This window comes from Ipomoea nil, unplaced genomic scaffold (assembly GCF_001879475.1).
Source record: "Ipomoea nil cultivar Tokyo-kokei standard unplaced genomic scaffold, Asagao_1.1 scaffold3172, whole genome shotgun sequence".
NCBI lineage: Eukaryota > Viridiplantae > Streptophyta > Magnoliopsida > Solanales > Convolvulaceae > Ipomoea > Ipomoea nil.
The window spans coordinates 263,203-335,291 of record NW_017619600.1 but is presented as its reverse complement, the minus strand read 5'-3'; the positions used below and the strand labels follow the sequence as shown (position 1 = coordinate 335,291).

General features: G+C 36.4%; 4 protein-coding genes across 5 annotated transcripts; 1 reads left to right on the top strand and 3 right to left on the bottom strand.

Annotated features, from left to right (window-relative positions):
• Positions 1-18,735: 18,735 nt before the first annotated feature.
• LOC109168154 (AT-hook motif nuclear-localized protein 1-like) lies at positions 18,736-22,938 on the top strand. The gene is made up of 5 exons (XM_019317201.1): positions 18,736-19,459; positions 20,386-20,453; positions 20,814-20,945; positions 22,060-22,221; positions 22,388-22,938. Exons 1-5 carry the CDS (start codon positions 19,084-19,086, stop codon positions 22,646-22,648), a joined length of 999 nt encoding a protein of 332 aa, XP_019172746.1. The 5' UTR covers positions 18,736-19,083; the 3' UTR covers positions 22,649-22,938.
• Positions 22,939-23,277: 339 nt separating this feature from the next.
• LOC109168155 (protein cornichon homolog 4-like) lies at positions 23,278-25,764 on the bottom strand. 2 transcript variants are annotated; one of them, XM_019317202.1, is made up of 4 exons: positions 25,611-25,764; positions 24,473-24,654; positions 23,672-23,794; positions 23,278-23,562 (listed from the first exon to the last, which is right to left on the bottom strand). In XM_019317202.1, the coding sequence occupies exons 1-4, from the start codon at positions 25,680-25,682 to the stop codon at positions 23,520-23,522; spliced, it is 420 nt and encodes a 139-aa protein (XP_019172747.1). In that variant the 5' UTR covers positions 25,683-25,764; the 3' UTR covers positions 23,278-23,519. The 2 variants fall into 2 exon arrangements, with proteins under 2 accessions (XP_019172747.1, XP_019172748.1); XM_019317203.1 differs by having other exon boundaries at positions 23,708-23,794.
• Positions 25,765-51,982: 26,218 nt separating this feature from the next.
• On the bottom strand, positions 51,983-53,265 carry LOC109168082 (uncharacterized protein At4g22758-like). Its single transcript, XM_019317136.1, has 2 exons — positions 52,765-53,265; positions 51,983-52,176 (listed from the first exon to the last, which is right to left on the bottom strand). The coding sequence occupies exons 1-2, from the start codon at positions 53,135-53,137 to the stop codon at positions 52,094-52,096; spliced, it is 456 nt and encodes a 151-aa protein (XP_019172681.1). The 5' UTR covers positions 53,138-53,265; the 3' UTR covers positions 51,983-52,093.
• Positions 53,266-55,684: 2,419 nt separating this feature from the next.
• LOC109168040 (uncharacterized protein At4g22758) lies at positions 55,685-58,504 on the bottom strand. Its single transcript, XM_019317097.1, has 3 exons — positions 58,010-58,504; positions 56,615-56,822; positions 55,685-56,029 (listed from the first exon to the last, which is right to left on the bottom strand). Exons 1-3 carry the CDS (start codon positions 58,355-58,357, stop codon positions 55,812-55,814), a joined length of 774 nt encoding a protein of 257 aa, XP_019172642.1. The 5' UTR covers positions 58,358-58,504; the 3' UTR covers positions 55,685-55,811.
• Between the last annotated feature and the right edge of the window lie 13,585 nt (positions 58,505-72,089).

Genomic DNA, 72,089 nt, shown 5'->3' with positions numbered 1-72,089 from the left:
AATCATGTTATAAGTGTTCTTATTGTTTACTTTTTTTTATTAACAGTTCTTATAGATATTTAATAAAATGTCGCAATTTAATTATGTGAGTTGATTGTTAATTATTTATGAAATTATATTGGGTAACAAACAAAATACATTTGAACTTATTTTTAAATAAGTTAATGAGTATGTTGAAGTCGTGACTTGTTTTATTTTATTTTATATTTTTATGCTATTATGTTTGCATTGCAGTGATATACATATGTAATTATGCATTAATTTTGTATTAGGCATATTTCTTAAATTATTTATATATACTTTTTTTTTTTTTTTTTTTTGTGAAAGCATTTAGATATTTTTTTTTTTGAAAGTGAAAGCATTTAGATATACTTATTAATGTTTTTTAAAATTTTTAACATGTAAGCTTTAAATAGGCTCAAAGTACGACTTACTTTGAAGCCTCTTTAATGACCTAAATATTAAACATGTTTTGAAAATGGCTTCAAGCCAGGCCAGACCAATTGTAGGCTCAGGTTTGCGCTTAACAAAAAGTCTATATACAAGTTCAGGTCCAGGCCTAGGCTTTAGATTTTCGTAACAGACTCATAACTAGTTTCCTAAAGCTTGACTCGGCTCGGCCTATTTCCCAATCATTATTATGTGGACCATGTTCCATACAAGTTGTGTGGACCATGTTTTGTACACTGTAAAATAATGTACATTCAGTACAAAAATAATGTATTTTTAATGTATTAAAAATTTACATTGTATTCAGGAGATGTACATTATTTGTGTACATTATTTGTGTACATTATATTATATAATGTACATTCAGTACATACATAATGTACATTTAGTTTTTGTTATGGTTCACACAGCACTGAACCATGGTCCACACAATAATTTGCCCCTATTTCCACCCCTAATTGTATTGTATTTTCATCTGGACCCCTAGGATTAAGTCAGTACTACATAAAAACCATTTTTCTTCTTTGTTTTGGACAATTGCACCTTCCTTCTTTGTTGTGTCCGTAAAGGCTGGAAGCAGAATTATGGGCAAACTAATTGACTAAATCATACGGAGTAATTGGCGAAAATTGTATTTTTCGTCCCTAACTTATAAGGTAATTGTAGAATTTGTAAATGTTGGTCGTGCTCACTTTCACTTCTAAGGGGGGTGTATTCAATCATGAATTTTGTAGAATTTTAAAGACTTTTAAAATGATAGATTTTAGTAAACTTTGATTGACTTTCATAGAGTCGTTCAAAACTTTGTAAAACTTTATAAGACTCTATAAAAGTCTATAAAAAACATTCATAGACTTTTATCAACTTTTTATTTTAAAAAGTCTACAAAAGTCATTGAAATTCTAAATTGAATACATCCTTACAAACTTTCAATGATTTTGATTTTTATCATTTATAATTTTCTTACAAAACATTTATAATATATCATAAAATTTTCTTATTATGTAGTTCTTCACCCACATCAACATTATTATTTTTATCCATAGTATGTTAAGACTTATATGCTAATTACTTATATATATTATTAATAAACATAAAAAAAATTATTTCATTAGAAATTCATAACAATATTGAATAATAAAATTTATAATAAAAGAATTGATCAAATAAAATATTTAAAAATATAATTACAAGTTGTATAAAATAAAATAAAAATAAAAATCTAATATATATATATATATATATATATATATATATATATATATATATATATATATATATATATATATAATTATACTTGATATATTGCTAGGCATCACACAAAGACTATTATTTGCAATAGCAATTTGAGACTGCGAACAACAACAAGGTATTACTGTTTGCAACCCCAAATTGTTGTTGCGAACAGTAGTTCGCTATTGGTAGTAACTTGTTGTTAAAAAAAAAGGAAAAATATATATTACGAATATAAACATAAAAAGAATAAAAATCAAAATATATAAGTATTTATATGAATATTATGAAACATATACTAAAATTTGATGATGAAAAATTTACTTTGTTCATGTATTTAGGGAGAATTAGAGAAAGTTAGGGATAACAAATTCATTAAAAAAAAATCAATATAAACAAGCAATAATGAAGTAAAAATAATATTATTTCGAATTTTTGGAGGAAGATTGTAAAGTTTAGGAGAGAGAGAAAAATTGGTAGAGTTTAGGTATGAGGAAATTAAAGGATAATGAAGAAAAAAAATAATTTTATTAAATTTAGATAGGTCGATAAAGTTTAAATTGGGAGAAAAAATAGAGTTTAAATAGAGAGAGAAAACATTCAAAGTTGTTAGAAAGAAAAATTTTGAAATCTGGGGGTTGATGGTTGGATTTCAACTATTTATATTTGAGAAGAAAAAGCCTACAAAAGTCTTAAAATTAAAAACTCTACAAAAGTTCATAACTTTTTGAATACCACGTGCCTTTTAAAGACTCTCTAAAAGTCTTAATCGAATACCACACAAATTTTAAAAACTCTTTAAAAATCTTTAAAAATCTTGATTGAATACCGCCTGACTTTTAAAGACTCTCTAAAAGTTTAAATTGAATACCCCCAAACTTTTAAAGTTCATAAAAGTCTTTAAAACTCTATGAAAGTCATGATTGAATACACCCCCTTAAGTTATGATGGGTGTTGCACTTTTCGTCCCTAATATTTTTTTAGTAAATGGATGAAAAGTGAAACGCCACTGATGATGATAATAATAACAATAACAATAACAATAACAATAACAATAACAATAACAACAACAACAACAACAACAACAACAACAATAATAATAATAATAATAATAATAATAATAATTGATGGGATTATTGGGGATTGTGCCCATTATTTATTTTATTTTAATTGGACTGAAGGGAGGCCTAGGAGAGAGGGGGTGAGCCCAAGAAAGAGGGGTCTAACGCAACGGCAAGCGCCAGGAGGGGTGCCAGGCACTGGGTGTCCGAGGACGCGACCGCCACCCAAGGCCGAGTCGCCCCCAGAGTGCAAGGTGCAACCCGCCTCCATTTTGGGCCAATTCTTGGGCTCTGTACATATTTTATTGGACCTCACACCCCTGGTTATTATTCTTTTATCACTATTTCTTGTTTAAATCCCCGGTTTGTGGTGGACCAGCGATAAAACTATCATTGTCACCGTCCGTAGGGATCATTACGAAAAGCGTGCGTTCTTAGTCTTTACGCATTTTCGTTTAAGCCCAAGTGCGTCAAAATGGCTAGATCACAGAGTGGATATTCACCGAACCCATGTGGGTCCCAAAAGGATGTAAAAAATTTGGGAAGGTGGGTCCCGCCCCCCTTTGGAGTTGGGAGTGCTCCGTTCGGTACCACCCGCAAAGGGATTGGTAAGGGCGTCATAAGGGCCTGCTTGACCAAGCCAGAAGTGGAAGCTGCCCCCACATATCACGGGGTCACCTACATCATAGGTGGGCCCCCGAGAAGGAATCCCACAACCTTATTCCCTAGTAAATCAGGCACAAAACAGGGCTCGCCCTAAGCTGAGCATAGCGTGGGAGGCAGGGGAACATCCCCAGAACCCTAGGATCGAGGATCATAACGGGCTGTAGGAAATAAAAAGAGGGAAATCCTAGAGAGGGCTCCCGACCTGTCAATGAGTTTGAGGGCGAGAGCACTTACCACACCTCGATAGCAGAGGAATCCCATAGCAGGTGCGTGGGCCGTTCTCAAACAAGAATAACCCCTCCCGACGAGTGGGCGAAAAGGATAGATGCCAAAATTGTAAAATTACTCCAACCGAAAGAGCGAGGCAACCTCTAGAGACGCCTAAGATCATAGTTAACCCGGCCTTCACCCGAAGGATTATGGGAGAATCCATCCCTTCTAATTTCAAACCCCCGAGTTTTAAGCGATTTGACGGCTCGGGTAACCCTCAGGAACACATCATGGCTTATCAGGCCACCATGATACTAATGGGGTCCTTAGAAGCCATGATGCATAGAGCCTTCTTTTCAAACTTATCGGGCTAATTAAGCCCAACTCTGGTTCACAAGTCTTAAAGGAAACATTGTTGATTCTTTCCATGATTTGGCTGTAAAGTTCATCACTCATTTCATGAGAGGAAAGAAGGGTCGAAAACACTTTATGCGTCTCACCACTGTGAAACAAGGCATAGGGGAATCTTTGACAGACTCCTTAGTTCGCTAGCGAACGAAAGAAACAAACGTAGAGGATATAGATGACAAGTCGGCCATTGTTATGTTTATGGACACCTTAAGGGCTAGGGATATGTATAAAAGTCTGAGATGCAAAACCCCGAGTACCTAGGCCGCTCTTATGGCGAAAGCTAACAGATATGCAAAAGTAGAAGAAGCAAATCGGCTCAAGGGGTGTGGAGTAGAAATCCCTTCGAAAAAACCCCGAGCTGAGGAACCAGCTAAAGAGAAAGGGGACAAACTCACAGGTAAAAAATAACTCTATGGGAAAAGGGAAAGCCATGGTAGAGGTCGGTTCCCAAAATTTGATAGGGATACACATGGCACCTCCTTTATGGGCACCTCGTCCCCCGTGAGAGTGCCACCTACGATCCCTCTCACCCCCCTCAAATTGCGACACAGTGAAATACTTGCATACGCTGAGAAGTGTCAAATGGTCAAGGCCCTCGACCAGCACAACGGAGCCATTGTGACCTTCGACCGAGAGAAATATTGTTGCTTTCACCATCAATATGGGCATATCACGGATTAATGCCAAGCCTGGAAGAAGGAAACAGATGCCCTCATTCAATCATGTAAGTTGGGAAATTTCATCGATTGGAATAGAATGCACCTAGGGAACGTGTAGAAAAAGGAAATGACAGAACGCCCCGGTGACCCTAATCCCCCCCAAGGAAAGACCCGCGAAGGATACTGGAGACAAAGGTAAGCGCCAGTAATAAATGTGATTTTTGGAGGATGGCCCTCCGTAAAGGACAAAAAGGAGTATGTGGGGTCTGTGGAAGAGACACCCATCTCAAAAAGGCAACAACGGGAAACTATAACTTTTTCAAACAGTGGCCTTCTGAGTAGAGGAGCCTCATCCAGATACGTTATGGTTATCTCGATGGGAATAAACGGGGCGCTGGTAAAACGAGTTCTAGCAGACATGGGGAGGAGCGTAAATGTTATGTATCACGATGTATTCGTGAAGTTGGGGTTTGCTTAGGATTAACTCCGAATGATTAAAACTCTATTTGCCGGATTCACTAGAGACACCATCGAAACTAAAGGGACCATACAGTTACTTGTGGAATTAGGTACTCACCCAAACGTACCAGAAATAGAAATGGATTTTGTGGTGGTAAGAATATCATGCGCTCACAACATCATCCTAAGAAGGCCAGGGTTGGTAAACATCGGAAGAATCCTATCGATGGAACATCTGTGCTTAAAATACCACACTCCCAAGGGATTGGAAGAATGCATGGAAACCAACACTTGGCCCATGAATGCTCTCAGAGGGCTTGCTGGAAAATGGGGAAAGAACATCTGCCCATACATACTATAGAATAGGGGACGTAGAAAGAACAATTGAGGAAGGGCTCAGAGCCAGCCGTAGAGTTAGAGGAAATAGCAATGGACCCCTCTCGCCGGACCAACGGGTAAAGATAGGAAAAAGACTCGCAGGGGACTTGCGTGAGAAAATTATCCAGGTCCTAAGGAAATACGTGATAGTGTTTTCATGGGGATCTAAAGATATGGCAAGAGTGGATCGATCTATAATCACGCACTGGTTAGCGGTGGACCCCATACATAGACCTGTTAAGTAGAAACGCCGACATCTATCCGCTGAATGAACGACATTCGTAAAGAAGGAAGTTGAGACGTTGTTAGCCATAGGCCACATAAGGGAGGCGATGTACCCAGAATGGCTGGCCAACATGGTCTTAGCCCCAAAACCTCCGACCTGGTGAATGTGTGTCGATTACACTAATATGAACAAAGCATGCCCCCAAGATTCGTTCCCACCACTGCATACCAATTAGTTAGTGGGTACCACCAGATTTCATGGCAGAGGAGGACGAAGAAAAGACAGCCTTCGTGACCTTGGATGGAGTCTATTGTTATCAAGTGATGGCTTTCGGGTTAAAAAATTTGGGAGCTACCTTCACTCGAATGGAGGTTGAGATATTGAAGGATCTATTGGTAAACATCATGGAAGCATACATTGATGACATGCTCGTCAAGAGCAGGGAAGCAGAAACCCATCCGGAGTACTTAGCATGATGTTTCGATGTCATGAAAGAACACAACCTGTGCCTGAATCTGAAGAAATGCGCATTTGCAATAAAAGGAGGAAAATTCTTGGGCTTCATGGTAACTCACCGAGGGATAGAGGTTAACCCCAAGAAAGCCAAGAACACCTTGAACATGCAACCCCCCATGTCAGTCAATGACATACATAGATTGAATGGGAGGTTGGAGGCTTTGAGCCGTTTTATGTTCAAATTGGCAGAGAAATTCTTACCCTTTTATAGGTTATGAAAAGGAGGGAAGGCTTCACAAGGACTGCCGAGTATCAGGAAGCATTTGATCATTTCAAGGCTTGTCTAGCCCTCACGCCCATCTTGTCAAAACCATAAAAAGTGGAGATTTTGTATGTTTATTTGGGAATAGCCCTGGCAGCTGTGAGCTCGGTTCTCTTGTGAGAAGAAACTGGCATCCAAAAACCAATCTACTATGTAAGTCGGGCCTTGCATGATGCAAAATTAAGGTACACCCCTTTGGAGAAAATGGTATATGCACTAATACGAACAATTAGGAAATTGGTGTACTATTTCCAGGCCCACCACACAGTAGTTTTAACGAATCAACCCCTTAGCTCGGTCATGAGGAATCTAGTGTCGTTCGGACGAATGGTGAAATGGTCCATCGTGATCACCTAGTACAGCCTCGGATACAGACACCGAACAGCCATCAAAGGGCAAACCCTAACTGACTTCATAGTGGAATGCACGGTTCAAGAAGGTCCATGAGGAAAAAGGAAGGGCAAAGAATGCCCCCATAGGAATGAGAAATGTTCACGGATGGAGCTTCCATTGGAAAAAGTTGCGGAGGTGGTATAGTCCTGATATCACGAGGGATTCAAAATTTATTGGGCATTCCGTTCAACTTCCAGTTATCGAATAACGAAGCAGAATATGAAGCCTTAATTGGGGAGTTAAAACTCGCAAAAACGTTGTCAGTGCGCGGTTTGAGAATCAGATCCCACTTCCATCTGGTAGTCGGACAAGTCAATGATCAATTCGAAACTAGGGGAACAAAATGAGGCAATACAAAGAGATAATAAAACAATTGCTCGCAGAGCTGGAACAATGGGAACTGCAACAGCTCCCAAGGACAGAAAATGGGGAAGCAGATCCCCTCTCTCGCCTAACTCAAGGAGTCGATGAGCACTTGGAATACATATCAAAAATTGCCCAAATAATAGAAGTTGATTGCCCTAGTATCGAAAGGAGGAGGCTCTGGCCATCCTTCTAACACAAGATGAATGGATGCATGAAATCATCATGTGTAAAACCAGAGGAGTTACCCCAAATGATCCAACCCGGATACGAAAATTGGTAACAATAGCCCCATCTTATCAGATATTAGATGACAAATTGTTCAAATTATCCTTCGGATAACCAATGTTGAGATGTCTCACCAGGGCAGAAGCCGAGCAAATTATCCTTCGGATGACCAAAGGCAATTGTGCCTCCCACCAAGGCATTAAAACACTCGCCTGGAAAGTGATCCTACAGGGATATTACTGGCCCCGTATCAGGGCTGACTGCCTGGAATACATGAAATGATGTCAGACCTACCAACAGTTCGCAACTCGTATGGGTGATTTTTTTTTTTTTTTTTTTTTTTTTTTTTTTTTACAGGTATGAAGTAAAGATGGGCTTACATTCATGGCATTGCCTACAAGATGTGAGTTCAAGGTATCCATGGAGCTGCTATCCATCCAGAACTGCCTAGTTACAAGCACCATATCTTGCACACCATGGTAGATGGAATCTATGCAATTAGGTGTATAGGGTTGTAAGGTCATACCTCTAGCAGCTTCACCAAAATACTTGGCAGCAAGTTGACCATACGACTCGTATTCTTCTCGCCTGGATATAACCCGTAGTGAGGGTGGTGGATTAGGTTTCTAACCAGGCGATGGAGGGGCATGTTGTGGTTCAGAGCCCTGTCGAGGCGATGGATGGGCATGATGTGCATCCTCAGGCTCGGGAAGATTAGGTGCAAAGCCTGAAAGAGATGCTTCCATCATGGAAGGCCCCATGCCATCCAAGATTGGGTTCGGTAAGCGACCTACGAATGACTCCTCTTCATATGAGGGAGGACATGAGGTGTGTCTGCCATGAGTACGGTACGCCCTGTACATTTGAGGGGTACTAAATGGAGGTGTTGATAAAGGAATTAAGGTAAAGTCATATTACTTCATTTGTTCATGCACGAAAAAAAAAATGAAATAACATAGGTACTCACCTAATGGAGGATTGTTGCTGAGTTGATGGAGGTGAAGAGGGTCGTTGTACCTTCTGTGATCATGCGGGCCTCCAGCACATATGAGAGCTCTGTGTGTCTAAACCAGGATAAGGTTCTGGTGTATAAAGGGTGAACAAAGAAGGACAAGTATTGGCGGAACCTATACCTTTGTCGTTCTCTGAATACTCAACTTATACATATCTTTCCTTCTAGTTTTTTTTTTTTTTTTTTTTTTTTTTTTTTTTTTTTTTTTTTTTTTTTTTTTTAAGGATGGAAGGGTGGTAAGGAAACCATGCCTAAGAACATAGGTAAGATGAAAGAAAGGTCTTGTCTGACCTACAAGGAATAAGTGTAAAGTAACGAGAGGGAGGGGGGTGGGTACATCAACTTCATGACATCTGGTCAGAAAGCAGGTAATAACTCTATGAACGTTGGGGGTGAGCTGACAAGGTATGACATGGCGGACATTAAGGAACTCTGTCACTAAGGGATGAGGGTGAAATTGAAGTCCCGCATGTACTAAATGAAAATGAACGGCCACCAACAAAGGGTAGGGAGGTTCGACCATATTAGGCGAGGCCTCAACTCTCACCATCTAAGCACTTATCCCTTCATTGTGATTGTTTTCTTTGTGTTAACCCCCCATTATCAAACCCTTAGCCTTTAGCCAAAAATGTTTTCCTCCACCCTTGAGAGAATAGAACATTTGTTCTTTTTCATAGAAGATACTTTTATTGGAGTTGTTTTGCTAGCAGTATTCTAGATAATTTTGTCTTGATGTGGGAGTTTGGTTCTTTGATAAATTGGTTTGTTGCTTTGTTGAAAAGATAAGAAAGAGTATTGAAAAGGGATGAAAAGAAAGGAAATTGAGAAAAGAAGAAAAAAAGAATAAAAGCTTGAAGTTTGTTCCTAAATTTGTGATGTAAGTTATGCTCAAATTTGTCATCTTTAGAGTATTGCTTTGTATTGATTGTAATTTACTCCTTTGTTCTAAGTTGTCATGTCTCTTCTAGTCCAATTGTGAATAGGTGTGAAATTCTCTCTTTTGTTTATTTTCCTTACCACTTCTTTGTTAGCCATTCACCCGTAGCCCCATTACAAGCTTAATAAAAACCTATTTGATCTTAGCATGCATTCTTAGAATTGAGCTAGTGGGAATATGAAATGCAAGCCTATGAGATCTCATTCAAAGCTGTATTTTGCATAGTCTCAACTTAGTATTTGTGCACACTTGATCTTCACGCACTTTAATAATTTTGGTGCTTGGTTATTGGCTTGAGAATGAATCTTATGTGCCAAACTGAGATGACTCTTGAAGAATGTTGTTTTGTACAAATGGTTTGTGGTATGGTGGGTTGTGCAAGAGAGAGTATGAGTAATTTTTGTGTTGGACTTGTGATTTATTCAATGGTTTTGCTTGAGGACAAGCAATGGTTTAAGTGTGGGGGAGTTTGATAACTGCGTTTATGTCCATGATTCTACCCCATATATATAGACCTATTTTGAGTGAAATATACTTTGGTTTTATGCAAAATGTGCCTTAATTCATTTGTTTCTGTCCTTAGGTGCATAAATTGTTGATTTGAAGACAATCATATGCTTTTCGGAGCATTTTGAGCGAATCTCGAGTCAATGGGAGTCAAGGTGAAGCTAAGGAGGTGGCTAAAATGTTTCAAAGAGAGCTAAAGAGTGGTACTTTCAATGGATTTGATCACAAGAACAAAATAAGAGAAAAGTGGAGCAAAAGACCAAAGAGTTGTAATACCCGCTAAATTTGGCGACACTTTAGTATTTTGATCTTATCTCAATCTAGGAATGTCCGATTCAAGTGATTCTTACGCCATTGGAAAGACGAATCGAAGGGCTACAACCTATGATGCAGCAAAAAAACTCAACGCGTTGAAAACTTCCAGAAAGTTGCACGAAGATTGATGCTGAAAACTCAACGCGTCGAAAATCCTGAACTGAATTTGGAAAGTTGCACAGAAACTTCCTAATCTCTTCCTATTGAGCTCCCTCTATAAAAAGTCCATCTTCCCTCAAGCCTAGGGAATTAAGCTATGTTTTGGAGACAAGAAATAGGAGATCAAGAGCTACAAGTTGCCTTGGGAAGAAAGAAGAAAAGCTAGGACGATTTGGGAGAATCTCTTGGTTTATTCTTTTACTTTTTTTTATTGCTTGTAAACTCTTTATATTATTGAAATGAATTTTAGTTTAGCCATGTGTGGCTAAGTTATTTTAGAGATTCTTGGGTGAAAGTGTTTATGAACCTATGTGTCTAGTTCTCAGATTCTTTAATATATTGATATTTGGGTTTTATAACTTGTGTTGCAATTGTATTTTATATTGTTGATGCTAGTAGTTAGTGGCCATAATTACTCATTTCATATTTATCTTTATGTCTTAACGGGAGTTAGGGTATAATTAAGAGTACCCACAATTGCACTTAACTATTGCACCTTGTGAGAGGGCATATTTGTTAAGGAATTAACTCTTGACTTGTGCATATCGGGAGATGGTATTAGTTAGGAATTTACATTGAATGCTTGTTCTTACATTGTTGGGTGTTTATATAACGGGAGTGAATATTCACTTGTAGTGTATTAGGTTGGAGATTACGGGAGTAACTCTTTCCCTTGTTTGCATTCTCACACTTGTTTAAACCCAGATTTAATATTGCATTTTAGATTGGCATTAGGTGATTAAACACTTGAATCCTAGGAATCTCATCCCCTCTCTATTGTTTTCACAAACTTGCTACTTTTCTCTTTAAATTAGTTTTATAATTAATCAATCATCCATGATTTTCGTTAGGATTAGCTTCACAAGAATAAATTAGTAGCTAGTGTTTGATATGTCCCGCTTCGATCGATAACCCGATACTCTGGATAATTATTTGTTTGATAATTATACTGTAATCAGTCAGATAGTTAGGGATGCACGGGTGGTTGCTAGAAAAGAGGATGACTAATAGAATTGGTTGGTGGGTGGGGTATTTAAAAGAAGAGGAGGGGGTTTTAGGGCTCCCTTATTAGATTTGGAGCGTGGGCTTGTCAGTGGGCCTATCTTTAAAATATACTTCTCCTAATCATTATTCAATGATGAATCGATGAAGTGGAGGACTTATGATGGGGTTATTAGAAATTGGGCCAATTATTTATTTAATTTTAATTTGACTGGTGACAATCCAAAATTTAATTTTATAAATTCAATTTTAAGAAATTCTAAAATAGCCATTTTCACTCCATTAAAAAATTTTTGAGATAAATTTGGTGTTTGAATAAATTATTTTGAGTTACTTTTTAAATTAATTCAACACCGGAACTTATTTTAATTCCAAAATCCTAAATTTTCGGGTACTTCGCGTACTAAGTTTTAAACTGAGAAACCTATCTGAGTGAGACCGGGAGAAATCTGAGAAACCTGAACCAAGTGTTTATATAGAAATCATTTTTGGAAAAATCTATTTTGACCCTCAAACTATTTAAAACTATGATTCTAGACCTTGGTCCATGAAGTTTGGTGAACCACTAAAAGCCATATCTCACTTGTCTGATATTTTTAGAACAGCCACCAAATTACCATCTTGTCCTCCATCAATCATTGAGCATCAACCTAGGGTTTAGCACCCTATATAAACTTCACTATTCCATTGTTGTCTCCTGATCCCATTTCTTTGCCTCTCCAAGCTCTTTGTAGAAGAAGAAATACAAATCACAGTAAGGTTTCTAGCTTCCTTCTCCTCCATTCATTTCATTTCCTTCTAAGATTTCATCCTAACTTTCAACCTTTGATATCTTTTCTTAAGCCTTGTAAGTGTTGTTGTGTTGTTTGTTTGAGGTGTTTAGGTGGTGAAGGAGGTAGTGGTTGAGTAGAGAGGAAGAAGGGATCCACACAAGAGGAGGAAACAACAAAGGTATAACCCCATAGACTCCCATCTTAAGTTTTGGCTCTGTGAAGCCTTTGTTTCATAGGTAGAAATGAGTAGAAATGCTAGATTTTTGAAGTGTTTGAGCTATGAAGTGATTTATTACTTGTCTATGATGTTTTGGATGTGCTAGAATTGCCTGAGATTGTATTGCAGATGAGAAGAAACCATCTGGTGCACAGGCAGTGTGCACCAGTAAATGCACCGGCCCCAGCTAACGGCCCAACAAGGGGACCGTTGGCTAGAGTCGTGGCCAGCCGGGCCTAGGGAACGGCCCTAGGAGAGGGCCATTGCCTAGAGCCGGCGAATTGGCGGTTCGAGGGGGCGGGCCTAGCTGAGCCCCGCCCCAAGGTTCGTGAATTGTTTCCTATGCAGTGGCTGGGCCCTTGTGGCTCAGCTACGTGTCGTTTTGGATCGGGTGTCATCGGCCCTTGTGGCTCGGTACCTCGGGGCCGTCTTGGCACACGTTTTGGCTTTGATTTCATTGGTTTTGGTTAAGTTTTGAGCTATTTATGATTGTTTTTGTAAAAGAAATTGTTGCAGAAGTATTTTGTTTCATTCACTGTTCTTGGACTTATGAATTACCAGACTTGTTTCAATTCATGAGTTGAGCATGATATTTTATGTTTGTAAATAGAAAAGCATGAGCCTAAATGGTTGGTTTTCACTAGCAAAGCATGCCTAAAGTATTTACAATAAATTGTTGAAGTTCACTGTCAAGTTCATAATGTTGAGTATGTTTACTGTGAGTTTATGTTTGAGTTCAAATAGCATGCTAACTACTTGCTAAGTGTATTTGAGAAGATTTGTTAAGTTATGAGTTTCAAGCATGATTTATTGAATTGTTGAATTTCACAGCGAATAGAAAGTATAAACATATGGTTACAGTAAATGCCATTTTGAGAATATCATGTTTTAAAGCATAAGTGGCCAACGTGAGCCTAAGTATTATTTTCCAAAAATCTCATTTCCAAGTAGAGCATCTTTATCTTGTCTTTTGAGAATGAGTTGAGAAGAATGTGCATTTCTTTTTGCATAAGTTAAATGTTGCATATATGAGATGCATGAGCGATATATCTATATATCTATGGTGAGGAAAACCTTGTTTTGGAGGACCCGTTTGGATTACGTCCTCTCGGGAAGAAAGAAATGGACATTGCAATCCAAGTGTATGTAACGTGGCGTATTCCCACGTTACAAGGTTGGAAACTTCCCGCCAATCTTGGAATCCTGGTCAGGGGGTGTGCACACTAAAATTTTGATACCTGATTCCACAGAGATGAGTTTAGAACCAAGAGAGTGGTTCGGTAGATGAGATTGAGCATAGGTCGGCTAGAGGCCGTACCAGGATAGGTTCATTCACGCTACGGTGAAGTTCCTATAACCTCATCCATTTGTAAAGAAAGTGAATCATTGTGACTCTAAAAAGCGAGTCATTGCGACTCTAAGAAATGAAAGCAAGAGAGTCCTTGTGGCTCTAAGAAACCTCCATAGAAAAGTACTATATTTACAAACGAGTGTATAGGTATACTTATAGTATTGCACGAGATTGCATAATGAGAATGTTGCATGAGATTGCATAATGAGAATGTTGCACGAGATTTTATAATGAGAATGTTTGCACTAGATTGCATAATGAGAATGAGTAACCAAGATTGTATATTGAGTATGACTGCCTTAGTTGCATATTGATGTCTTATATATCTAATTCGCATGATGAGAACTCGAAAGCATGAGAATAATTTCTTATTGATTGGTAGTACGCAATTGCTTGATAGCATGAGTTCGTTATGATGAGTTTTGCTATGATGAATATGTGTTAAGAGTGATTATGTTGATAAGTATTTATCGTTGAAGCATGCCTGTTGATATTATAGGTTGCGAGCATATAGAAAGCTTGTAGTTTATCTTAAAGTTGTCTAAGTGTTGCGATTACTTGATTTGAGAATGTGAGCAAATGTTTTTCCAAAGTATATACTGTAGTACTTTACAGGGTTGAGTGTGGTTATACTTAGCTTCGTGCTAACGGGTGTTTTCTACTTGTTTACTTGTTGTTTTGTAAAACCCCTTTCAAGTGGGCCCAGCATTTGAGAGTTGTTCGAGTTAAACTAGTTTAGTAGATCTAATAGTCTAAACTCTTGTTTCATCTTATGATGTTTTGGATGATGGATTGTAGACTTATGTTACTTATGTTTGGTGATAGACACCGGGGTGTTTTTCCCCAAGTGACTTTAATTAAGTAATTTCAATGTTAGTTTGACTTAATGACTTAGTTCTATCCTTAGCCTATGCAATCACCGTGGAGAGGTGGTTGTGGCGGTGACATTCCCACTAGTTTGTTATTTAAGTTTGTTTATTCGCTGCTTAGTTTATCTTGATTTTGGTTTTAGAACTGTAATTAAGTTTAAGAAAAGTGGGGTGTTACAGGGAGAGAGGGTGCAGGAGTCCAAGAAAGAGGGGTGCAAGGCGGCGGTAGGCGCCGGGTGTCGTGGCAGCTCCGATGGGGGCGCCGGATGACATGACCCCCACCCAGGGCTGAGGCGCCCCCGTCGCGCTCGGGGCGACGACGTTGCTTGGCGACGTCGTCCGGGCGCGCCCGGCTTGTTTGGCTGTGCCCCTTGTGGATGCCTTGTCGTGAGGGGCTCGGGCATGGTGTCGTGTGGCGTTTGGCGGCTTGGAATGTAGTTCACGACAAGGGGACAACGTGGGACGTGTGTCTAGCTAGAACTAACAGGCTGTGGATGGTGTACACGTGGGTGGTCTGGGTTAAGCTACTGATAGTATAAAAGGGGGAGGAGGGGGGGGGGGGGGTGTTTGGTCCGTATAAAACACACCTCAAGAGATAGCTACTCCTCTGGTCAAATGGTCTTGTTTTCTCCCTCTAATTGGTATATTAGGGTTCAAGTCCTGTGGGTAACATATTTAGTATTTATGGCAATTTATATCGTGCACCAGGGCACACATTGTATTGTGCACCTTGGTGCAAAACGACTTCGTTTTGTACTCTTTTTTTTTTTTTTTTTTGGAAATTCAGCTTTTCGTGTGTCGTCTGTTAATTTCTTAAAAAAAAAATCTCATGTTTTCAAAATGTACATAGTTGTATAATAGAATGTACATAATTGTATAACAGAATGTACATAATTGTATAACAAAATACACATACTCTTTTTGAAAAGATAATACACATAATCTAACATAATACATAATACACATAAACTCTTAACATAATACACATAAACTCTTAACATAATACACATAAATTCCATATTTCGGATGTACATAATTGTATAAAAAAATGTACATAATTGTATAAAAAAATGTACAGAATTGTATAAAAAATGTACATAATTGTATAACATAATGTACATAATGGTATAACTTAATGTACATAATTATATAACAGAATACACGTACCATCTGTCACGTCAACTCCCCACACAACTTAACAAAACGACGTCGTTTTGGGAGGCGCGGGGCACACATTGCTATATGCGCCGTGGTGCACGGTATAACGATTGTTTATTTATTCTTTGGGCTGCCATTTTAGGCCAGTTCTTGGGTTTTGTACATATTTTATTGGGTCTCATGCCCCTAGCAATAATATTATTATTCTTTTATCGCTATTTCTTGTTTTAATACTCAGTTTATTGTGGACTCGGTCCTGACAACAACAACAACAACAATAACAACAACAACAATGCATCGGTCATATTTTAAACCAATATGGCCAGCACTTTGCCCTTAATTGGGCTAGCCCGATGCGAACGAGGATTAGACTGAGTATGGTATGAGTTTAAAGGTGCTTCCTACAGTTAAGACCTACTCAGGACACCTCGTGGTCTGACCAAAAAATAATAATGCATCAGTCATATTTTACATTTTGTTTACTAATAATTAGTGAAATAAACTCTTTTTTTTTTTTTGTGTGTGTGGTTATATTTTTTCTTTTCTTTTTTTTTTGTTTTATTTTCTTTAATTTTTTTTTTTGTATTTAATAGTACTTTTAATGCATTTTAAATATATAAAATTTATCTAATAATATTAATTTTAATATTATGAAAAATTGAATTAAAAATGAGATAGAGAATAATAATAATAATAATAATAATAATAATAATAATAATAATAATAATAATAATAATAATAATAATAATAATAATATACTAAATTGTATAGGAGACAAATTCGGTAAAGTTATAATTGGAATATATAAATTATGTTTGTGTAATCATGTTTACTGATAACTTGTATATTTTTATTTATTCATTGTATAATGCTAAGAAATTTCTATAGTTACCGTATTTAATTTTTAACTTTTCCATTTATGTTAAACTTTAATAAAGGAATATTTTGTTAAGAGTTAATTTCATTTTTGGTCCTATATTTATAAGTGACAATTCATTTTTAGTCTTTTTTTTTTTCAAAACATCATCTTTTGGTCTTAGTATTATTGTGGAACGACCATTATTGGTCCTTTATCAACAAATCATTTAACTTCCGTAAAATACAAGGCATTTAGGTATTCAATGTTTCAATTATGAATTTTTTCAAAACAAATAAAAATAATAATATAGCGGGTCAACTCATTTTGTATAAAAAAGAGGATAAAAATATCATTTTATTTAACGACATTTCAATGATTTTGTTGACGAATGATGTAAAAAATGGTCATGTCACCAATAAATCTATACCAAAAATAGAATTAACTCTTCCTTAACTTATTATTTTTAACGTGACTCATTGCAAAATATTTCCTAACCTTTTAACAACAACAACGCCATTTTGTTTTTATATTGTTATTATAACAATTAAATTACTGTGCACAAAATGGAACTCGGGACTTTTTTTTCTATTATTTTACAATTCTTTTTTCTTCGTGATAAGAATTGAAATATAATAATATTTACTTAATTTGATTTGTTTCTTTCAACTATTAAAAAAAAAGAGTAAAAACTATTATTTTTTTAATCTTCATCATAAAAGAATATAAATGTCATACTATAATATAATTATTCTCAGAATACATTTTCTTTTCTTTGCTTAAATCAAACATTATTTGTTGTAGCACAGATTTTAATTTTCTATTCCAAAGTTATATTGCTTTAATTAAAATGTATATTTTATTACAAGTTGATCTACTATGTAAGAGACCAAATTTCTCTCTACTTTAAAATTTTAAATACGGAATTTCATTATCTAATCAATCTTATATGAAAAAAAAAAAAGAGTAAATATTTGAAAATATCAAAGAGAGTTTATTAAATAAATATTTTATATATAACGACAATTGAGATTGCAAGTATATATACAAGGAAAACCTATGAATTCATATGTTATAACTTCATTACATAACTATCTATAGCAATATATATTTTTACTATTGTTTTTATTACAAGTTAAAAATATTCAGTTGGCGATGACCTTGCGGGGATTAAAAAGATTTTTAGTTGAGAATTGAAATATTTGGAAAATGATTTTCTGCTAGAAATAAACTGTGGATGAGGTAAAGGAGAAAAGTGGGATGCACAAACAGCTACAAGTAGAAAAACGAAGACCCCATAAATAGTAAAAAAAATAAAAAGAAAAAAAAATACAAATTAGTACATTTTTCTCTCATTTTCCCTTTTCCTTTTCCTTTACTTCTTTCCAATTCGTACCTTTTTGTCTGTATTTGAATATACCCTTTTATTTAATTCATTTTATTACTATTATTCATTGCATATTTAATTATTATTATTATATAATTAATATTATATTTAATAAAATACAGATGTAATGTTTATATCATTCATTTTCTCTACTTTTTTTAAAAAGAGAGTGATGGAGGTCTTCATGCTTGCCAACCTAATTTCACTTTCCCCAACTACAATTTTTTTTTTTAAATTTTTATATTTTAGTTTTTTTTTTCCTCTTTTTAAACCGGACTCCAACCATTTTCTTAACCAAAATACATAATTTCTTTGCTTTCAATAATTAATAATTACGGATCTAATATTTAATAATTTCTTTTCCCTCATTATTATTACCAAGTATAATAATTTATTATTTATTTGTTTATTTTTATTATAATTATTATTTAATTAAGGATTCGAACAATCAAAGTTAGGAACTCAAATTAGATTTTACTCTCCAAACTCCAATTAAATTTTTTTTTTTTTCACATTTTCTCATCACCTCCAAAACCCAAAAAAGAAAAAAATCAAATCTTTTTCTCTCTATAATTTGGGAAAATTTCTAAATATTTGAGAAAATTTTTCTTTTGAGAACAGAAAATTTTTCTTGAATTTCTCCGTTAGTTTTTTCTCTGCTTTCTGTTTTTTTTTTTTTTTTTCTTTCATATTCTCAAGGGAATAAGAAAAGAAGAATGAAAGGCCTCAGTTTTCCTCCTCTTTGATTCTACTGTACCTGTTTTTGAGCACTGGCAAGGCTTCACATACAGTAAATTTTATTTTTAAGTTTGGAAGTGGGTTTTTATTTTTGATTTTTGAATTTTTTTTTTGAGTTTTTGCATATTTTAAAGAATTCTGGGCTGATTTTTGGAGTTTGAAGTTGTGAAAGAAGTATGGGGTTTTGAAGAAAAGCTGAGAGGAAAATCGTGTAATTAAATTTTTTTTAAAAAAAAAAAAAAGAAAAAAAGAAATCTTTTTGGGTTCTTGGTAAGTTTTGGGAGATTATGGAGGGAAGGGAGGGGTTGAGTAGCAGTGGAGTTACTGTGGTGGGATCAGATGCTCCCTCAGACTACCATGTGGCTCCAAGGACCACTGAGAATCCAAGCCAACAAGTTGCCGGATCAGCACAGGCGGCGGCGGTTGGAATCTCACCTCCGCCGGGCATGGCGGCGGCCGGAGCAGACGCCACCGCAGGGAAGAAGAAGAGGGGAAGGCCAAGAAAGTACGGCCCGGATGGGGCAGTCACCATGGCTCTGTCACCCAAGCCGATTTCCTCGTCGGCGCCGCCTCCCGTCATAGACTTCTCCGCCGAGAAACGGGGGAAAGTACGGCCGGCGGCGGGGTCAGTCAGCAAGCATAAAGTGGATTTGGACCCCTCAGGTGAAAGAAGACTTTTGAGCAAATATGAAAAATTGTGTGTATTTATTTATATTTAAAGTTGAAATCTTTGGACTTTGGTTGCATGAAAATGGTTAATTTGGTCTGATGAAGTGGTTAATTTTAGTGTGTTTGGTGAAGTTTGAATTGAAGTGTGTGGTGATAGAGATTTGTAGGGGTGGGACCTCTGAATAGATGCTTCAACTATGATCTTGATGTGTATGGGTAGTAGTAGCTCTGAAAGTCAGTCAGGTGGAATGAGGAATCTTAAAGATTTCATAGCTGGCATTTTCACAATTCTTACCCTTTTTGTTTGAGCATAACAGTGGATTTGCCTTTCTCGGGTTACCTCGTATGTATAGTCCATTCTTCACACTATGATCTAATGCCGATTAGGAAATGGTAGATTTCGATTCCCTTTCCCTGCCTCACATACTCTTCATTCAGAAACGCGTTTTGACCTGCAATGTGGCTAAAGTTTCTGCGATATGATGCTTTATACCAAAACTGTCCTGGATCTGTTAGTCCGAATATGTCTTGTGTCTGTCCAATTGAAGCCAAGTGTCTCTGTGTTCTTGGCATTTTGTTGGCAAAAAAAGTTTAGAAACCTCCCGGGAAAGCATTTGTTGTTTTGTTGTCCTTTTTTCTTACTTTTTTTCCTTTTCGGGGCAAGGATTAATGTTAAAGTTCCAAACTTTTCCGCTTGAGAAGGAACGAGGTAGACCTTCCTTTTTGAATATAGAGGCTGGAGCGGAAACGTGTCTTCCTTTGATAATTTATATGATTTTTTTTTGTTCTATTTCGTCCCGTATCATAATTGGAAGTCGCTTGTGCTGTACTAACTGGTATATACAATATTATATTGATTGCTGTAGTGATCGTTTCGTGCTCGACTGTTACTAATGCTCAATGTTTCTCTTGATCTCTAGGTGAATGGGTATATTGCTCTGTTGGCGCTAACTTTACGCCCCATATCATCACTGTCAATGCTGGAGAGGTAAAAATTCTTACGAGAACAGATAAAAGGAGAATCAGTTTTACTGATATGACGACTGAGAACATAAAAGTACATAATCATTTTCTAGATTTTTTTTTTGGGTTGAGAAGGGTAAATAAAACATTTTCTACAAATATGTTTAATGAGTAAATAGATCCTCTAGTCATTATCTCTTCAGTCTTTTTTTCTTTCCCCCGATTTGCCTCGGATGCTAGTTTTGTATGATGGGAATGTGATGTAAAGCTGTTCGGGTTCAGTGAAATTATTTCATAAACGGTGTTTATCTAAAGAAATTGTGTTTGGAGGCAGTTTATGTATGGCGCCGCACCTTTGGTAACTGTTTTATTGCATTTATTTTAGGATGTTACCATGAAGGTCATATCGTTCTCTCAACAAGGGCCCCGCGCAATCTGTATTCTCTCAGCTAATGGAGTAATTTCAAGCGTCACTCTTCGTCAACCTGATTCCTCTGGCGGAACGCTTACCTATGAGGTACTGCAACCGTTATTTATTTTTTCAATTAGTTAACCCGTGTTTCATATTGGCTGTCATATTACCGTAATGCATTGTTCCGATTCCCTACTTTTTTCTTTACATATGTATTCATAAACTACTTTATTTCGTCCTAAATTTTGTCTAAAACAATTATGATATTCATAGTTCAGTTCTTTTCACTTTTTGGTCGGTTGAGATCGGGAAAATAACATGAAAAAAAAAAGAAGTTAATAGGATGATAAACCGGGTGAATATATTGATGGATAACCCAATAGTGGATGAGTGACTCTCTTGTGAGACCGTTTCATGGATTCTTATCCGTGAGACGGGTCGGGTTAAGATGGGAATGTAATGCTAATCATGAATAAATTGTTTGTTACTTATAAGGGAAAGTGTAATACTTTTAAGTCAAAATGTAAAAAGTGTTACATTTTTCTTCAAAATATTACACTTTCCATTATAAGTAGTAACAAACACTTTATTACTGATTAGTATTAAATTTTCCATCTTGACCCAACCCGTCTCACGTATCCTTTTTACACAAGTTTTTGCCATAGTGGATAAGTTTTTACATGAAAGATTATATATGGTTTATAATTGTGATATAGTTCTAGCTGAAGGAAAGTAGGATCTGAGTGGAACAATTTTTATAAGTACTTGTCTATATATAGTATTATAGTCGATGTTTGACATGGGGAAATGCTCTGTATATGAATAAAAATAATTTAAATAAATTGCAAACGAGCAATTATATTATATATGAATGTTATTTAATCTAAATAAAAAAAATGTAAGTATGTAACTAAGAAGTTAAATTACATATGAATTAAGATGTAAATATTTGATTATCAAGAATAATAATAATAAATGATATATATTTTTGTTTGAGATTTAATTTTATTCAAAATTAAGTTTCAAAAATAAGATATCATATTTCTGTTTGGAAATCGATGCTGGACTCGAACTGTTTATAATATTTAATTTAATTAATACTAATAATCGATGCTGCTCTAGTCTATATATAATTGTAATTTTATAATATTGCCGCCCTTTTATTTCTTATGTTTTGTTGTTTCCACTGATGTCATCCATCACTACTTTCATTCTCTAGGGCCGTTTTGAGATACTGTCATTAACGGGATCATTTATGCCCTCCGAGTCAGGAGGAATACGCAACAGATCCGGTGGCATGAGTGTCTCCTTAGCCAGCCCCGATGGGCGGGTTGTAGGCGGTGGTGTTGCTGGTCTGTTAGTAGCTGCTGGTCCTGTCCAGGTATTTTACTATGTTAAGCATAAATAATAAATGTGGAGTCTCACTATCAGCTTAGACTTTAGTTCGAGAAAAATGAACGAAATTTAATGTCAGTTGATTTTCTAGAACAGGATTATCTAGTCTAGTCACAAAAAAATTGGCGTGTTTACATGTGTGTATACATCAGATTGTGGTAGGCAGCTTCCTGGCTGGGAATCAGCACGAGCAGAAAACGAAGAAACACAAGCCGGAGAGTGTAACTGCTGCTATTCCCATCTCAAGTGCAGGTGCAGCCGAGGTGGAAGGGCCGCCATTTCACTCCTCGGCAAAACCTGCCTTGTTAACCGCCCCTTCTTTCCGCGGGGATAACTGGTCGACGTTGCCCCCAGACACGAGGAATAAGCCGACTGACATCAATGAGCCTAGCCTGCATAAGATGGTAACTTAGGGAGCTGTAACAACATTCTGGGAAGGAAGTCAAGGCTGCATTAGCAACACACCTTGATTAAAGAGTCTCACCTCAGGCTTTTTTTTTTTTTTTTTTTTTTTTCGGGTTCGTCATTCGTGTAAACCTTGGTGGTGTCTGCATTAATTTCCTTAAGATCTGTGTTGTAATTTGTTGAGATAGTCCATTAGATTGGCAACTCTGCTCTCACCAGTGCTGCAGAATGTTAAGATGTATGATTTAGGGCTGTTGAAGTTGAATTTCATCTCTTATTTATAGATTATGTTCCCCCCTATCATCTTTTGGTCTAAGCTTCCTGGATCATGACTGTTAGGATCAAGCGCTTACCACTACGCTAAAAGTTGTAGATTACAGGTCACAATAAAGACGCAAATTTTGAGAGGTAAGATGCTAAACTTGACCTTTCACTGGCCTTCATCCAACAATTTCCCTAGTCACCAATTGCTGAACTTAGCTCTTCAGTGACCTCTATCTAACAATGGCTTTAGTAAACTACTTAAACAAACGAAATGGACAAAATTAAAGTTTAACTGGATTAGCCTCTCTAGTAAATGAACTTAAACAAACGAAACGGACAAAATCAAAGTTTAGCTGGATTAGTCTCATCCGAGTGAAAACAAAAAATGCTATCATTAAAAGTGTGACAAAAATTGACTAAGAAGAAACAGAACAACTCTTCCCCAGTATGACAGGTATATCCATCAGACAACAGGAAAACAACAGAACTATTCTAAAAAAAAAAAAAAAAAAAAAAAAGAAGAAGAAGAAAAACAACAGAACTGAGAATTTCCTTTGACACCATCTCACAATCATTTACCTCTGAATCACAAAACCTCATACACTATGAAGGGAACTATAACGAGTGCTCATCGTATTCCAAAGTGCTAAATATCAACCTGCAGAAAGAAAACGAGTAAATACTGGCTATTACAGCAGTCATGCACAGATACTAGATTAAAACAGGAGTGAGTGGTTTGGTTTGGCCGTCTGTTTTCTACCCCTTACATGACTAAGGAGATGAAGACAAGAATGACGAGATACCCAAGTTTCCAAAGCCTCTGATTCTTCTCCCGATTCAGCTGATTAAAAATCTCGGTTACATCTATGAGGTGTTGTCTCTGCAGGTACCTAATACAACAAAAGAGCATTAGAATGTTGAGCTGAGTTCCTGTCATAATGTATGGAAGAAAGAGTTTCACACTAGCTTAATCTGCAAATATATCTGAGCCTTCACACTAGCTTGGAATGACACTATTCCTTGGCCACATTTAAAAGGAAAGCTCAGTGAAGTGAACTTAAGATTTCATCAATTTCACTGAATATCAAAGCTCAAACATGTTTAAAAGAGCCATTAACTGCAAAGAAAGATGAGAGTAGCATACTACAAACTCCTTGAGAGAATGACAAGAAAGGGAAAACAGAAGGGGGCAACTCCACCCAAGTTGGTCAGCCTATTGACTTGGTAACAACAAGATTACAAGTTCGATTCCTTGGTTTGAGCTGGTTAGCTATAGGCAACCTGGATTGGTTTATCTCTTTGTGACCCTTTGCTAGCTAGGGCCACAAGGCAGAGTTTACCCAGTGCACACTCTCGGGTAAAAAAGAACAGGGAAACAGAATGTCAACTTCAAACAATGCAAGGCCAAAAAAGAGCATATGCAATTTACCACTAAAACATAAGGACAAAGAGTGCCTACATTCATAACAGCATATAGATACCGCAAGATATAACTTTTCTATAAGAGGCTTTAGATAATCACAAAAGAGAAGTTCACACTACTATCAGAATCTTATTTCAGAACTTACAATTGCACATTGTGGTATAAATAAGGACCACAGAGAAGTGCCATAATCCAATGCCCTGTTCCAAGATAGAGTAAGCATAAAACTCCTTGCACAATGTACTCCGGAAGAACAACTTTATTTATCCTAGAGGCAGAGTCATAAGGATTGATATAGTCGCATTCTAGATCAGCCAAGCATGTAAGCTGAGAAAAAAATATTAAACTATTAGTCTGTGAATTAAAAGTACAACATAACTGAAAATGAAACATCTTTTTATTATTATTTTTTTATGATGAAAACCTCACAATCCTTTGAGTAAATTCCGCCTTGTGACCCTAGCTGGCAAAGGACCACAAGGAAGTACCCATAGTTGACTGGCTCAAACCAACGGGGCAAAGATTCGAACTCGTGACCTTGCAGTTACAAGTGTGGATCTCTTGCCACCATATGGGGTCCTCCGAGTATATAGTGTTTTTGCCACGTTTAATCCTAAACTTTTAAATTGACCACCCATTGTTCTTCCACTTTCAAATTGTTATCATCTGTAGTCCAAGTTAACCACTCATGGTCCTTCAACTTTCAAAATTTAACCAGCCGCAGTCCTCCTGGAAGGACCAGGAGTGGTTAAACTTTGATAGTTGAATGACCAACTTGGACCACGGATGGTAACAATTTTAAAGTGGAAGGACCAGTGAATTTGAAAGTGTAACTAAACGTGGCAAAACCACTATACTCGGAGGACCTTAGATGGTATTAACTCTTTTATTTATGCTATACAAAGATTGGATCAGGTGATTATGCAGTAGTTAACAGTGAGAATAATGAAGCCAATCTCCTGAAACCCAAATATTTTAAATTTAACTCAAACAATTTAAAATGAGGATGGGAATAAAGCATTATCCATTCAGAAAGATGAATGATCAAATAATTGACAAAAAAAAAATCTTCAAAGGTATTTCTTTATCATCTTTAAATGCCTTTCTGTACGTGACAGACCACTCCAGAAAGCTGGCTGAACCGGATATGAACTTTCATATGCCCTAACTGATCCAGTGCAATAAAACAGGGAAAATGGTTCCAATTGAGCAAGAAATAGGAACGAATCCAGAACAAGAACAATGAAAGCAAGAAAACAAGGAAAAAGAAAAAACGAATCGACCTGGAAAACAACCAAAATGGTAATAGCGAGGAGCGTGAAGAACACAAGCACCCATTCCCATACATCTGCCATTCGCTATGTTGACGGAGATGATGAAAGCTTAGGTGAACGAATGAATGAATTGGGATTAAAAGTAGTCATTCTCTGGAGACGAAGGATGTTATTCAGCCTGCACTCGTACCAAATAACTAAAGCCAAAGGGGCAGCATTTTTCCGATATGTCTTGGGGAAATAACAACAATAATGAGATATTTGGTTCGCAAAAAGTTAGATTATCTTGGTAACGGGAATACATGATTACCTCTCGAAAGATAATCTAAAATTTTGGCAATGTAAAATTATTTGTTGTGTTTTGTTTAAATTGTGAAAATGTAATATAATTTGCTAGGTTTAGATTGTGGAAACTTTCACTTTTGTATATTTATGAAATTGATGTCACATTTTTTCTTTATTTTTTTTAAAGTTTTTAACGGTTAGATATATCCGATCAATAGGATTTGTCCACACTTCTTCTGAGAAGTTCTCAGGGAGCCAAGCCATATATATTTGTCATGTATATATAAATTATTTATTTCTATTTATACAAATGTGTGTATAATTATACATAAATGTATGCATGTCACTATATATATATATATATATATATATATATGTTATATATGTTGTTTTTGAGAGGAAATGTTATATATGTTGTTGTTATTATTGTTATGGCATTTGTTTAAATGAGGACACATCTAAAAGGATGATCGTTAGGATAAATTCTATCCATTGGATACAAAGATTTGAGTAGATGTGGATATATAGTTAGATTAATTGAATCATAATTAATAAGGGCATAATAGAGAATATACATATGATTTAATTAGGGATAGAATTTAATTAGGATGTTATAGTTTATTTTAGGGATGTATTTATGGTAGAATAGGATTCTTCAGGTAGAATATTTCATTTATTTTCAGAGCTTTTTCATCTATACTTCTATCTACTATACTAATAAGAGACCAAGAGAATTAGGCCTATAATGGGTAGAAAAAATGGTGGTCGAATTTTTTAATCAAATGAATGGCTCAAATTGATCAGATTTTAATTTTTTCCTTAAGATTTCTTAATTTATCCTTAATGAATATGATTATCCGTTAACTTTTCCGTTAAATATTGTCTTTTCTGTTAATTTCTGTTAGTTCACCGTTAACTTACTCATTGATTTCAATAAGAAAGGTCTTAGGTTCGAACCCCATCCCAATCAAAGTTGGCATAATTAGTACTCTATTTTACTCTTATTAAATTAAAAATAATAATTTAGTGGCTATAACAGAAAATAATACATATGCATTTCTTTAATTTAGAATTATGTGTCTACAATGTCTTTATTCAAAAAAAAAAATTATTCATTATCAATAAATTAAATAAGAGAAATAATTTCATTAGTTATATCGTATTTATTTTTCTCCAATATAAAAATTCTGTACGTTCAAATTCATCAATTGATTATATTCGCTACATTGTCCCTACAATGTCTTTATTAAAAAAATATTTATTATTAATAAATTAATTAAGAGAAATAATTTTATTAGTTATATTGTCTTTATATTTCTCCAATTTATAAATTCTTTACATTCAAATTCATCAATTGATTATAATCACTACATTGTCTATTATCTTTTTTTTTTTGCACTATTTTTTAATTAAATATCAAAGATAATACAAAATAATGCTATATATTTATTTACCAAGTATTTTATTAATACCATGAAAAAAATTAACAAAAATATAATTAATAAAGCCAATCATATTAACTACTTGAGTGATTTATTGACAAAGAGAGTATTCAAATCACAACAAATTGAAGTGAGAACTACCTCGCAATGTCCTTGTATGACAATCAGCAGTTAGCGGTTAGCGTTAGCGAATTATATCAAAGGTTGGTAAAAAGATATTTGAAAAAATTAGTTGTTTAGATTAACATGTAAAATGACCTAAGGGTATACGTATACATATATTTAATAATAATAATAATAATAATAATAATAATAATAATAATAATAATAATAATAATAATAATAATAATAATAATAATAATAATAGTAATAATAATATTTGTTTTAAAAATAAAAAATATAATTAAGCCAATCATATTAACTACTTGGGGGATTTATTGACAAAAATAGTATTCAAATCACACAACAAATACATGAAGAATATATTATACCATAAATACATTCCTAAAATCAAGTATAATATCCTAATCAAATTCGATGTATACTCAGACTAATCCTCATTCGCACCGGGCCGACCAAATTAAGGAGAAAAGTGCAGGTCATATTGGTTTTTCTATACAAGATAGGGTTCAAACTTCCAACCTCTCTTAAGAGATGAGAGTGCATAGCCACTCACGCCAACCATGCTAGTTATACCCTTTAATAATATATTAAAATGTTTAATTCGTAACCAATATGGCATAGCATACTTGAAACATAAAAATAATTAAATACAATTAAACTATTAAAAATATTTTTTCAATTGTATAAATTTACAAAACAACTGCACAAATTATTGTGTGATTGTGTGTATATATTTGATAAGCATAAAAAGATGCTAGTTTTTAAGAGCACTTTGAAGGTATTTCTCTTATGTTTTAGCCAAGCCTTGTGCTTTAGAGTAATTTATCCTAAAAATACAGTTTAGCATAGAGATATCTTTTCAATGTTATTTTTCATGATTTTAGATGTTTTTGGACAAGAAAAGTGGCAAAAGAGGACAAAAATGACAAAGCTGTGGAAAAGGGCACATGCGAGGTACCATTCACGCTACAAGCACGCACGTAAGGAAAAAAATGAGAATTATTTCCCATTTACACTGGCCTTACGGCGTGACGGGCTGCGTAACGAGCCGGAGGAAAGACGCGCACGCCGTGACCATGGCGTAAGAGCTAGCGTGAGGAGTCGCGTAAGGCGATGGTTGAAGGACGTGCGCGGAAAGGAATTAAATCTCATTTACGCCGGCGTAACGCCAGCGTAAATAGGATGCCGAATGAGAAGCCCTGGCGGATTTAAGGCTATTCTTCTTCATTTGTAGGGGAGGTTACACAAAAAGTTACACAGAATTTTTAGAGAGAGAATTTCTATTTTTAGAGAGAGGTTTTAGATCTATATTAGTTCTTCATTTTTCCTCACTAGATTTAGCCAAAAACACTATCAATCTTGTATTGAAGTGAAGATCCAAGCATCTCCTTGCAAGATCTTCATCTCTAATCCGTTGGATTGACAATCTACCTTGCAATTTGGGTAAATTTCTAATCCAATCTTTTATTGCTTTATCTTGATGGGATCTACCTTGCATATGCTTAGATTGTTGATATTGAGCATGAGTGACTAAATTCTAGGGATTAGGATTGTAGTGGAGATTGCTATTATGATGATTGGTTCAAATTGATAGCTATTGTGATGATTGCTTATTGAAGTTATGAATGTCTTATTGTGGAGGATGATCTTTTGTAGCTTTCTTGGAGTGGGACCCAACTCCTTGGATGATTCAGATTCTGAGGTTTAGGCAAGAGATTGCTAAACTGATGTGAGCCCCTTGATCCTTCCACATTCTCCGCCCTAGATCCGAGAGGAAAAAGGTCCGGGAATGAATGTAGGCAAGGTGTTTGTTTAAATGCCCCGTAGAGATTATGAACACTCTTTTTATATTTGTCTATGGGAGGTGTATAGACTGAAATGGCTACGCATTATCGCATTTCTCTTGACTTGTAACCCAACATTCAATCAACACAACCTCCTCGAGAATAAGCCAATCACACATTGCAATCGACACGAAAATCCTAATCTGTTTTTACCTTATTGTTTTGAAACCCTTCTTCAAGAGTCTTTTCTTCTTTCATTCTTATCAACCAATTCCCTATTCCACCACCCTTGAATCAAGAATCTCAACGTTAGACCTACCTTGTTATTAACCTTACTCAAACTTCCAAGTTATCATTCCTTGAGTACGATACTCGGGGTGTTTCTCACTCCCCGTTTTACTCCTTTTCATTCTTCATCACTACCTCCGAACACATACACTTTTGACCACGCTATCCAAAATGAGAACCGTAAGCGAAAGCGATGTTTGTCAAAATGGCACCATTGTCGGGGAGTGGTAAATGGTAGTCATGAGTTTGTGAGAAAGCAAGGAAGATCGTACTTTGAAACTTGATTCATCTTTCTTTTCAAGCCTTTTCGTTTTCTTTTCTTTACCCAAAGTGTGTTTACTTCTAGCCACACTATTTCTTCAAACTTAAATAGGATAGTTGATGCACACCCGATCAAAAGAAAAACAAGGATTAATTCCATTGAATCCAGAAATTCAAAGTACTGCTATGAGAGAGTTGGGATTGAAGAAGATCAAGAAATAGGAAGTGAAATGGGATCCACCAGCACGGTAAACAACTGAGATATGGATGAAGAACCAAGGCTAGGATTGGCACAACAACCAAATCAACCTCTGTAGGAGTTTATGTATTTGAAGGTTCTTCACCCAGAGAACACTTGAACAACAATATTAGACTCGATGAAGAATTACTAGGATATGCGGTAGGAAGGAATGCAGTGGACAACGCACAAGGAGAAAAACACATGAGGACTATAGCGGAGTACATGACTCCCGAGTTTTCTTTGCATAACTCCATTTACATTCCGCCTATGGAAGGGATTAATTTCACCATCCACCCCTTAGTTATTAATCTGGTACAGAACAATCCGTTTAGTGGATTACCCTCGGAGGACCCGCATACCCATATGACTAGATTCATTAGATCTTGTAGCATGTTTGGGCCGAATGGAGTCCCCGAAGACATCATCCACCTTATCCTGTTTCCCTTTTCCGTTATTGGAGATGGTGTAATTCTCCTACTCCACTTTCTCCTTTAACATCCAAAGGAGTGATTCACTATCTTCGTTCCCCCAGATATAATAGTGAATCAGTGTCCACCGACACTTCCCGAGTGCTTCGCACAAAGCTACACTCCACCAAGATTTTTCACAATCTTCTCTTGTTACTCCGCCTTCCCGAAGCAGCGCTCTCACAGGGTTTTCACAAGCTCCTCTATTACTTTGCCCTTTACAATGAGTGCTACGCACAAAGCTACACTCAACCAGGGTTTTTCACAGTCCCGATGTTACTCCACCCTCACAAGTTACAAAGAAATAAAATATTTCTCTCTCAGTCTTGAATGTATTTCTAATGAAGCTCTATTTCCCCATTTTTTGGCTAATTTGAATATTGCTTGCTTTTTCTCTCGTATGTGTTTGCGTTGGGGAATTTGATTCTTGGAAACTTGGTATTGGTCTTCAAGTCTGCTTGGACAATTTATAGCCACTAAAAGTGTAACACCCCCTTTTTCTAAATTCTAAATCCCGATAATCAAGCTTAATTAAGATAAATAGGCATAACTTAGATAACTAAGTAACCAACTAATCAATAACAAAAAGGGTGTCACCGCCACAGTCACCACTCACGGTAACTGCACAGGCTACAAAAACATCTAACAAACTAGAGTCAAAAGCTCTACAAAACAGTAATAAAAGGGAACACAGCCCCGGTGTCTACGCACCATCAAAATATAGTTCAACTACAGTTGTCAACAGTATAACTAAGGGTAGAAAACTAGGCTAGTGACTACCACATCAAATCTACGCACTAAACTAACATGTGCGCTCTCAAGAACTAGGCCCACCTAAAAGGGGTTATAAAACAAGTAGGAAAAAAATAAACCCGTTAGCGAATTAATGCTAAGTATAAAACCACTCAACCCTGTAAAGTACTATAGATATAGGTTGGAAAACATTTCTCATTCACACGAAGTCTCAAGTATGAATATAAACAGTTATAACACTTAGTTAACAAGTCTCAATAGATATACATAAGCACTTCTATATGCTTGCAACCTATACTTCATATAAACATGCTTTAACTCAATAATTCATACTTTAACGCACTCACATGCTATAAATAGATATCTTCAATGAAACTATAGTCCAACAAGCACTTCTCATACTCATACTGATAGATAAAGAGATAACTGAAATTCAACAAGTAAGATCATGCTATCATGCTAACTCTTAAACAACAATAAGACTGTACTTCTCAAATGCTCTAAATGAAACATATGCTAAGTCATGATACAAGTGAAGGTATGATGCTATAAATATAGATATACTCTCGCTCTTTATATAAAATGGAACATTTTTTGTGGAGGATCTCTGTTGAGTCTCTTTGACTCAGTTTTCTCTTCTTTCTTATTTCTTACTTTCTTTCTGAACTCGTGGGCGAGGTAGGAACTTCACGAATCGTGAATGGACCTATCCGGGCTCGGCATCTAGCCGACCTAATACTCATCTTGCCCACTTAACCGTTACTCTTGGTTCTTATAAAATCTCTATGGAATCAGGTATCATACTTGTTAGTGTGCACACCCCCTAACCAGGATTCCAAGCCTGGCGGGTAGTATCCAACCTAGCAACTCAGGAATATCGACCAAGTTACTTCATAAATATCTGTCGATTCTCTGTGACCGTTTCTTTCATTTCTCAAACTTCCTTCTTTCTCTTTTCTTCCAAAAGGACCTAGTCCTAACGGGGCCTCCAAAACAAAGTTTTCCTCACAATATAGATAGCATATATATCTCATGCAATTTCTCTTCTCATGCAATTAATCTTAATAATATGCAAGCTTTGCAATGCACATAAATCTCAAACAATATCTCTTTCTCACATTTTGGAAATCAACTTATCATGCAAAAATATAGATTTTCCAAAATAGATATAGGTTTTGAAATAAGACTTAGGCTTTACTTAGAGCCTTCAATGCACTAATCTTTGAAATATGCCAAAAATGCTCATTCACTGTAAAGTTGGAAATGTACCATTTCATGCCAATAAATTCATTAACTTAGGAAAATTTCTCAACAAGAGCTAACAGGGTATTAAGAATGCTACTCAAACATTCATATACTCAATGCCAAAAATTTCCTTCACAAACTCAAGTTCACTGCCAAACAACACAGACATTCACCATTCATTTTTATTCTCTGTTAACATGCTTTTAGTCTCAAAATCAAACGAAACAACTCATACTAGCTTGTCATAACGAGCCCGAGTGTCTGAGCCTCAAGGGCCCACGAGTCCCGGTCCGAATAACACATGGCTGAGCCACAGAGGGCCCAACCTTCTCAAAATTTGGCTTGGCGGGGCTTGTGACGGGGCTTGTGAAGCCCCGCCAAGCGGCGGCCTTGGGTGACGGATCCAGCTGGGATCCGTCCCCATGGATCGTGACTCCACGGTGCTAGCCGGCGGACCTTTCCTAGGTCCGTTGGCTAGAACCGTGAGGCAGTGTAGTGTACTAGACAGTGTGCACCAGAGGCTTCTTCTCCACAAAATCAAACACAAAGCATCAAAATATACTTCCAGACCTCAATAAATCAACCATAAAATATTAACAACACACAAAAACTCATCCACAAGTATTTTCTAACATTTCTAAACATCTAAACTCAAGCTTCTAGCATTTAACAGAGCAAAAATCTTAGTTTTGGGAATCCATGGTTTATACCTTGTGTTTTGTCTTCTCTTGTGTGGATCCCCTTCCTTTCTTTCTTAGATGCTACCACCTTCACCACCTATTTTCCTCAAACAACAAACATACACACAAAGCTTAAGGCAAGAACTTAGAGATTGGAAGACAAAGTGAATGGTGTAAGAGGTGAGATGAAAGAATGGAGGGGATGGAAGCAAAACAACCTACTGTAATCTTCTTCTTCCTTCTACTGATTCTAGAGCTTAGAGTGGGGAGGCAAAAGAGGGGATCAAGAGAAATGAATGGAATAGTAATTGTAACACCCCGTAGTTTTACCCATCAAACCCGAATTAATTATTTAATTAATTCTTGAGTCACCCCATCATTATTTTAATGATGTCCGTTAAAAGTAATTTAAAGGACTTAATCTGGCCAAATCCCTTGAATTATTAATATGGTCCATGGTGGAACGTTGACCCTTGTCCATATTAAAGCTTTTAAGCCTGTTAAGATAAAAAAAAAAAATTGGGCCAACTCATTAGGAATCCTAAATCTATTTAAAAGGAACCAGGGATCAATTAGAACCCTTTTTACCCATCTCTCTCTCTCTCATACCCGAAAATCCCTCCCAAGAACCTAGTCAGAGAATTCCCCATCACCAAGCCTAGGAGAGATCTTTTGGAAGAAGACCTTGAGGAAAGATCTTAGGAATTGTGAGAAGTTTAGTTAAGCTAAAAGGTAACCCATGTCTTACAACACCTATTTTCCTTGCTATGTTATGATTTATTGGAATCCTTGAATGATGTAATGTGTTATCTTGTGATTTTGCCTTGATAGAGCTTGTATTTAGGGTTTATATTGTGGGTTCTTGATATTTTTGATGTTCTTGAACAATTATATGCATACTCTTGTGTTTGGGCATGTTTAGAGCTTGTGTCTAGGGTTCGATAATGTTGTTCGTTGTGTTATTTTGTGTATTCAAGTCCCTATAATTGTTGATGTGAGTTTGGGTGGGTTTGGACTTGAATTTGGGCAAGAATGGTGAATTCCCGAGGTGGGAAATTTGCCAAGAAGTGATGTTCCAGCAGGTAGTCGGTAGGGGGACGAACCCCCACCCGACCACCCATCGGATGGCGAGTAGAGTTCCAGCGGGTAGCTGGCCGGTGGACGGCCACCCGCAGGACCACCCGCTGGAACAGTGGGCACCGCCGGCGGGAGGTCGGTGGGTGGTTGTCCACCCGCCGTACCACCCACTGGTACGGTGCGGTGCGGTGCGGTGCTCGGTTGGCCTCCGTTGGTCGATCCCCGTGCCCCGAAGTGTCTTCTTTGATGTTTGTAAGTCTAGAATGATGTCCTAGGTACCGTAAATAGGATTTGTGAGTCGTGATTATGCATGTGGTCTAAGCTTGTATCGTGTTGGTTCAAGTATGGTCTATTACGTTCCCCATGAGTATTGTGGTTATGTAGATGTCACCTAAGGTTAAGTCTATGTTGTTACCCATGAGTCATATGTTTATATTGAGGTCACTTGTCGTTGAGAATCGGTACGTATGCTGTTCCCTTTCCCTGGTTATCCCTTGATGAAGTTGTTGTTGAGTCTTGAATGTTGTGTTGATGTCCATGGGTGATGAGAAGATCTGAGATTGGTGGTAAAAAAAATTGGTGGTATACTGCACTGCGTGTGCTCGTGATATTGCGTTGTTGTGCATTTATCTTATGTTATGGTGTTGCGGTTGATGGGCATATTTTACGCTCATATTTTAAGTACATCTTTATAATATTTTTATATTAATTATTTAATATTATCTAATAATTAGTTCTTTTTATATACATAGTATAATCTATTCTTAACTATATATAATATATATAATATATAATTTATAAGAGTACATACTACGTACTTAATACTATATATATAATATACAATATAATATATAATATAATATATATAATATAGAATGCATTATAGTATACATATAATGCGTACTACATTATAATTACTTATATATATATATATATATATATATATATATATATATATATATATATATATATATATATATATATTATAAATCTAAACTTTACAATTGATTTTTTCTTTTTTGTACAGGCATGCATCATAATAACATGGCTGGAATTGTGGAAGACTCAGGCATAAGGCAAAATAATAGGAAAAATGAGTGGTAGAAAATGATTGGGAAAATATATAAATAGTTAAGGTTTTCTATTGTAAAATGTTCATTCTTCCCCTCTCGATTATTCTTTAAAGTTGTTACCAATGTCCATTCGTGGCTAATTTCTTCTAGCTTGGCTTAGTGAATTGATGCCCCGGAATTGATTATGCTGTAAGATTATTTATTTATTTTTATTATATATGTTTCTATGCATTTGAGTATTAAATATTCTGCTAAAATTATTTGAATAGTTGTATCATTTAATTGCTAGGGAGGCCTACTAGTTATTTATTTGATATAATTATTTGCTATATTAGATAATGTTGTGCTACAAATTATTCTAATATTCAGTAGCAACTGGGTTAATTATTGACGGCTTAGTGATAATTGGACTCGGGTAGAATATTTTCCTAAATTAAATGCAACCGCTTGTGCTTGTGTTATTTAGTTTGTCGATTTTCCTAGTTCCTATTGCTGCTATTAAATTAAATCTATAGCGCTTGTCTTAGGTTATTTAGTAGTTAGGGGTAATTAAACCGCGTGTGCTTTATTTACCTACAACTAAGGGAAAACAGAAATGAAATAATTTCACGACAAATATTCAATTGCATATTAATTACTTTATTAATCAATGATCAGTGTTAAATTCCGGTGGTGGATCTTTACTAACCAAGGTTTCTTATTATAAGTGTTTTCGATATATTATTTTCACTGTTTATTCGTTCGATTAAATTTCTCTTTTATTCAATATTTATTCTCGATATATTCCAAACCCCCCATTATTTCCTTGAGCACAAAAGTTAAACTAGTTACTCCTCGTGGGATCGATCCTTACTCCCGCTACTACGTTTGTAAGGTTTTAATTTGGGAGCCTACGACAGCTCACCAAATTTTGGCGCCGTTGCCGGGGAGATTTTCTAGCTTATTTTGTGTTTGTTTATTTATTTAATTATTTATTTTGTTATTTGTTTATTTGTTTTTCAATTTGTCCCAAACGAAAATAAAAATAATAATTTTCTTTTCTTTCATTACTTTTACATAATTGCAAATCAAAATATATTTTCTTTTTGTTTATGCCTATAACTCGATCTGCTAATCAAGAACTCTTGCCGTAATATCCGGAAATTGAAAGAACTATACGCAGGTGGAAGAAACAAGCTTTGAGAAAATTGGAGTTTAGTGATCTGGCTACCGATTCTACCGATTCTACCAATTCTGATTTAGAAGAGGAACCCATGGCTCAAAATTGGACTTTAAAAGAGCTTGGAGCTCCAAATTTGGATCAGCAACCTTTATGCATTACTTTTCCCGCTCTGGATGCTAATATACAATTTGAACTAAAATCTGGGTTAATTCATCTTTTGCCTTCTTTTCATGGACTTGCAGGTGAAGATCCGCACAAACACTTAAAGGAATTTCATGTGGTGTGTTCGAGTATGAAACCCACAGGGGTTACTGAAGAACAAATCAAGTTGAGAGCCTTTCCCTTTTCGTTGAAAGATTCAGCGAAGGATTGGCTATACTATCTACCTTCTGGGAGCATCACCACATGGAATAACTTAAAGACATCATTCCTTGAAAAATATTTCCCAGCTTCAAGGGCGGCCAACATTAGGAAAGAAATCTGTGGTATAAGGCAAAACAATGGAGAGTCCCTATATGAATATTGGGAGCGTTTCAAGAAACTATGTGCAAGCTGCCCACACCATCAAATCAGTGATCAATTACTCATTCAATACTTTTATGAAGGACTTTTTCCAATGGATAGAAGCATGATTGATGCCGCAAGCGGTGGTGCTTTAGTTGACAAGACACCGGACGCTGCAAGAACTCTAATTGCAAACATGGCTGCAAATTCTCAACAGTTTGGCAATAGACTTGTCCAACCGTCTAAGCAAGTAAATGAGGTAAATATTTCTGCTCTTGAACAACAAATTACTGGTTTAACTACTCTTGTCCGTCAATTAGCAGTAGGCAATATGCAAATTGTAAAAGCATGTGGAATTTGCTCGGTAGTTGGGCACCAAACTGATGCTTGCCCAACTCTTCAAGAAGAACCTATTGAACAAGTCAACATGGCTGGAGGTTTTCCTGGACAACCTCAAGGTAAGTATGATCCATTTTCCAATACATATAATTAGGGATGGAGGGATCACCCAAACCTTAGTTATGGGAACTCACAAGGGAACCAGTTTGTTCCGAATCGTTCCAACTTTCAAACGTATAGACAACAATTCCCTTCCAGCCACCAACCAGCCCAAAGCTCTTGCTCAGGTATGAATCTAGAAGATATTGTTAAATCTCTTGCTACTAACACTTTGCAGTTTCAACAAGAAACACAACTATTCCAACAAGAGACAAGGGCTAGTATTCAAGAAACAAAGGCTAGTATTCAAAACTTAGAAAGGCAAGTGGGCCAACTAGCAACTACGGTAAGTCGGTTGGAAGCACAGAGTTCTGGCAAATTACCCTCTCAAACGATCATTAATCCTAAAGAGAATGTAAGTGCAATTACTGTGAGAAGTATGTCGCTGGAAAAGAACGTCGATATAAACAAGGGAGTATGTGCAGGTATCATTGTCAATAATAAAGAGACGTCCCAAGGTATGCTTTCTTATTTTTCTGATTATGAACCAGTACCCCCATTCCCTCAACTCTTTTAGAACCAATAAGAGGAAACTCAAATAATGATTTATATGAGACATTTCGTGAATGTGAGGCTAATAAACCATTTTTAGATTCTATGAAAAAGGTACCTCGCTATGCAAACTTTCTTAAAGAGTTATGCACTTTGAAAAAGAAACCAAATAAAGGAGTTGAAGAAGTGAAAGTGCAAGAGAATGTCTCTATGGCTAGTCAAGGCAATCTTCCTGAAAAGTGCAAAGACCCAGGTATGTTTACTATTCCGTGCATGATAAGTGGTGTTAAACTTGAAAATGCTATGTTAGATTTAGGAGCTTCTATTAATGTTATGCCATATCCTGTGTATGCTTCTTTAAATCTTGGACCCCTGAATAAATCTAGTATAGTAATTCAATTGGCTGATGGATCTACTACATATCCTAGGGGTGTGGTTGAGGATTTGCTTGTTAAAGTTAATAACTTGGTTTTTCCTGCTGATTTTTATGTCCTTGATATGGAAAATAATAATCAAATTTCTCATATTTTGTTAGGAAGACCATTTTTAAAAACCGCAAAAACGAAAATTGATATTCATAGTGGCATGCTTACAATGGAGTCTAATGGTAAATTTGTGAACTTTAATATTTATGATACCATGAAATCTCCTAGTGATGATAATTTTGTAATTTTTGTTGATTCCTTGAAACTTGTTAAATTTAATGCAATTGCTTCTATTGAAAATAAAGAAGAACAAAATAATAAATCATCTTTGAGTCCTAATCTGCATGAAGAGGCTGTTTCTTTGAATACTCATAATCATCGAAGGTACTCAAAAAGACGATGGAAATTTAAAGATATATCATAAGTCGAGCCAAAGACGATAAACAAAGGCGCTGCTTGGGAGGCAACCTAAGGTGTGTTTGTTCCATTTTTATTTTATTTTATTTTATTTTATTCCCTATTCTCATTCAATAACCCTTTTTCTATGCTTTTTTATTCAACATTGGGGACAATGTTGATAATAAGTGTGGGGGAGGGGATATAGTCTTATTATTTGTTTGCTTGTGTAAAAAAAAAAAAGTTTTATTTTTTGTTTTCTTATTTCATAATTTTCAAAAAATATTTTACTAGTATTTTATGCAAAATAAGTATTATTTTGAAAAAAAAATTGTTATATATTTTTTTCCCCTTCTTGGAATTCATAACATGATTGAATAAATAGTTTGGCAAATTGTGATTAGTTTGTTAGCATTTCCTGTTTGATATGTAGTGGCTATATTAAGTAAGCAATAAACCTGTGAGTGTTTTGAGCCACTGACTGACATTTCGGTCTTATTTTCTTTCTATTGTGTGATTTCTTCCATAATTTTGTTTCTCTAGAACTTGCCTTGATTCTCTTTTAAAGGTAATTAGACCATGCATGATTCAAATGTGATTAAGGCCATTATTTGACTTTGAGCCTCACTAGCCAAATAACCGGTTTGTCCTATGATTTATTACCCTTTGTTAACCACTTTGAGCTTTATGGCCATTCCTTTCTTTATTTTGGACCACATTACAAGCCTTTTATATCTAAAATAATGCCTTCACCCAGCTGAATAACTAGTGGAGCAAATTTTGGATTATTTTTGTAATCTACGTGAGGTTGGGAAGGATAAGTGTGGGGGAGATCACTTACTCTTATTAATATGATTGAGAGTGAGGTGAGTTGTATCTTCGTTGCCAATATGTCGTTGGTCTTCTATGAAAAAAGAAAAGAGGAAGCAGTTCACGATTCAAAAAAAAAAAAAAAAAAAAAAAGCATGAAAAATTGAAAAAAATGAAATGGAAAAATGAAGAATATACATTTGAAAAAGAAGAATATTGCTGAAAATTTATGAGAAAATGAAAAAGAATCAGCAATTGATTTTGAGTTGAAGTTACTTCTAAATAAATGAAGTAAGGGGAAATTCTGGTAATACTGAGCAAGCATTCTGTACCTCAATGGGATGTGTTTTTTGATTGGAAATTGAGGGTGTTGGATTACTTGTATTTATTTGTTCCTCTTGTTTGAAGCTTTTGTTTAAGCTAATTTCCTAAAAATTCCCTACCTTAACCCTAGCCCCATTACAACCTGTGAAAAGTCCTTATGATTTGTGTCATGCATGACTCTTGTAGTGGTGATTGAGAAGATATGCAAGCCTATGGTAGATCAATTTTATAGGAATGAACTTGAGTGAAATTTATACCCATCAAACACTTGAGTAATGAGTGATATTCCTGTGAGGGCTTACTTATTTAGTTTTCTCCATTTTCAAACAGGGTGCTAACTTATTAATTGCAGGGTGCTTCAGATTGTTGTTCATGATATGTTATGAGTTTTGGGAATTTCTTTTCTATTTACTTCGCAAATAATATTTTTGCTTGGGGACAAGCAAACGTTTTAGTGTGGGGGAATTTGATGGGCATATTTTACGCTCATATTTTAGGTACATCTTTATAATATTTTTATATTAATTATTTAATATTATCTAATAATTAGTTCTTTTTATATACATAGTATAATCTATTCTTAACTATATATAATATATATAATATATAATTTATAAGAGTACATACTACGTACTTAATACTATATATATAATATACAATATAATATATAATATAATATATATAATATAGAATGCATTATAGTATACATATAATGCGTACTACATTATAATTACTTATATATATATATATATATATATATATATATATATATATATATATTATAAATCTAAACTTTACAATTGATTTTTTCTTTTTTGTACAGGCATGCATCATAATAACATGGCTGGAATTGTGGAAGACTCAGGCATAAGGCAAAATAATAGGAAAAATGAGTGGTAGAAAATGATTGGGAAAATATATAAATAGTTAAGGTTTTCTATTGTAAAATGTTCATTCTTCCCCTCTCGATTATTCTTTAAAGTTGTTACCAATGTCCATTCGTGGCTAATTTCTTCTAGCTTGGCTTAGTGAATTGATGCCCCGGAATTGATTATGCTGTAAGATTATTTATTTATTTTTATTATATATGTTTCTATGCATTTGAGTATTAAATATTCTGCTAAAATTATTTGAATAGTTGTATCATTTAATTGCTAGGGAGGCCTACTAGTTATTTATTTGATATAATTATTTGCTATATTAGATAATGTTGTGCTACAAATTATTCTAATATTCAGTAGCAACTGGGTTAATTATTGACGGCTTAGTGATAATTGGACTCGGGTAGAATATTTTCCTAAATTAAATGCAACCGCTTGTGCTTGTGTTATTTAGTTTGTCGATTTTCCTAGTTCCTATTGCTGCTATTAAATTAAATCTATAGCGCTTGTCTTAGGTTATTTAGTAGTTAGGGGTAATTAAACCGCGTGTGCTTTATTTACCTACAACTAAGGGAAAACAGAAATGAAATAATTTCACGACAAATATTCAATTGCATATTAATTACTTTATTAATCAATGATCAGTGTTAAATTCCGGTGGTGGATCTTTACTAACCAAGGTTTCTTATTATAAGTGTTTTCGATATATTATTTTCACTGTTTATTCGTTCGATTAAATTTCTCGTTTATTTAATTACTCCCGCTACTACGTTTGTAAGGTTTTAATTTGGGAGCCTACGACAGCTCACCAGCGGTACCTATGTTACAACACTGTGTGTGCTTAGTTTATTGTGCTGCGGTACAATCAGGTTTATGTAATGGCACTGCGTGTGCTGAAAGATCAGTGGGAAAGTTGGTGGAAAAGTAGGCAGGGAGCATTGCTCCGGAGGGATAAGGCTGGTGGTGTACAGGGTGACCTGGATGTACAGGTTGGAACTGATATAAGGAAGGAGTGGTGTAAAGGTTGGAACATGGTATAAGGTTGGAACATGGACATGTCTTGTGGTCTTATTGTTGTCATGTCTTGTGGTCTTATTGTGGTCACTTATCGTTATCTGGTCTTGTAATCATGGTTTGCATGCTTGTAACTTGATGTTGTCTTATCGTGTCAATGTTAATGGTATATCATGAGTCTTCATCCTGATTTAAAGTTATTATTGCTTAGGACTATATCTATGTATTCCCAAGTCTCAAAATGGTTTTCTTATATCTATATAATGTACTCAACGCGTGGGAGTGGGTTACTTAGCATTATTCGCTAACGATTGCTACACCATATGTTTTTCAGGTATAGATTAGTTGGCTCGTGAGCGCGCTAGACGGAGCTGTAGTTCCTAGCTTAGTTAGTGATTAGCTTTAGTTTGACAACCTGTGAGCCACTTTGTATTCGACCGATGTTTATGGATTGTGACTAGTTAGTTAGTAGTCTGTGCATCTAGGTTCTCAAGCTTAGATGTGGCATAGCACCCCTAAACTATCTTGTTAGCTTCCGCTTATTTTGGGTATCAATGATAGACTTGTTCTTATTTCGTAAACTCTAATTGTTTTAAAATATGTTGAAAAATCGGGAGTGTTACAATAATGCTTATATAGGGGTCCAAAATCCTAGGTAAAAATCATTGGTTGATGAGGGTAGAAGAGTAATTTAGCTTGTTCAAAATATCAGGCATTTAATTGGCTTGTAGAAAAATCACCAGGCTTCATTTCTTTAACATAGACTAAGGCCTTAAAATAATTTTGCACAACTTTGGGGTCAAAATAGATTTTCTATAAGATAGTTTCTAATTAAAACATTTGGTTCAAGTTTCACAGGTTCCTCTCATATTTCACTCAGATTGACTTTTTGGGTCCTTGATACATAAATATACCCAAAACTTGGGATTTTCAAAATAGGCTACTTCTTAGTTGGTCCCAAAGAGGTGAGGTAAAAGTCTAGAGGGGGGGGGGGGGGGGGTGAATAGACTTTTAAACGTTTTCGCGAATACAACAATCGCTAAGGCAATAGAGATATCAAGACTCTTAACTAGATTGTGAGAGTCTTGTGCACAGCAGAATAATAAAGTAAGTGTGTGTGATGAATGTGTCAAGTATATCCACGTGATAAGCAGTAAGTAAATAAAGCAGTAAATGACACAAGGCAATTATAGTGGTTCGGAGGTGATGCAATCCTCCTACTCCACTTGCTCTTATCGTCCAAGAGCAATTCACTATATCCACCACTTCTTGGTTCCTAGATACAATGAATTTCCGTGATCTAGTGCTACTTTGTGCTACTTTCACAGGATTTCACAGCTCTGTGCTACTTAGCCCACACTAATCACGCCCAGTGCCTCCAACACTGCTACTTCGCAACTTTGTGCTACTTTCACAGGATTTCACAGCTCTGTGCTACTTAGCCCACACTAATCACTAGCCCACACTAATCACGCCCAGTGCCTCCAACACTGCTACTTCGCAACTTTGTGCTACTTTCACATACTTCGCAACTTTGTGCTACTTTCACAGGATTTCACAGCTCTGTGCTACTTAGCCCACACTAATCACTAGCCCACACTAATCACGCCCAGTGCCTCCAACACTGCTACTTCGCAACTTTGTGCTACTTTCACATACTTCGCAACTTTGTGCTACTTTCACAGGATTTCACAGCTCTGTGCTACTTAGCCCACACTAATCACTAGCCCACACTAATCACGCCCAGTGCCTCCAACACTGCTACTTCGCAACTTTGTGCTACTTTCACAGGATTTCACAGCTCTGTGCTACTTAGCCCACACTAATCACTGGACTTTGTGCAACTTTGTGCTACTTAGCCCACACTAATCACGCCCAGTGCCTCCAACACTGCTACTTCGCAACTTTGTGCTACTTTCACAGCATTTCACAGCTCTGTGCTACTTAGCCCACACTAATCACGCCCAGTGCCTCCAACACTGCTGTGCTACTTAGCCCACACTAATTACGCCCAGTGTCTCCAACACTGCTGTGCTACTTAGCCCACACTAATCACGCCCAGTGCCTCCAACACTGCTACTTCGCAGGATTTCACAGCTCTGTGCTACTTTCGCCCCGTCTTCCACGATCCGTTGGGACCCTTAAAATAATTCTGATGTAAATCATGTCTTCACGTGAAGAGGCTCTCTGGGGTATGGGTTTTGGGTCTCATATTGGTGGTGAGATCTTACTTCGTCTCTAGGTTCTATAGAGAGTGAGTTTTGAACTTAAGACCTTGGGGCGTTTATTCATCAAGCTTTCATCCATCTCGCCTGTACAGATTATTAGTCATTGTAGCATTCTCCTTGATGTACTTCTTTCTTTCCATAGATGCTTGATCTCTAAGATAACTTCATGCAATCTCGTTTGCTTCTCGTTTCTTCGTATGAGATTATCAGTATGACTTCTTCTTTAATTTGGGGCGTGTGGGCTTATTTAAGTATACATATCATATGCATACATCTCCTTCTTCTTCTTCTTCTTCTTCGTATTTTTCCCTTTTTCTATATTTGTTAATTTTCCTTTCATGGTCTATGACACGCCTAGACTTAACAAATAAAATTGGGGATTCTAAAATACAATTTGGCATATAAAAAACTATTACAATATATTCCTAACACACCGCTTTTAGAAAAAAAAAATTGAATTTTTGAAAGAGTGAAAATAAATATTTTGGAATTTTATAAAATAGAATTTAGGAAAAATATTTTTGGGTTGTCACAGAAAGCTATTTGCCTGTTGATCAACTTTCGATCTCGATCGTCCATCTTCGTATGTAGTTGATCAAAAAAATTGTCAACTTGATCTGCAACATTAGGTAGTAGTCTTTTCACCGTTTGTCAAATATTTTGAATAATTGATCGTTGCTCTCGTATGTAAATCTGACATAAAGTCTCTTGAAAAATGTAGCCTCCAAATCTTGAATAATTCCTCCGCGTTAAGGCCTAACTTTGTTGCATTCTTGATCTGATAAATCAAGTTGATCAAATAATTTCTTCAAACTGTTGATTCTTGCTTGAGTATAAAATAATATCTATGTGAATCAGCCTTTTCCGAGTGTCTCTAGTTCCTTCGTGAAAATACTGATGTTCATCTTCCTTGATAAGATCATATCAATTATTTTCTTCTTGTGTCTAGTTGATTTCGTGCCTAGTTTAGATGACTTGCCTCGTCTCGTGCATTGCTTTTGTGAGTCCAGTGCATTGCTTCAATATCAAGTGCTTAGTCTAGTCTTGTACCTAGTCTAGTGCACTGCTGTTGTGAGATTAGTGCACTGCTGTTGTGAGATTAGTGCACTGCTGTTGTGAGATTAGTGCACTGCTGTTGTGAGATTAGTGCACTGCTTCGTGCTACCTCGTCTAGTGCACTTGCATAGTTTCACTTCTTGCTTAGTCTAGTGCAATTCTTCATCAACTTCAGTGCATCGTCTCGGTGGCTCGTCTTGTAACACCCCCGATTTTATCACAATTTTAAAACTTAAATTCAAACGATAAACGACTAAGCATGAAGGCAGTCAAAAGCGGAAGCTACTAAAAACCGGGAAGCGTTATGCCACACCCATAAACCATGGGTGCACAGGCTAAGTCTACAACTATCCATCAAAACAATATCAAGTCTAAGGCACACATGCCATGTCTAACAAAGGCTCACAGGCCCAAAACGAAGGAACTAGAAAGGAGGGAAACTACACTAGCTACCACAACGACTAGCGCGCTCATCATCTACTCAAGACCTGTAAAACATAGGGGTAACACCCGGTCAGCGAATAATGTTGTTAACCCATCAATACACGTTAAATAGCATAATATAGGTAGATATCATCAAAGCCATTTGAAACTGAGGAATACAGTATATATCATTTTAAAGCCAAGGAAGAAAGTCAACATCAAGACTCATCACACTCTCAACAAGAACGAGGATCATCAACCTCACAACAACAACAAGACCACAAACATCATATACAACACAACTCAGGATGCAACCTACCATTCACAAGGTAAAGTACATCAAGACTTGCTCATAAGCAAGGGAATCATACATCACATAATGACACATTAATGTTTCACGTTTCATAGTTCCAAGTTCCAACATTATGCCCTGTTCCAACCTTATGGCTACCCCCGGCCTTATCACAGTTCCAACCGTTACCTCCTAGTGCCACACTGTACTTCTGAGTCCAATCTTATTCCACCTGGGACCGTCGCCCCCCACCTACACCGCCAATCATTCACCGCCGAACTCTCAGTACACGAGGGTACCATTAAATATCATATTCACACACTACCGATCATGTGAGCAAAGCCCAAGTCACACGCCACCAATCTCATTCATAGTCACACATAGTCATCATCATCAACAAGAATACTAAGGCCCATCAATGGCCCCAATCAAGTATCAACAAAGGGTACAACGATTTGTACAAGATCACAACATAAGAATCAATCAAGAGATCACAACAAAGACATGAGACATTACTCAACAACGAAGGATACAATCCAACACCAAATGATTAACAACACAAGTTGCCAACCCCAATAAGAAGGAACAAACCACACATACTAGCATAACAACATCAAACTAGCATGCTCAACAAGCGGGTAAACCAAAATGGTCCAAACGAACCTTCAAGACTCATATTAGCCCAACGAATCACAAGGTTGGACCCTTAGCGCGATTCAAGACACCAAATCCTAACATGGATTCCTAACACATCGTTCTAGACATACAAAACATCAAGAAGACTCACAAATAGCTCAAAATTCAACAACGGGAGGTCAAAACATCAACACCAAGAAGAAAAGGATCACGGGGAATAAATTCCCGTAATCATCTATGACGTTCCCCGCGGGTGGGACCACGGGTAGGCCCCTACCCGTGGGCCTTCCTGCGGGGTACAATGCCCACGAGAAGCTTATTCCCCGCGGGTGGGGCGGCGGGTAGGCCACTGCCCGCGGGGTACATTATGTGTACACCAATTTTCCCTTCGGGGGAATTCATCATCAAGGTCAAGTTCAAGTCCAAAACACCCAAAATCTCACACACAACGAAGATATGACTTGAACCCAAGAAATAGCCAAGCAATGGCATACAAGAAACCTAAATACAAGCTCTAAACATGCATCATCACAAGATCATGCATTAAATCTCACAAATTACATCAAGAACATCAAGTAGAAGCCAATAATCATCATTTAGGTTAGAAAATAGGTTTTGTAAAGCATGGGTGACCTTTGTAGCCTAACAACTTCTCCTTTTCACCCTCTTAAGTCTTTTCTTAGAGCTCTTCTTCCACACCAACTTCTTACACAAACCAAAACTCAAGAAAGATTCTAACTTTAGATAAAGACACCCAAAAGATGGATAAAAACACCAAAAAGCTAAGAACCTTACCTTTCCTATGCTCAAGAAGAAGAAAGTAGGAATCTTGGTGAAGGATCTTACAAGGCTTGGAGGTTCACCTTCTTGCTTGAAGAATAAGCTCGGTTATTTTAGAGAGAGGCTAGAGTGTTTAAGACTTAGGCTTGAATGGTGAATGAATGAAATGAGATGTCTTGCTAGCGTAGCTTGAACAACAATTCATGGGTGAAAAGCCACTTTTACCCTTACTAAAGTTGGAAAGACAAGGGGACAAGGGCACAACTCATGAAGCACAAGGTACACTCAATAGATTTAAGTGACTAGTCAAAATTTAGTCCCTTGACTATTAAAGTTCAGGATTTTTAGAAATGGATTAGCAAAGAAAGCTTGGATTAATTCCTCAATTAATATTTAGATTTATGGGGTGTCACACTTCTAGTGATGTTTAGTCTAGTTGACTGGTCCGGTGCATTCCTTTGTGCGTTGCGGTGCATCACCTTGCTTTCCGCTTAGTCTAGTCTTCCCTCGTCTGATAGTGGACTTCATCTAGTGCATTGATTTGGAGATTATAGTGCATCGCCTTTGACCATTTACCTCATCTAATCCATCCATCTGCCTCGTCTAGTGTATGCTTAGTCAAAAATACTCAGGAGAGGAGTTGAACTTTGGATCACACGGCTAGCTTAATATCAAGTCTTCTTCAAATTCCTCCGAATTGACCTTTGGTGTCTTATGCGCTCCAAAATGGTTTAAGTTATCATCCCGCTTAAGTCTTATAAAATATGAGCTTCAAGACTAAGCATTTTGCATGGGTTTCATTGCATGGGTACACCATACTCTAATGAACCCAGAACTGACTCTAATGGAATAAAATTGGGGAATACTAGATTTTCAAAATACAATTAGCTCATCAATACTTTACATTTTATTCCTAACATTATGAAATATATAAGAAATATGTAATCTATATATATTAGGCAGCTTAGAGTTTTAGGGTTTGAGTAGGTAGTCATAAGGAAACTTATTTCCATATCAGAAGTCTTCTAACATGTATTTATAGGGTTGTGTATTCCCCATTCTAACATAGATTTATAAACCTTCTATTCAATTTCGTACAATATATTTTCTCATCCCTTAATTCTTATCTCTACTTTCGCCTAACTGTTGGTAAAGAAATTGTGTCCTCCATTTTCAGAGTTTGTCTTCTTTACCTTGTGTATTCAAGCTTGTTCGGTCCAATTTGTGTTCATCTGGAGTTTGCGTGCGGTGTTGGTGGCGTCCAAGCTTCCGGTTCAGGGGGAGGGTCCAATCCCAATCTTGTTCAGTCCACATTGAGTTCACCCGGTGTTTGCCTATGGTACTGGTGGCGTCCAAGCTTCTGTTGTAGGGGGAGTGTTCAATCCTAGGCTTGTTTGGTCCACTTTGAGTTCACTCGGTTGTCCGTGGTATTGGTGGCGTCCAAAGCTTTCGTTTCTGGGGAGTATCCTAAATGGGATTTGAGTTAGTTATTTAGTTATTTTTGGATTATTAGTTATTTGTGTAACAAGTTGGGCATGATTAAATCTATGCTCCAACTAGAGGGGGAGTGTTATGGAATATATAAGAAATATGGAATCTATATATATTAGGCAGCATGGAGTTTTAGGATTTTGAGTAGGTAGTCATAAGGAACTTATTTTATATTAGAAGTCTTCTAACATGTATTTATAGGGTTGTGTATTATCCCTTTCTAACACAGATTTATAAACTTTCAATTCAATTTCGTACAATATATATTTTCTCATCTCTTGATTCTTATCTCTATTTCCGCCTAACTGGCGGGTGGTTGTTATTCTCCACCCGCCAGGCCTTTGGATCTTTCAAATTCAACAGTCTAGAGTCCCTTTGACATACCTTAGAACTCATTTGAGTGCCACCCACTTCTTAGTCTTTGGAGAGTGTATGAATTGACAAAGTTTGTTGACTTCAAATGAGAGATCTGAACAAGGGATGGTTAGGTGCTGAAGTGCTCCAACAAGGTTGCGGTATTGACAGGCTTGCAAAGAAGCCTTGACTTGGCTAAGGACTCGTGATGTTACGGCTGTGCGTGTTCTCTCGGATTGTTAAACCCTTTGCCACTACCTGGCACATCATTTGCGTGTTCTAGGTCCTATGTTGGTATAGTTATTGATCATTGTAGGAGCCTTATGCGTTCTTTTATTTCTTGTTCTGTTCTTTTCAATCCTCGTGCTTTGAATTCTCTAGCTCACTCTATGGCTACAACGGCCTATTCTCAGGCTAACACTGTACGGAGACTCTATTCCCCCTGACTTTATTCTGACTTCGTTGTTAAATCCACAATGATTTTTGGCTTTCAAAAAATAGGCCTCGTTGTTTCAATATCTATAAATAAATGCTTAGAAACAAAGTAAAAGGGAATTTTGAATTGAGAAATTTTCAATTATAATCCTTGACTATAGTGACATTTATCACATTTAGTCTTACTTTTTTTTTTTTAAATGTCTTATTACATTATCAAATTTTATTTGTTTGTCACAATTAGTTATCCGTTTAAATGTCTATCATTCAACTAATAAAGATGACTACCATGTGATTTAATCATTTAACCGTCTTGTCCCAACATATAATTTTCTCTTACTCTCTAGTAAATTCTTTTTAATTGAATAATGAATTACATGTTAATCATCTTTATTAAATAGTGGAATGATAAAAATATAAATGAATAACTAATTGTGACTAATAAATAAAAGTCAATATTATAATTTCACAATAATCTATAATTAAAAGTGAAATTTACTTTTTTGATTTTTATGTATAGTAGTTACTTAAATTCAAATAAATTATTATTCAGAAAGCCATTAAGAAGTTCTAGCGCTTTAGTGAAGATTGTTGCAAACCAAAATCAAGATAAAGAGTTTATCAATCTTTAATGATTTACAAGTTTTTTTTTTTTTTTATGACAAGAGAAATTCACGGTCACTAGTTATTTGAAAGTGTATGCTGGGTAAATTGTGTTCTTGTATAATAATCCACAAATCACATATAAGAAATAGCACTAGAAAAGTCCTGTGCGATGAACTTGACTGAAAAGGTATATATGAACAAGAATTAAACTCATAAACTTATGGTACATAAACCAAACTATAATTCTTTGGGTGAAGTGTCAAATAGCACCATGAACCAATAGCGAAATGTCATGTTACACCTTAATCTTACATAAATGATGATTTGATGCACAAACTAATAAATTTTGTCCGCCTAGAACTTTTTGTAGGTTTCCCGGTATTATTAATGACATGGCACCAGTTTTATATGACGTGGAGTTTGTTTTTATTAATTTGTTCCAAATTAAAGTTTTTGGAAAGTTTTGGGTTATTTTTTTAATTAATAAAAAATTCAATCCCTAGCCTGCAACTACTAGGAATTGAAAACTGTTTGAAAGCGGTGGCACTGGTTGTCGGCGCAACCGGGATGGTTGGGGTAGCGATGGTGGAGGCTTTAAAACAATCGGCAGCTCTCGGCGGACCGTGGAAGGTCTACGGCGCTGCCAGGCGGCCTTTACCCTCTTGGTTTCCGTCTTCTTTCCTCGACGAGTATATGACTTTTGATGCTCTCAACTTCGAGAATACACAGAAAAGCCTCTCAAAAATCTCCCATGAAGTCACCCATGTTTTCTGGTTAGCCCTACAAGTTGTCGAAAGGGTTCTTGGATATGATGATACGTTGAAGAGGATTAGAGTGTGAGTGCAGAAATTGCGAGAAATGAACATCATTCCATGATCTGTTCTGATCTAGTCCTTGTTTCAATTCAAACGTACGAACATCTGTGTTGTTTGCTTTATGACGCTACTTTTTATGGTGTAATTAATAATGTATGTCTGTTGGCACTTGGCAATGCTTCAACTGTTGCCCAACAAAATAAACACTTTATGAAAATTAACCAAATAGTTAATGGTGGATTGATTGATTGATTTGTGAATTCTTGTTGTATGTACTGTTTGGAAAGATAGTACAAATCAAGAACCATGCACTTATATTCACCGAATCTCAAATAAGTTTCACCAAAATTAAAAGCACAGCACACAGATGAATTAGCGTTACGAGGTTGTCCCTAGCTTCCAGATGTACAAGCTGGTCTTTCTCTCTGCAAACCACAGAACCCTAAATTAGGGCTTACAGTTTGCAGCAGAGATTGTAAATTTGCTGATTTTTATCCTTGAAATCGGTCGGGTATGGAGGACAATAATGCCGTCCCAGAATTGCCGGCGAAAGATGTAGATGTAAATGAAGAAACGCAGGAAGTGGAGTGCGGGAAACGGGGGTGTTGTTTCTGGATTCCTTGTTTCGGGTTCGCCGGGGGGTCGTCGGTTCGGACTTGGGAGCTTATCTCGACGTCGGAAAATCCAAAGGACGAGACGACGAGCAGTTGGTTGTCCAAGAGCATTAAAGCGTTTAAGAAGGTCCGAGAGTTTGACTCTTCAATTCCTAGCAGTTGCAGGCTAGGGATTGAATTTTTTATTAATTAAAAACATAACCCAAAACTTTCTAAAAACTTCAATTTGGGACAAATTAATAAAAACAAACTCCACGTCATATAAAACCGGCGCCATGTCATCAGCGATACCGGGAAACCTACAAAAAGTTCTAGGCGGACAAAATTTTTTAGTTTGTGCATCGAATCATCACTTATGTAAGATTAAGGTGCGGCATGACATTTCGCTATTGGTTCATGGTGCTATTTGACACTTCACCCTAATTCTTTTCATTTGTGACATAAAGATGCACTTAGGTGTAACGAAACATTGAGTTTCAAATTTAAATTACTTTACATGCGATGTTGAAATACAAGTTGGTAACATTGAGAACTTAATTACATCATGGTGTAATTTGAATTTAGGCACAAGAAAAATTTTCTTGATTTCAAGTTTTTCAGGAATTCCTCTGGCTTCAAACCTGCAACCAACAAGGCAGTCAAATATAACGCAAGATTCATCCTAACAATTGTACAGTGTAAGATTCAAATCCTTTCTAACTTATTCTTCAAAAATAATTTTATAAAAAAAAAAATCGACAAATTTAAGAAGAAAAGTTGAAGAAGTGAACAAAATAAGTATAGTTTCTAACTGATAATAAATCCCAGGTGAATACAATATTATTTTAATTATTCAATTTAGAAAAATATTTACTTGCTATGCAAAAAAAAAAAAAATAAATAATCACTTAGTTAACACTACACATTTCAAAATTGACATATTTTTAATAATCAAGGACCACATTTTTTTTTTTGAATGCTACTGACCCTATTACAATGTAGTATCTGTTCATTCAAGGACTACATTTGATTGTACTTAATAGAAAAATTTTACAGATTTGGTGAAATTTTTTATTTTGCTTAGGAGAATTGCAGTATCTGTTAGACTTAGGGGCGCAATTTAACCATTTTTCTCTAAATATTTATATCCTAGCTACGAGGCTATGATAAATGCAATGATAATATAAGAAATAAAACGGCACCGTACTGAAACAAGTTCGAAAACTCACTCTCAAGACTGAACTGCGAGTAATGAAGCTCGTAACGGGCGGGATCAGTGCTAGCCAGCAACGGCCGCCGCTTCTCCTTCGCGTAAATCTCCACCGCCGCCCTTATCAAATCGGCGACGCTGTTTTCCGGCGACATCACCACGTGCACCGGTCCCAAACTGTTCTGAATGTTCACATTCAACAACAGCTTCGTCAACTTCTGCTCACACTCCCCACCTCCGCTCGCCGTCGTCACCGGCTTCCTCGTCGGAATATTCACAAACTCGCTTACGAGCTCCGAGTTCGTACGTGCGTCGGCGAGTCTCGGAGGGAGCCTGACGCCACCGTGCATGGCGGCCGGCATCCGATGTTTTGCAGGGAATGAAGATGTCATTCTCAATATTCCTCAAAGAATCCGAAGATCTATACTGGAAATTCCGTTCCCAAACTACATATTTTTGTATTATATTTGTGATAGGATACGAAATAGAAGTTTCTATTTATGCTAAGGCCCAAGTTTGGTAGATTTAAGTGGTCAATAAGCTACTTTAAAGATGTAGTTTACAAATAGCTGTTAATGAGTTTAACTATTTGATAATATTAGTTAGTTGTAGAGCAATAATTTTTAGTTGGTAAATTAGTTGTTAGCTGATAGTTGATTACATGTAAAATAATTTTTAAGGGTGTACTTTATTTTATCAAGATGTTGATAGAAAAAGCTGTTTTGAGCGATTTTTTTTTTACATTTTAGAGCAATAAGCTATTACAAAAAGTTGGTTAACCAAACACTCGAATTGACGATCTAATCAAATCAAAGACCTAATAGTAATTTAACAAGTCAAAATTAACTGATAAGTTAAGTATATTATTAAACAAGAACTAAACTTTTTATATGGAATTTTTATAAGTATTTAATTTTATTAATTATCTATAAAAGATGAATCAATATTGATAAAAATGAAATTACTATATACGGAGTAACAATTAACACCAAAAAAAAAAAAAGGATTCATGTAATCTTATTGAACAAATGCTGAATTTCAAAGAATTATTATTAATAAATAAAAACAAATAATGAAAAGAAGAATATGATAGAGACAATGATATACCATAATAATTTGGGATATGTCTGTCGAATGAAATCATGACATGCGAAGGTTCCGGGAAACTGCAGGCTAAGATTCCTTTCTCAGTTGCCTCTTCGTGTTGGCAAAACTAAGGATAACTTTCAAATGATAACCATATGTAATTGTGGCGTTTGGTTTTAATTCAGGAAATATTATATTGCTGGAATGTTACATTATTGAAAATGTTAGGGGGTCGTTTATCAATTTGAAAAAATAGAGGATTTTTCAAAAAATGGAGAAATTGAGAAGTGGAAAAAATAAAAATTGGAGAAGTTGTTTATTAAATTTTTTCTTCCAAATGCTTACTCCTTCTCCATTTTTCCACTTTATGTACAAATTTGGAGAGAACAAATTTGGGCTTCTCCAAATAGAGGGATGGAGGGGAAACACGGGTGAACAGTAGCATATGCCAAGAGGTCGGCTGTTCGAATCCTACTGCTTTGCTTTAGTATTCTTCTAGCTTTCTTTTCTCTCACTCAAACTCATGGTTGCACGTGTGTAGGTAATGAAAAAAATTAAAAAAAATTAGCAAGGTCGAGTCGGCCTGGTTAACTCGGCCGAATTAGGCGATAGGCGGGCCCCTAGGGGGGAAATCGCCACGGCCTATGAAACTGATCTAGCTCCTGAAAAAATTAGCAATAACACAAGGGAATATAATAATACCTAAAAAAATGGAGGGTATTTTACACTCCCTTGCAATAATTAAAAACCTTATTCAAAGGTTATGTTACATTCCTAGGGAAATTGCATAACTTGAATCAAATATGAAAATCTTTTATTGCCAAACAAATATAGTTTTGGTTATCTTATATAACCTGAACCAAACACCACAATTTAAAATAATTTGTAAGTTGATCGGTAATGTAACTGTAATGTTAAAGATTCAATATTTGTTAAGAGTGTGCCTTATGTTTACGAGACAAATCTCAATTAGTCTCTCATACGATAGAGAGATATAGGCTCTGTTTAGTAAAAAATTGGTCTATAGGTCAATTTTAACTTATTTGACCATTATTAATTGTTTAATTTAGTTAAAATATCAATATAAATGTTTGGTTAATTAGCTTTTGACAACTCCAAAATGCTAAAATTCAAAAAGCTACTCCAAGCAACTTTTTCAATTAACTTTTTGAGAAAAGAAATTATACCAAACAGCTATCAGCTAACAGCTAATTTACCAAACAGTTTTCTACAATCAGCTAATGTTATCAACTATTTATACCCTCTAATTAACACAATCAGCTAACAGCTATCAGCTAACCGCCATTTTACCAAACAGGGCGATAGAATATTAAGTTAGCCACCCGTGTAACTCAATGCAACTAATCCAAATTAAGGGAACTAGAAATTTAGCTATACATTCAAAAATTTGGGGTGTTTAGTAAATAGTTGTTAGCTATTAGTTGATTGAGTTAGTGGGTTTAATTAGTTGATTGCAAAAAGATATATGGTAAATTAGTTGTTAATTGATTACATTCAAAATGACTTTCTCAAAATTAAAAACTTATGGAAAAAGTTACTTGAACAGATTTTTTGAATTATAGCATTTTAGAGCATTAAGTTGTTACAAAAAGCTAATTAATCAAACATTTATATTGAGTGTTTAACCCAATTCTAACAATTAATAGTGGTTAAATAAACAAAAATTGACTGATAAGTTAATTATGTTATAAAACATACACATGTACATGGAATGTTTAATTTGTATAAATATACTTATAATGGATACATACAATGATACAGAGGGTGGGGAACTTGTATTTAAAGAATCTCCCAACTCCCAAAAAAAGGGGGAAATATTTTCATTTTGTTTGATGGAAAGAAAACCCAGGCAATACTAGTAATTGAAGCTATATGATGAGAGCAGAGTAGCAGTGATCTAAAACTACCATGCTACTCCCTCCAGTACAGTAAAAAGGGGTATAATAGGTTTAATTATCCTTAGCACTGGAAGCACCCAAAGAATTGGCAGAGCTTACCAGATCTTCTTAAGATTTTGTTGATCTTTCGAGAGAAGAATTCAGCAAGGGAAACGTATTCATCAGAGTCTGAATTGAGAGAGGTTGTGGATACCTCTCCTCTGCTCATATTTTTACTGCTCTTCCGGAGATAAAAGCTTCTGCTGCCAACATCTCCTATCAACTCCGACTTACTCAGGCCTGTAAGAATCAACCAAACACTCAACTTATACATATATATATATATATATATATATATATATATATATATATATATATATATATATATATATATATATATATGTATATAAACAATTTGGCCATGACAGAGAGAGACATTTATGCTGAGGTAGAAAGGAAGAGCTTATTGGGGCAACAGCACCCAAATTGATCTGATCTGATCAGCTTATTTACTTGGTAATCACAAAATTATAAGTTCAGCTGTTTACCTTTTGGTCCTTTATTGAATAAAGTGAGTCATAAGGGGTTTACCCAATACACAGTCTTGAATAATTGCTACAAGTTTCCCTTGTTATCAAAAGATATAAAGGGGTACCCCAGTCAAGATTGACTAAAGATACAAACTTATAATCACAAGGTCACGAGTTCGAATCTAAGTCTTCTTAATATGAGCCAGTCAACTATATATGAGCAATTTAAGTTAGTTTACTAGGTCCTTTGCCGAATTGCCGGCTACAGTCCTTGGGGTCCTTTGCCGACTAGAGTCACCCCGTGTTTCTCTCATCATCATACAGAAAAAAATAAAAAAATAAAATAAAGACTTACTTTGAAGACTGAAGTTGGATTGGTACAAGTCAAAGGATGAGACACCATTGGTATTGAGATGAGGAGAGCGACCTTCTTCACTGTACTTGTTAATGGCAAGACGAATGGTTTCGTCCACACTTGTTCCTAACTTGACCATGGTGCGAACAGGACCAGGACATCCTTCAAATGTCACATTAACCACCACTTTGGACTCCTTGTTGTACCCCTGCATTTCGATCAAATCTACACATTATAAATATTCAACTTGCTCACCAAATATTTTAGATGTTTATTTGCATTATAAATATTCAACTTGCTCACCAAATAATTTAGATGTTTATTTGCATTATAAATATTCAACTTGCTGTCTTGTACGGTGGAAAAAATAATTTTTTAAAAATTGCAATTTTCAGAAGCTTTCCCCATATTGTTTGTCATTGCATCGTGGGTTGCAATTTTTACAATTTCACTGTGTATTTATTGGACACAAATTTTCCCATTTTTACAAGATAATTAATTAATTATAAAACAAGTATATAATGTTTCAATTTGTTAATTGTACTAATTTTTTAATGCTTCTAGTACTATACTTGATCCAAATGTATTATTATGCTAATATATATATATATATATATATATATATATATATATATATATATATATATATATATATATATATATATATATATATATAATCGTTAATTTCAAGAATGATCAAGTGACTGTTGATATTTATCTATTTTTATCTTTTGACTTTCAATTGGACCATAAGTGGTCCTCTTGACTATTGATGTTTACCTATTTTTGTCATCGACTTTCAATATGACCATAAATGGTGCCTTAACTATTGATTTTCTTCCAAATTTTGTTTTTCAGTTAAATATCAATTTAATAAACCTTAAATTTAAGAATAATAATGTCAAACTAAGTTTGATGTGAGATTGAAAATTGAATGAATAATAATGTCAAACTAAGCTTGTTGTTGAGATTGACGAATTGAATTCATAAATTTAATACATTGAGTTCATCATTGTGAAGAACTAAAATTTTTACATCATTACCCTTAAATTTAATGTTTATTAAAATGATATTTAACTAGAGGACCAAATTTTAAAAAAAATCAATAGTAAATGGATCACTTATGATTAAATTAAAAGTTGAGGACGAAAATTAGTAAAAATTCATAGACAAAAGGCCATTTATAGTCCAATTGAAAATCGAAAGATAAAAATTCATAAATAAGAATAATTAATGGACCATTCCTGAAATTAACTCTATATCATTTCAAAATAAGATATAAATGCTAAATTATTAAAAAATAAATAAATAAACCGCCCAATTATTATATAACAGCGAAAATTGGAGAGATCAAAATCGATAAACAGAAAATTGAAATGATATATCTGATCATACCGGGAAATGGTGATTCGCCGGAGATATCTTCACGAAATAGTCCGGAGTCGAAAATATATCTGTACAAGTATGCGGACGGAAAAGCACCTCCTGCTGCGGTGGCGTCAAATTCCAGCCACCGTCGTCCGGGGAGGAGGCGGCAGAAGGCAAGAGCGGCTCCGATCCGCATCGTTTCAAAGCCCTAATCAACGGCTGCTTCGATGATCGGCGTCGCACAGGCACAGGCACAGGCCTACTTCTCCGATGACCTAACGGTGACGGTGACGGTGACAGCGACGATCGATGCGGTGCTCTGCTTCTAACAATCCGGCTCACCGGAATCCTTCTCCGGAGTTCTCTCTCCGACATGCACTTGATTATGTACTCTGTACAACGGCCGTGTACCTTTTCTATAGGTACAAGTGGATGTATGTATAGGTTGGAAAGTAAAGAAGAGACGAAGCTCACAGTTTACTTGCAAGGGCGGCAGTTGCCTGGCTCGGCAGTTTGCATCAATGGACGTTATATATAAAATAACGTCCGTGTACTAATGTACTGTATACTTCCTTAAATTGTTTTTTTTTTTTTTTCTAATATATTAATTTTATCATAATGTTGTACTCTCCCGATAAAATAGTAAAAATATTTTGAGCAAATTTTTTTTTTTAAAAAAAAAAACACTTATTGGTGGAATTAATATTTTATATCTTGTAGATTTTTAAAATTTAATAATCTAATATCAAATATCTATGTTTGTGACAATTTTATTGAATTATGCATAATAATTAGATACTAATTTTAAATTTTAACAATTTAACATCAAATATTTGTATTTTATAATAAAGTATGTCTAATTATAATATTTGATCTAAAAAAAGTTCATCGTAACCCAACTTTGTTGAAATAAGGGATAAAGTACAAATAAACCACTAAACTATTTGGGAAAAAGTAATTAAGCCATCGAACTCAAATAACCCCCAAATAAGTCATTGAACCCGGAAAAAAAGAGCAATTAACATTTTTAACATGTTAACTCTAGGTTTTTGCTGACTGTATTGTTCAATGTTTATTTTATTTACGTTTTTTATTATTATAATCCATCTACATAGTAATATATTTTAAAGTAATTAACTAATTATAATCAAAGTAGTTTTGTGTTGTCTAGATCTAATTATTTATTTATTATTATTTTTTAAACAAAAGATCTAGTGAAAAAATAATAATAAATAAACAAATCAAATCTCGACAAGACAAAACTATTTTGATTATAATTATTTTAAAATATAATACTATCCAAGTAGATAATATTAATAAAAATAATAATAATAAACGTAAATAAAATAAACATTTGACAATTCAATCAGCAAAAACCTGGTGTATGTTAACCTGTAAAAAATGTTAATTGCTCTTTTTTTTAGGGTTCAATGGCTTATTTGCTCTTTTTTTGGGAGTTCAATGGCTTATTTGAGGGTTATTTGAGTTCGATGGCTTAATTGCTGTTTCTCAAATAGTTCAGTGGCTTATTTGTACTTTATCCCTTGAAATAATATAAAATTGAGTTAATTCTAGCAATGGTCTTCCGACTATTGCGATTTTCCAAAATTAATCCTTGTCTTTTAATTTGGACAAAATAGATCCTTGACTATCAAATTTGTTCCAGCATTGGTCATTCCGTCAACCTTTCGTTAGTTAAGTGTTAGTGTAGGGGTTAAAATGGTCATTTCATTAACTTCTTTCCTCTTTCTTTCTTCTTTCTAAAAAAAAAAAAGAAAGAAAGTAAGAACTCAGCTCTTGTGCTACCGCGAATAAAAAACCAATCTCTTAGGACCATTTCAATGGATAACAAAAGAGGAATAAAAAGAGGGAGGGGACAAAAGAGGAATAAAAAAGAGGGAGCGGGGGGGGGGGGGGGGACAAAGAAAAGCAATCATCAAGCTCTAAAATGGAAAAAATCATCCCAAAGTCTAGATTCCAACCAAAAACAACATAGATAATCACAATTCAGTGAGTAACTAATCCCAGATTCACATCACAATTATGAATTCTACATGCATGTATAATAAGGGGGATTACAGACGAAAAGTTGGAGCAAAATCAGGGAAGTAAATTACTCCTATAGATTCAACACTTAAAAGGCTGCAAACACAATCCTTCAGCCAAAAAAAAAAATCACTAATTACATTTCATGCATATGAACTACGAATGGAACAAGAACATCAGATTAAAAAGAAAAAGAAAAAAAAAATCATACAACTATAAAATTGAAAAGGAAAAAAGCAGAGGAACTTACAGGTTGTTGAAGGAGCAGCCTTTGGTTGAAATTATCACCTTTATTTATGGGAATAGGAACACATATGCATATTTATACACAGGAAAACACTGCAAAAGTGAGTGTCCTTCATGTTTGGCCATTTTCGATTTTAACTTATCACTTTTGACTACTACTCTCAAATTCCAGATAATATATGAGTATTGCTCGGTATATATACTTGGGAAATACAGCATGGCAACAATTTATTTGACATCTAGATCTGCTAAAGTTTCCTTGCCAAATAGTGTGAATCCAACCGTTGCCTGCAAGAAGAAAGAAATGAGGAAGAAGAAAGAATCTAATGAAATGACCATTTTAACCCATACACTAACACCTAACTAACTGAAAGTTGACGGAATGACCAATGCTGGAACAAATTTGATAGTCAAGGGTCTATTTTGTCCAAATTAAAAGACGAGGACCAATTTTGAAAAATCGCAATAGTCAGAGGACCATTGCTGGAATTAACTCATATAAAATTTGGTTTAAATGATATAACTTTGATTTACGAGAAAGTCTGCAACAATTACCTAAATATATACATGCTTTGAGTAAAATGTATCTGAAGACTCTAACAGACAAAGAATTACAAAAAGAGATTAATTAATTAAATTATTTATAATTGTCTGGTTTAAAAAGAAAAGGACAAACTAACTCAGCAAGGTTGTCATTATACGATAGAGCAACCCATTAATAGAACATGTATGTTTTCCATTTAATTTGTTTGCATAGTGTTGTCACAACTCACAAACACACAATGTCACATATTGCTTCACAACGAAGATATATTTTATTATTTTCTTTTAATTAGTTGAATGTCTACCACTACCAGGAATCACGTATTCATGTAATGGATTTGAAGCAACGTATTCGCGCAGGCCCCACATGTTTATTCATACATCAATCAATATTTTAAATTTTAATTGCCACATCTCACCGTCCATAATCCATACATCAATCAATATTTTAATTGTTAGGAAAACATTTAAAGATGAAGGCCATTTTGTCTTCCCTTGTTTCACATCGATTTCTTAATTCACCTATTTCTCCTTTATAAAGTTCAACACTTTTTAGAGGATTTGAAGAGTTATAGAAATGAAATAAGTATGGGGAACCACGCGTGCACCGTCATCGTTGTTGGCTCGGTTCAGTTCGCACACATGCGAAGTGTGGTTAACCTTTTGGCCGTTATAGTCATTACTAGTTTTTTATGCGCATTGCGTGATTGAGATAATGTCTAATATTTTTTTAAATAAATATTTTAAAGTATATCAAGGTAAGATTATATTTGAATTGTTCATGCATAGATAATTGAATGTTAAATTTACGTATTTAAATGGCAATTCTAAGTTTACAAATGCAAGATAATATAGTCAATATTGATTATAATTGTCAATAAAATAATTGTATATGTATGGTTGAAACCAAATACGGGACATAAGGGAGAGCAAAAAAAATTAGGGCATAAAATATTAAATACTCCGTATATATTAATATTGAAGAGCTAATTGCTGATTGTCAAACAAGGACATTGCAAGATAATTTCCTACTTCAATTTGTTGTGTGATTTGAATACTCTTTTTGTCAATAAATCCCCCAGGTAGTTAATATGATTGGCTTAATAATATTTTTATTTTATTTTTTTAAACAATTATTATTATTATTATTATTATTATTATTATTATTATTATTATTATTATTATTAAATATTAAATATTAAATATATGTATACCCTTAGGCCATTTTACATGTTAATCTAAATAGCTAATTTTTTCAAATATCTTTTTACCAACTGTTGATATAATTCGCTGGTTAAATTCGCTAATATAATCCGCTAACGCTAACCGCTAACTGCTGATTGTCAAACAAGGACATTGCGAGATAGTTTTCACTTCAATTTGTTGTGTGATTTGAATACTCTCTTTGTCAACAAATCCCTCAAGTAGTTAATATGATTGACTTTATTAATTATATTTTTTTAATTTTTTCATGGTATTAATAAAATACTTGGTAAATAAATATATAGCATTATTTTGTATTATAACTTTGATATTTAATTAAAAATAATGCACAAAAAAATAGACAATGTAGTGAATATAATCAATTGATGAATTTGAATGTAAAGAATTTTTACATTGGAGACTAATAAAATTATTTCTCTTAATTAATTTATTGATAATGAATAATATTTTTTAATAAATACATTGTAGGGACAATGTAGCAAATATAATCAATTGATGAATTTGAATGTAAAGAATTTTTATATTGGAGAAAATAAATACAATATAACTAATGGAATTATTTCTCTTATTTAATTTATTGATAATGAATAATTTTTTTTGAATAAAAACATTGTAGACACATAATTCTAATTTAAAGAAATGCATATGTATTATTTTTTTGTTGTAGCTACTAAATTATTATTTAATTTAATAAGAGTAAAATAGAGTACTAATTATGCCAACTTTGATTGGGATGTGGTTCGAACCTAAGACCTTTCTTATTGAAATTAATGAGTAAGTTAACGGTGAACTAACAAAAATATTAACGGAAAAGATAATATTTAACGGAAAAGTTAACGGATAATCATATTCATTAAGGATAAATTAGGAATTCTTATGGAAAAATTAAAATATGATCAATCTGAGCCATTCATTTTATTAAAAAATCTGACCGCCATTTTTTCTACCCATTATAGGCCTAACTGTGACACCCCGTAAATCAAAATTCTATTTTTAGGGATTAATTAAGTAATTAATCCTAATCTAATTGGTGATTTATTCTTTTAATTCCTGAAAATTCTATAGTCGGGGACTAGTAATTGACTAGTCAACCCAAGTCAATGAGTTGTACTCTAAGCTTTGTGAATAGTTCCCTTGTTCCCTTACACTTCTTCATCTTAGTAAGGGCAATGAAGACATTTCACCTCATGATTGTATTCCAAGCTAACCTAGAAGACACCTTTCATTCTTTCCCTTACACTTTCAAAACAAAAGCTCTTCCTTCTCTCTAGAAATTTAGCTAGCTTTTCCTTCAAGCTAAGTTTGTGGTTTCCAAGATCTACAAAGCTTGTCTCCAAGATTCCACCTTTCATACTCTTGAGCATCTAGGAGGGTAAGATCTATGTTCCTTTTATGTTTTTAGTGCTTTCTAAGGTATCTTTTCCTAAAGATGAAATCTTTATGGTCTTTTGGTGTGTTCTTGAAGTGGGTGTTGAAGGTGAACCTTGTTAGGAGCTTTGAGAAGTGTTTTAAGTGAAGGTTTTATCTACAAGAGGTAACCCATGCTTTACAAAATCTATTTTGTTTACCTATATGATGATTTCTTGGATTCTACTTGTGATTTTGTTATGAAATGTGGGTTTTGATGCATTGTCTTGTGAGAATGCATATCTAGAGCTTGTTATTGGGTTCTTGTACGCCATTGCTTGGCTATTCCTTTGATTCAAGTCATATTGTTGTATTTGGTGAGATTTTGGGTGTTTGGGACTTGAATTTGAGCTTGGTGTTGAAAATCCCCGAAGAGATATTTTGGTACAGGGTTGTGTACCCGCGGGCGGAACGACGGGTAGGGGTCCACCCGCCGCCCCACCCGTGGGGTACGTAGCTTGTGGGATGTGGTTCCCGCGGGCGGAACCACAGATGAGGGTCCACCCGGGGGTCCACCCGCGGGTACGTATATTGTGATTGTTGGGGATTTGTTCCCCGTGATTCTTTTGACTCGGTAATTGATGTTTTGACTTTCCGATGTTCTTTTGTTGGGCTTTTGAGTGTCTTCTTGATGTTTCGTATGTCTAGAACTATGTGGTAGGATTCCATGTAGGTTTTGATGTCTTGAATCGTGCTAAGTGTTCAACCTTGTGATTCGTTGAACCATGATGAGTCTTGTATGTTCTTCGGAACTATGTTTTGTTTACCCGTTTGATAAGCATGCTTGTTCGTTATTGAAATGCTAGCGTGTGTGGTTTGTTCTTTCCTATTGTGGATGATGACTTGTGTTGATCATCGTTGTTGTCGGATTGTGATCCTTTCCTTGTTGAGTATGGTTTCATATCTTTGTTGTGATCCATTGATTGATTCCTATGATGGTGTTGTGTGTGTGGCTGTACCTGGATTGCACGATTAATGGAATGGGGCATTAGTCACCAAGGTACGACAGTGATCCTCGCGGCGGCCATGACGTGATTATGGAGTTATGAACTGGGCTATAGGCTCATATGTGTCGGAGTGGGCTTCAGGTCGTGTGAATTGAACGGTACCCTCGTATACTATGAAATCGGTGGTTGTTGATTTTGTGGGTATAGGTGGGGAACGACGGTTCCCGGAGGCATAAGGTTGGACTTGTATGTATAGGGGTCCTGGAGGTAATGATTGGAACTAGCTATAAAGGTTGGGGGTAGCCATAAGGTCGGAACCGGGCATAAGGATGGATTGTGGTAAAGGTGACATGTAGTGTCACGGTGGCATGTGTTGCCAATCTGTGATTGTCTATCTTTCTGTTGAGCATGTCGAGTGGTATTCTACTTTGTGATCAGTAGAATACGCCTCGAGTTGTACTTGTTGTTGTTGTCTTGCGTTGATGTTTTGTACTTTGTGATCAGTAGATTATATCTCGTGCGGTGTTGAGTTGTTCTGTCGTCGTTCTTGTCTTGATGTTGCCTTGGGATGTGATTCCCCGTTCTTTTGAGAGTGAAATAGAGTCTTTACAGTTGACTTCTCTCTTTATGATTTTGAACTGTTATATACTGTATTCCGTTTTGAAAATGATTTTTTATAAACTATCTATATATATATGCTATTGACGCGTATTGATGGGTTACCAGCATTATTCGCTGACCGGGCATCGTCCCTTTTATTTATGTACTTTTCAGGTCCCGAGTAGTGGCGAGCGCGATATTGAGATGGCTAGTGTAGTTCCACCAGACTCTTTTAGTTATGTTTTGTGCCTGTGTGCCCCTTATGCTAGACTTTTAGACTGTTGTTGATGATGTTGTTGCCTGTGCGTTCACTTCGTGTGGACGTGGCATAACACTCTCCAATTTTCAGTTTCTTATATAGACTTCCGCTGTGTTTTGCTTATGTTTATGATTAGAATATCTTGCATGTTTAAGTTTAAGATGACATGAAAAATCGGGGGTGTTACAGTTTGTATCAGAGCCTAGGTTTGAGCCTAGGATGCTAGTGTCTAGACTTTTAAGCGGTTATGTGTGGTTTGAGACCCTAAGATGACCGTAAGAATCTAAGTGTTTAGGACTTAGGACTCTTAGTATGCGCGGTGAGCTGTGTGTTGTTTATAGTTGTTTGCTTGCTTGTTGTTTTGTTTGTAACAGTGTTGTTGTTGTATAAGCTTTGCGATGGCACCTCCCCGTCACCGTGCACGTACACCGGAGACCCAGACGAACGAACAGCTTGCCCAGAATCTGCAACAGCTCACACAGACTATGCAGACCCTCAGCGAGGCGTTGTTGCACAACAACCATCCCGTGCCACCTCCACAGCCTGCTGGGCGTAGAGATATAGGGCGCCTTGTGTCGGGACATAGACCTCCGACGTTCGCGAGTGAGGAAGACCCCGTTGTTCTTGAAAAGTGGGTAAGGACGTTTGACAAGATCTTTTTTGTTGTTGGATGCCCGGAGGAGCGGCGAGTGGAGCTTGCGACGTTCTACTTTAGCCACGAGGTCGACTTGTGGTGGATACATGAGGGCCCAACTTGTTTTGAGGAGCCTGACTTTGACTGGACGGCCTTGAAGGATCGGATGCATGAGCGGTTCTACCCGGTGCATGTTAGAGCTGCGATGTATGAGGAATTCCTACACCTCCAACAAGGTTTTTCATCGGTGGTTGAGTACCACAAGAGGTTTCTAGATATCGCTCGCTTCGCTAGGATGCTTGTCCCCACCGAGCTCGCCAAAGCTGAGAAGTTCGTAGCCGGTTTGAACTACGAGGCACGCAAGGTTTTAACCGTGAGTAGGCCGAGGTCTTTGAAGGAAGCATACTTGAGTGCCGCGGACTTGTGTCGGGTGCAGCAGCTACAACGTGGATCTTATGAGCTTGCAAGGAAGAGGACCGATAGTGGAGGATTTTCCAACTTCAAGAGGCCCAAGCAGAACTTCCAAGCCAAGAACGCGCCTCCCCCATCTCAAAGACCAACTCTAACGGAGCCCGAGAGCCAAGTCAAGACGTTTGTGTGCCGTTGGTGTGGGAAGGAGCATGCGGGCAAGGATTGCCAGGGGCTTGCCCTTCGTTACTACTGTTGTGGAGAGCGAAGACATAAGGCCGCCGCATGCCCTCAGCAAGCTAGCCAAAGGGCGTTGCCACCATCTACGGGATCCGGAGGAGCATCAGGAGGGAGCTCGAGCCGTGGAGCAGCCGGGGCTAGACCCTCAGGTCGGGTTTTCGTGATGGGGCGATCTCAGGTGGAGACAAAGGGCTTGGTTGATGATGAGATAGCAGGTAACCCTCTTCTAGCCTACCCTTGCCTTGAGAATATATCTTGTTCCTCGTTGCCTTTTTGAGTTGTCTTGTTTTGGGTCACGCTTGTGTTAATTCCATAGCTTTGCACATGTAATGCATCAGGAGGGAGCTCGAGCCGTGGAGCAGCCGGGGCTAGACCCTCAGGTCGGGTTTTCGTGATGGGGCGATCTCAGGCGGAGACGGAGGGCTTGGTGGAGGATGAGATAGCAGGTAACCCTCTTCTAGCCTACCCTTGCCTTGAGAATATATCTTGTTCCTCGTTGCCTTTTTGAGTTGTCTTGTTTTGGGTCACGCTTGTGTTAATTCCATAGCTTTGCACATGTAATTTTTATAACCCATCTCCCTTGTGAGTCACCTAAATTTGTTTAAATGCCTTTTGAACCTATAGAAAAACCCATAGAACTCCTTCTTGTGTAGCCAAAAAACTAAGTAAATTTTAAATTTTAAGCCTTAAGTTTTGAACCAAGATGTATCATTTCCCAACCTAACCCTTGAACCACTAAAGCTAATTATGTTTCTTAAACCTTACCCAATTTTAATTCTACTTCACCCATAAATTCTCACTTTACACAAAATCCCCAAATTAAATCATCTTCTTTTCCCAATTTTTCCCCCAAATCCCAAAACCCTTAATTTCCTTCCCCTCCCCACCCCTCCACTTGTGAGCTTCAGCCGAGACCTCCCAGTCCGTCGCCTTCACCACCCGCCCCGGTCCCCGTCGTCGCCGAGACCGAGTCACCGCCGACGTCTCCAGCCGTCGCCGCCACCTGCCGGAGTTCCCCGCCGAGCAGCTGTGTCCGCCGGAAGGCCGAGAAGAGCAGCGAGAGAGAGAGGGTCGACACGAGAGAAGAATAAGAAGAAGAAAAAGAGGAGAAAAAGGTCTTGGGTCTTCTCTTTGAGCTTTAGGTCACCTTTCAACCATGCCTAGGAGAACAAGTTTGGCAAGAAAAGTGGAATGGGTGGATGCCCATTATCTCGTTTAGAAGGTAAAGCTTTTGACCCGGAATCTTTTCCTAGTTCTTTGTTGGATATGTTAAGATATCAAGGTTTGTTAGATGGGTTCCTCGCCATAAGGGCCGAGACATCCCCGAGTTTGGTTAAGGAGTTTTATCGTCACATGGTTGTGGCGAAGGATGGAGGAAAGCTTGAAATCACCTCTAAAGTGAGGGGTGCGAAAGTGGTTCTGTCTGAAAAGAGGCTAGCACAGCTCTTAAGTTTAACCGCTACGGGAGTTTCTCTGTACAGTGGTAACTCTTTGATTAGTACGGATACCATGGGGTACCAGGACTATTTGAGTTACCTGTTGGGCCGGACGAGTGGGTTCACTCAAGCCTCGAGACCGGAAAAGAAATGGTTGTCTGCCGAGCAAAGAATCTTGGTAATGCTTGTGTCGGATTGTTTGTGTAACACCCCCTAAATTCCATGCTAATTAAAGCCTTAACATGCAGATATCTAAACCAAAACATCAAACACAGCGGAAGACTGAAAGAGGAAATATATATAAACTGGAAGTATAGGGGTGCTATGCCACGCTCACCCAAGGGTGAACGCACAGGCTAACATATGCATTGTTCAAAATCTAAAACCAACATCACAAAGTACTAAGTCTAAATTGGCTCACAGGCCACAAAACATAAGGGAGGAGCTACACTAGCTGGCACTAAACCGCGCACTCGTCTAAGCATCATCTGGAAGAAACATATAAAACATGGGACGACGCCCGGTCAGCGAATAATGCTGGTAACCCACCAATACGTGTGAAATATCATACATAGATTAGATATAAGTTTGTAAAGCCATTTTCGAAATGGAATACATATATATAAGTCCAAAACCAAGAGCATAGGTCAACACAAGACTCAACAGTCTCAAGAAGAACACGGGAACACATCCCAAGACTACAAGGAACAACAACGACTCACAAGAAGTCTCAAGGTATAATCTATCATCACACAATAGATTAACACCCGACATGCATAACTCAAAGGAATAAGGACACACCAAATGGCAACACATGCCAAGGCAACACATAACTTTGTGACTACACACGTCACAAGAAGAGAACTCACAACAACGGCTACACAAGCCCTCGTGACATCACCCATCACGAGTTGATATGCCTTCCTTATGCCCGGTTCCAACCTTATGGCTACCCCCAACCTTATGTCTAGTTCCAACCTTTACCCCGAAAAACCGTCAACAAAACCACCGATTTCATAGTACACGAGGGTACCGATCACACACATGGCAACACATGCCTTGGCAACACATGCTGTTGTGGGCACGGGAATCAACAATGGGTTGTTATAATATTGGAATATTTTAGAATTAGTTTTATTATTTAATTAGGATAATTATCTTAAATTATTTTACATTTAATTCGTTAGTATTATATTATTATTAATGTTTATCTCAGTTTGTTAGTTAGGATTATTTTATCCTATTTTTAATAACTATCTCATTTATGTGGTTGTAATTTGCTTGTTAATAGCTATTTAAAGTCATTGCAGGCCAAATGAAAAATAGAGTTGAGAATTTTTGAGATAGGAAACTGAGTGTTTTCTAGAACTCGAGAGAGTTCAACCATGATCAAGTCATGGTGATCCTGACTTATCAAGTGTGAAACCTCACTTGTGGCGTCGTCTTAAATCCTAAGTATCACCTTATAACCCGGTGTGTCCGAGGAATTATCAAAACCCAAAAATTAGCCCTTTTCCAACCTAAATTAAACCTTTTAATCAGAAGGGTTCGTGGTTCCGGGCCAAGAAAGGAAAGTGTATAAGTTGGTTAAATCGCTCTATGGTTTAAAACAAGCGCCTAAGCAGTGGCACGAGAAGTTTGACCATGCGATGTTAACTAACGGGTTTAAAATAAACGAAAGTGACAAATGCGTCTAAGTTAAGGAAACGATAGACGGCTACGTCATTCTTTGTTTATATGTCGATGATATTCTCATAGTTGGTAGTAATGATCGGATGATCAAGTCTACCAAAAACATGTTAAATGCGAGATTTGATATGAAGGATATGGGTTTGGCTGATTTAATCCTCGGGATTAGAATCATTAGAAGACCTGATGGTCTCGTGTTGAGCCAATCACATTATATTGACAAAATCCTTGAGAAATTTAACAAGGATGATAGTCAAGTGGCTAGGACACCATTTGATACAAATATTCATCTAACCAAGAACCACGGAGAAGGTATTTCACAAGTGGAATATGCTCGGGTTATTGGCAGTTTGATGTATCTTATGAGCTGTACTAGGCCAGATATTGCCTATGCGGTTAGTAAACTCAGTAGATATACGAGTAACCCCGATGCTATGCATTGGAAGGCAATAGTAAAGGTTATGAGATACTTGAGGTATACTCGTGATCTTGGACTGCACTACGGGAGATATCCCGCTGTACTTGAAGGGTATAGCGATGCGAATTGGATATCTGATATTAAGGACTCTAAGTCCACGAGTGGCTACGTGTTTACACTAGCCAGTGCAGCCGTTGCATGAAAATCCTCTAAGCAAACAGTGATAGCTAGATCGACGATGGAATCTGAGCTGATACCCTTGGACAAAGGTTGTGAAGAGGCTGAATGGCTACGCCATTTTATAGAGGATATTCCTAACTGGGAAAGACTGGTACCTCCAATATGTGTGCATTACGATAGTCAAGCCACAGTTGGGAGAGTACAGAGTCATATGTTTAATGGTAAGTCTAGACACGTGCATCGGAGACATAATACCATTAGACAACTGCTCACAACTGGTATTGTCTCGATTGACTACGTAAAGGGTTAGGAAGAGAAGTTGTGGAGAAGTTGACACGAGGAATGGGTCTACTGCCCTTGGACTAAAAAGTTCTATAGTGGATACCCAACCTAGCTGGCACCTAGGTTCAATGGGACAACTAAATTATGGAACGAAGCGCGTCACTGTGGGGGTCTCGGACTCCCTACCACTCCTCGTTAAAACAATGACTCCCGCAAGAGGCTAGCATGTTAATGCTTTAATGATTCTTGAGTATGCGGGATACTCGAGAAAGAATCACCTATGTTAGAAAGAAGTGAGGGTCGCTTCAAAGGAGAATTATTGGGCACAATTCTTTAGAAACTCTCGCAGAACCAGGAACGGTGACCCACGACCAAAACGGGCACACTCATGAGAGCAAGAGCATGGTTGGGAGATTCCTGTGTGAGATATGTCATCTTCTACACATACGGCAGTCGGTTCAAAGACATCGCGTTCTACCGTACAGCTAGTAGAGTAAACATGTCTTTACAAGGGAAGGTTCAAAGGGTATAGTGACTCCCTACCTATCCTATGCAGGGATCGACCGTTTGAACACAGTTCTTTCCGATTTCAAAATACCCCGAAAACCAATTTTTCATTCATGTGGGGGATTGTTGGAAAAAATAGCTTAAAATGGCATAAAATGGCATGTTAAGTGGCTATTTTGTGGTAGAATTATCAGTGGGGTCCACTTCCGATTTGGGCCGGGTTTAAGTGGATTCGGATTCTTCGTAGTGAGACGAAGAGATTGATATATTGTACGCTCAAAACGGATAATGGGTGAATGAGATATTGATTCTCAAAGTAGACCCATTTGAGTTGGAAAATGAAGGGAAAAAGTGAGCTTTTTGTCCTACATTGCTTTAGAATGAAGATTTTCCCCCCTTATATACAAGAGCTCTTTTGAAACTTGTAGAATTGTATAGTATAAAGGCTCTCTCGCGCGGGGGGGGGGGGGGGGGGTGGGGTGCAAATCAAATTCCAACTAGCAGAGATGTGAAAAAGGCTTGATACAAGCTCGTGTGCGCCGGCACCTGCGGGCACGGATGTTGGCTGGCCTTGCGGGCTAAGTTATGCCAAACTCCGGAACAATTTTCCAACACAATGCCACTAGGTTGGCCGAAACTCAAGTTATTTTGCAACACAATGCCACTAGGTTGGCCGAAAGTGCTTCAGTTTCGGCCAAACTGCCATCCAAGTTTCGGCCATGGGCCGAAACTTGTAGTTTCGGCTATGGGCCGAAACTGTGGTCTCGGCCAAAGGAGGCCGAGACGAGACAAGGCACCAAGGCCGAAACTTCCAGTTTCGGCCTGATGGTCAAAACTTCCAGTTTCGGCCTACACGAACCTGTACTGCTTTCTGTGACCGTTGGGTTCAATTCTTGCTGTTACGGAATTAATTCTTTGAATTAATTCCAATCTTTATTTTTGAATTGAAACCCATGGTAAATGTTGCTGTTACAAGGTGTAGTGGGGGGTGCCTTAAAGTGCCTCATTAAAAGCTATTGGCTCCTTCACCCCTATATAAGA

Excerpts from the sequence above, each read along its gene's own strand:
- LOC109168040 (XM_019317097.1), bottom strand. The coding sequence starts at position 58,357 with ATGTCGGAGAGAGAACTCCGGAGAAGGATTCCGGTGAGCCGGATTGTT. Across the intron at positions 56,823-58,009 it reads CGGCGAATCACCATTTCCCG|GGGTACAACAAGGAGTCCAA; the intron begins GTATGATCAGAT and ends ATCGAAATGCAG. Across the intron at positions 56,030-56,614 it reads ATCCAACTTCAGTCTTCAAA|GCCTGAGTAAGTCGGAGTTG; the intron begins GTAAGTCTTTAT and ends TGATTCTTACAG.
- LOC109168154 (XM_019317201.1), top strand. The coding sequence starts at position 19,084 with ATGGAGGGAAGGGAGGGGTTGAGTAGCAGTGGAGTTACTGTGGTGGGA. Across the intron at positions 19,460-20,385 it reads AGTGGATTTGGACCCCTCAG|GTGAATGGGTATATTGCTCT; the intron begins GTGAAAGAAGAC and ends CTTGATCTCTAG. Across the intron at positions 20,946-22,059 it reads GCGGAACGCTTACCTATGAG|GGCCGTTTTGAGATACTGTC; the intron begins GTACTGCAACCG and ends TTCATTCTCTAG.
- LOC109168155 (XM_019317202.1), bottom strand. The coding sequence starts at position 25,682 with ATGGCAGATGTATGGGAATGGGTGCTTGTGTTCTTCACGCTCCTCGCT. Across the intron at positions 23,795-24,472 it reads TTATACCACAATGTGCAATT|GTACCTGCAGAGACAACACC; the intron begins GTAAGTTCTGAA and ends TTGTTGTATTAG. Across the intron at positions 23,563-23,671 it reads GTCTTCATCTCCTTAGTCAT|GTTGATATTTAGCACTTTGG; the intron begins GTAAGGGGTAGA and ends TTCTTTCTGCAG.
- LOC109168082 (XM_019317136.1), bottom strand. The coding sequence starts at position 53,137 with ATGACATCTTCATTCCCTGCAAAACATCGGATGCCGGCCGCCATGCAC. Across the intron at positions 52,177-52,764 it reads CTCGCAGTTCAGTCTTGAGA|GTTTGAAGCCAGAGGAATTC; the intron begins GTGAGTTTTCGA and ends TGTTGGTTGCAG.